At 38.1% G+C, this 72,089-nt stretch overlaps 2 protein-coding genes across 2 annotated transcripts in view; both read right to left on the reverse strand.

Moving 5' to 3' along the window:
* Positions 1-5,403: 5,403 nt before the first annotated feature.
* On the reverse strand, positions 5,404-38,341 carry cdh5 (cadherin 5). Its single transcript, XM_017431792.2, has 15 exons — positions 37,439-38,341; positions 27,751-27,990; positions 27,191-27,470; positions 26,632-26,754; positions 26,303-26,470; positions 25,981-26,162; positions 23,310-23,414; positions 22,859-23,001; positions 22,639-22,772; positions 21,670-21,779; positions 20,417-20,519; positions 15,521-15,651; positions 15,231-15,345; positions 10,621-10,753; positions 5,404-10,057 (listed from the first exon to the last, which is right to left on the reverse strand). The coding sequence occupies exons 1-15, from the start codon at positions 37,439-37,441 to the stop codon at positions 9,673-9,675; spliced, it is 2,355 nt and encodes a 784-aa protein (XP_017287281.1). The 5' UTR covers positions 37,442-38,341; the 3' UTR covers positions 5,404-9,672.
* Positions 38,342-71,429: 33,088 nt separating this feature from the next.
* Positions 71,430-72,089, reverse strand: part of mtx2 (metaxin 2) — a 6,612-nt gene continuing 5,952 nt past the window's right edge. The window contains exon 10 of the mRNA XM_017428380.3: positions 71,430-72,089. This exon is cut by the window's right edge and continues 381 nt beyond it. The gene's annotated coding sequence lies outside the window, so the exon portion shown is untranslated.

A 72,089-nucleotide genomic window follows, 5' to 3' on the forward strand; every position in this document is an offset into this window, starting at 1 on the left:
CAAACCACAGCATGTCTGTGGTCCCCTTAAAGTGCTCGATGAGATGTTGGACATGAGTGGTGTTCGCATGTGAAGCAGCTCTCTTAGTGGCTGTTTGAAGCTGAGCTTTATTTGTCAGTGTCTTTGGGAGGCTTGATGCAGTTCTGCTTTTGTGATGGTCGACTGCAGCACTCCTTCAGAGCAGGAATGACGAGATTCCAGTGTGCGTCTAAGTGACTGGTCTGTTTTCACGTAATCCTGCCGTGCTAAGACTCGGTACACATGAGGAATTAAACTCTAAAACTTGGCAGTATCACAGTCCATCCACTTTTCTCCAGAACATGTCAGCCTTTGGTTTCTCTTTTGACCCAGACGGCAACACATCTGTTTAACAGACCAGCAGAGGATGCGAAACAAAAGGAAGCCATATCCAAATCCTGACGCGCATCATGTTTGTGCCAATATTTAGTCTGCTTGTGTGTTGTTACGCCACAAAGAAATATTTGCTCAAACAAACTAATGAAAGCAGTTTTTTCCCCCCTCTGCTTTGACAATAGCTGCAGACCTTATTTATTTGAGTTTATCAAAAGATGCTGGCAGGGAAACGAGTTGTTTTAGAGAGAACATTGGTCCATTTTTTGACAAAAGAAGACTCAAAGAGAGGACTTCAGGTTGACATGAATTTGGCCTCAAGAGCCTTTAAATAAATAAACTTGCTGAAACCTACTAACATATATTTTATTATTACTTAATCAAATGTTGAATATGTTTAAAATCAATTAAATCATTAGGGAGTTTATGTATGTACTGACAAAATTTATTAAAGAGCAACATTTTTAAATCCTATTCTTCTTATGTTATTACAATGTTCCACAGTGCTAAATATAATACTTTTCTCCCCCTGATATTTCCCCCTCAAAGTTTTCCTTAAATAGCTTCACACTGGGACAGTTTTTGGATGCATCACAGACTCTTCATTTTTATGACTGCAGCATCACATTAAGCAGCAAACTCAAGGTAATTTGTACGTAATTTTCCACATATTTTCCTGGAGTCGTTTGAACTCTTGAGATCACACTGAGAATCGCAGATTTTTTTTATTTTTTTTCGGGGGCGCAGGGGGGTTCAACATTGCTTCGGTGCACAACCAGCATCTGTAATGAATGACCAAAGGGGGCTGTGGGGCTTGAAATGATAACAGTGCATGAATTGATTCCTCTCCTCACTTTGATAGCATCTGCCTGTTTCTGCCCTCTGGGTTTATTTTGGCGGAGCTACATCTGTTGGCTTAAATGTATCAAAGCTAAAGGTTGACATTTATCAGACACTAACAATACGGAGTGTGAATTTGCAGCTTAGGTTCCTGTGAAAGCTCAGGTAAAATAAAAGAAAATGAGCAATGAGAATGAGATATTTGCACGCGTTGAATCTGTCATCCTGCACAGTTTTGTCTATACAAACTTTTTTTGCCTTTCTACTAAAAGAATCTGCTATTTTCCTTCTCATGCACAATTCCGACAAGACAGTATTTTCTAACTGGATTACATGCTGTGCTCATGTAAACAGCTACCCATATAAACTCATTGCATGTAAACACAAACCCGCTTCAAAATTCAGACCTTCTTTGATCAGGCTTCAGAGGATTATCCACTTACATCCACCTCTCCTTTATAGTCTGGCTGTGTTGTGTGAGTGTATGCTGTCTGTTTCTTGCCACAAATTTAAATCAAGGTAGAGCTACAGATGAGGGGTAGGGAGTAAGGAAGTATGCCGCCATCCTCTCTGCCGATTTACCATCTTTCCTTCCTTCCAGCCTCCCTCCTTCTCGCAGACATCTGTCACATCTCCCAGCTATCCTCCTCGCCTGAATAACTGATGACAGAGTGAATTTGGTGTCAGTACAAGACACAGTTAAAGCCTCCCTCACAAAACCGTAACACAGTCTGTTGCTGTAAAAGAAATGTTAACAAGTATTACAAGGTTGAACGTTGATAAAAATGAGCCGGAGAGTAATATTGTCACACTGGGGTCAGAAATCAGCCAAACCCCCTCAACAAATAACATTCTGGTACAATGCAGTTTCCTCGTTGGTCCTGGCATTTATACAGATATTACTTTAAAGTTGTTCATTGCAATGTATACAATCAAACATAAACAATAAGATTTTCCTGAGCTATATCAAAATGGGGATGTTTGAAAATGTTTTCTCCAGTATTTTTTTTTTTTTTTTAATACATATTGACAAGTAATTCTGAAATACGGGTACGCACTCCAAGTAAACAAAGCACTCAGATGAATCCTCTGAAAACCACATGGAAGCTTGAGACACCTGATCGACCTACACTGGACTGGCTATAGTCTGTGTAGGTACAGATGGGAGTGTTTTCTGCTGTTTCTGGGATTAAAACCTTCTGCTCATTATCATAAAGCTCCGCTCTGATGGGTGTAGAAGTGTCTGCTCACAGAAAAGTGCTTATTACTAAAAGTAAACAAAAATTTCACAAGCAATTATTTACTTGTTCACACTGTTTATTTTTTTTGACATTTGTTATTTATTGCTGAGACTTCTAGATAAGACAGCAGTCTAATTAAAATGTTGTTGTTGTTGTTTTTTTTGTATTTGCTTTGAGGTAATTTCAATAAGCATTTTTTTCCAGTAACCAATGGCTTCAAGATTTAGGATCTTTATATCAGCTGATTGGCACAATCTGACTGCAGAGTGTCATTTGTCGTCACAATTTTGTACGTCTGTCAACGACGCGAGCGCTGAACCAAGAATGCTCTTCCAAAGGTGTGAAAAGCAGGAGGAGCAAAGTGAGCAGAGCAGCATCAGAAACTGGAAAAACCCAAAGATGAAAACTCTCCAACATGATACAAATGTGCCTCTTTCTAATGAAAATGATGAAATGACAGTAAGAAAGTACATAAATGTTTCATGGATAAGTTTTTGATTTGATCTTTGGTGACGCTGTAGTCTAAACTAATGATGTTATTGAAACAAAAAGATTTGATGCTGAAGTTTGAAGAGAATTTCTCAACCTCACAGCTGATGTTGAGTTGACTTTTGATCCCCGTTTAGATCATCACCTTCAACTCTTCAGCTTCAGCTCAACATAGCACCTACAGCACATGACCACCTATGTTTAGTCAAACGTGCACGTGCTGCACGTTTGACTAAACCGAAGGAATTAATTTCCCCCACCTTTTTTTTATTTTTCATTCTACATCTGGCACTCTTCAAGCTTTCCACCCTTGTCAAACACAACAAAAAGTGCTTAAGAACTGCAAAAAGATGTTTAACATGATGAACGGCAGAAGTTTTTAAAAATACTCATATAAAGCATTCATGGAATGCGCTGTTTTTACCACAGAGGCCAGATTTTGTGACCCTCAGGCCACTTTAGGTCCAACATCTGTAACCACGTCCCCACAGGTCCTTTTCTCTCTCCAGATTATTTAGAACTGATTTGGTGACCACGCAATACTAGACAGGTGGTTTTAATGCTGTGGTGGACCTGTGTATAAAAAGATTTGTTAAAAATGAGTGCCCTACTTTAGAGTACCATTTAACGTTGGAATTAATGTTCTTCACCAGACAAAAAGGACAAAAATCTGATCATCTATAAAGCAACAACTGCTGTCTATGTTTTCTTAGAAGTAAAACAAAGCAGGATGGATCTTTTGCTTCAATGGTTTCATGGATCATTGTTTAAGGCAAAAAAACAATTAGATACTTTGATGTTTGGGTTTTTGGGATTTTTACATGTTTGTGTATCTGCAGAGGGAGGCTTGACATGGAGAAACACAAAACGAAAGCACATTGAACAAAGACCGAATGAACATCTGGTCTTATTTTAAAACTTGATCTGTAAGCCAGAAATTCACAAAAGCTTGAGGTTTCCAGAGTGTGCTTTTTGTTGTGCACAGTGTGCTCAGAGTCCACTATACATCTTGGCAGAATCAATGCCACTCTGGCCTTTCCCTTTCACAATATCTGTGCTTCCCTCTCTTGTTCTGACCCTCTTGATCTTGGACAATCAGTCAAGTCTCTTATGGACATGATCACACATATGGAGGTCTGACCCGTCTCAACCCACAACCCAGAACAATAACAGAACAGCGCAAACCTGCGGTTACTTTACACTTGGGTTGGAAATCTGGAAAGCACAGGATATCCTCCAGGTCACGTCTGATCACATGTCAAAGTTTAAGTTTGGGCCTCACGATGAAATTGATCCCACACTGTATGAAAACTTGCTGCTAATGTGAACCACATTTGCTTTTTTTTTGCCTTTTAGATCCATGTAGACACTTCAACTATCCTAGATGAAATCTGCTGCAAACCATGTAATGTTTTCTCATTAAAACCATGCAATGTAATTATTTTTGACCCAATCTTAAACCCCAGACCACTCTGCTTACATTCATTAGCAGAGTAAAATAGAAGATTATTGGCTCACCCTTTCTGATCTTTAATGATAAACATATATTTGTTAAAGGAATAGTTCAGATGTTTTGAAGTAGGGACCTGTGAAATTCTGAACAATTAATATCTTACCTGTCATAGATAGCTTTTTGATCAACCTCAGTTTGGAGTAAATTAGTTTATGTATGAAGCAAACACCTTCGATATAGCGTTTCATTCTGTTAGATTACCCTTAGCTCTAGTTTTTTTTAGCCTTAGCTCAAGTTGATGCATTGGAATCTGGGTTCATAGCACAGTTTGACCCTCTAAAACGCGCACACACAAGAATTAAACACAAAGTACTCAAAATGTATATGGCTTTATTACAAAATGGGGATGTTGACAAACTATTTACAGATCAAAGAATGAATTACGAATGAAACGATTCCAATAATTTCATGGTAAAAAGGAGGATTAAGGGATGAGTGATGAAGTACTGTCAGGTCTAACATATAGGTTTACATTTTAGATGACTGTGGATAGAGAGGAGTAAAATTCTTAAGCTGACTCCCCAAAATCAGAATGAAAAGGTTTTGTCAAAATAAGAATTGTCGCTGAATACTCAGTTCAAGTTTGTAACCCAGAATAAATGTTAAATAAGTTTAACACCAAACCACAAATTAGCAAGCAAGGATCTGAAGATCTGACCATCAGGAAGTTGTTTCTGTTAACGTTAAACCAGGCATGAGGAGACAAAGATGGACGTTCGCAGGCCGGATGTATGAGACACCTTGGAACAGCTCCAGGAGGGCATAATCGCTTGCAGGAACATGTGGTTGGATCTTTGTACCTCAGGGCTAATGTTGGTCTGGCATCAATGTCCCAGCAGTCAAAATCACCTGGAGCTTCACTTCAGCAGAGCTCCACTTTACTAAACATGTTATCACCTTGATTGGCTAAACTGCGAAACTGACATCTATATTTTGCTAAACTGCTAAATCAATGCACGGCGACATAAATCACAAAACAGATTTGAGTATTTATTTTGATTGTACACTTACAAAAACGTCAGGTAATAAAAAGTAGCTGCTATACAACATAAAAACAATCATAATAAAAAAAAACCAACAACATTGTGTTCACCATCAAAAGAAGAATTACAGTATCTTTATTTAAAGAATAAAAGGCACATGTTGCTCCCTTACAAACCCTTACCGTATTTACACATGAGAAAGCCTATCTGTGTAGATGCTACTTCTTATTTAGGATAACACTAATCTGTGTGTATGTACAAGGGCACTCACATCAAAGCACACAAACCAAAAATCATGTATCCACTCAGGAATCCAGTCATGCATCCAATGCTGTTTTCTTTAACTTGTCATAAGTGAGGGTAATTTCATTTTTACAGCAAGTAAAAAAAAAAAGAACTCCTTTAAGTACAGAATTTTGAACAAAAGGAAAGAGCAGTAACTATTAGGCACATTTATTTTTAGATAGATTTTTTTTTCAGAGTAAAATTCCTCAATCAATGCATGAGAAACACACAAAACACAAAGTAAGATGACAAACTTTAAACCAGTGTACTGAATTCTCTGAAGCTGTTTTTGCTTGTTTAGGTTTTTTTTTTACCATAATTACAAACAACTTTTGTGGCCTGGATCCCACCCTGAGAGACATGTTTTCACTGTATGAATCCAAGCTGCATCAATTTTTTTCCTTTTAAGCAAAGAAATGCTGTTACACAAAGTTAGTGTCCAAAAACCCTGACACAGTTGTTTTTTTGAAACACAAAAAAGGATTTTGAAATGATTTCAAAATGTTCAAACACAGGAATCATTTAACATTAGCCATATTTTGAATTATTTTATAAATTTCTCTGGAGAAAGGAGCAAAAACACTTGAAATGGCCACACGAACATGGCATAGAAACAAACATGACACTTTTAAACAGCAGACATTGACTTAGCACGTGTTTTGAAATTTGTGTTCTAAGTTTTGTTTCTTGATTCAATATTTTAAACACTTGCTTATAAAATAATCTGTCTGTATCTTTAAGAAAATGCTTTAAATTATCTGCACATAAACTCTGCAGCCAACAGTTATTGTTGAAAGGACAACAATAATGCAGCACCTCTTTCTGCTGGAGCTGGTTAAATTTTCTTTTTCCAAATACAGATTTTTTTTAAGAACATAGCAGAATTACAATAATAATAACACACACACACACACACACACACAAAAAGCTTGAATGGTGCCACGGTTAAAAATCAAAGCGTAGAAAAGTTTTTTTTTATCCAATAAATCATAAAAAGGATTAAATCTCAGTTTTCAAAGACAGTAGCAAGGTAAGCTGTCTGTTTTTTGTGTTTTTATTTAAAACTATCTTTACTTTTCTTCTTCTCCACTTTTTCAGCTGTTTTTTTGTTGGTTTTTACTAGAACTTGGCTGAGATAACATTTTCATAAAAGAAAAAAGTAAAAGTAATAAGAGGCGCAAACTGAAGTAATGTTCACCTTTATGTTTTGCCATTTTGGGCCCCAAATTGAGAAGATTTCTTTTTAAAATTTTCCAAATTCGACCTGGACCAATTTTCATTTCTTAAACGAAATTTGTGGCTTCAAAAACATGAAATAGCCTTGTTGTTGTTGTAGCCTTGATGTTGGCACCACTTCCTGTGTGTTCTGGCTCTGCATTTCATCTTAAACGTCTTTTGTTCTGAACTCATTTCTGCTTGTTCCCCTCATCTTTCTCCCATCTTAAACCCTCATCCCGTGTTTCTCCCTGCCTCGTCCCCCTCTTCCCCTCCAAGGCCGTTTCCCAGGCTGCGCTAACAGGAAGTGAGCACAATGTGTTGGCTCACTAGAGTGATAACACAGACAGGAAGGGGCGGGCGCAACCCCAGATGGACGGGAAGCTGGACTCCACTGTTTGGTTTAGCTGATTAAAGGACAAAGAGCGAGGCGGCGTGTGGGAGATACGGTGAGGCAAAACAAGTAGGGAAAGACTGAGAGTGAGACGAACGGACTGGCTGCTCCGAGTGTATAAAAATATCAATGAAGTAGGCCCTCAGAGGGCTTCCGGCTATTGTGTCCACCATTTCTCCAATGGCATTCCAAGCTGGTCTTAGTTTTAAGGAAACATGTTCAAGTCCAAAGAAAACAGAATAAGCAGCAGAGTAAATACACTATAATGAATAAAACTAAAATTAAACTAAACACTTTAAAATAAAGAAACTCTAATGATGACGCGCCTCTGCATGACTAAGCCAGAGCGCTACCGTCTGATACAGATGTCGCCATTACAAACGGCTGCTGACCTTTTACCTTTATGACGGATTATGAATTACTTTTTAACTGCCATAATCTATTACCACTTCATTACGTAATACGCCCAAAAGGCCTGCAGTTATTATTGAAATGCTGCTGAGTGATAAATTGCTCAGGTGCTCTACAGAGCCAGGTCAGGGGTCAGACGGTCCGTAGGGAACGAGTGATTACTTCAGGAGCTAATGATGGGCTGACATATACACAGAGGACATTCAAGGTTTCAGGATTTCTTAGTTTGGACAGATGTGCAGTAAAATAAGAAGCAGTGGCACCTACGATATTGTCACATCATACACATTTATATCAATAAACTGTCAGAAACTGCCAGAGTGTTTGTGGAGCACGTTTACATTTTCAGTAAAGTGAACAAGTGTCTTTGCTACTAAAAGGAAAATCACATTTTTTAAGTAATTAGTGCCTGCAAAGTGTGAGGAAATGAGTGCAAACATCAGTACAGTAAGCTGAAACATCCACCTGTTGATGGTAAATGATAACACAATTATTAAAAAGGGACACGACTATGGAAACTAAACAACTTCCTGAATCTGTCCATTCATCTGTTTTGAGTTCAGCTAAAAGTTAGCATTCTAAAGATTTCCAACATTTTCATGTATTTTTGAATGGAGGTGTTGTGACCTAACAGAAGCCAGAAGAGGATGGGAGGTTAAAGTTATTCAAGCCACATCAGAGACATCACGGCAGCCCAACTAGCTGCTTATGCTTCCTGAGTTGTGAGAATGACTTTTGTTTGAGCCTGCCTCAAAGGATTCAGCTTTCATCACAGCAATAACGGTGATGATGAGTTCTGTCAAATAAAAACCTGGGAAAGAGCTGTAATTCTGTCTGAGCAGCAGTAGAGCCATTTCCTGTCTGTCTGTCTATTGTCTTTTCTCTCTTCAGCAGAAGATAACTGGGAAAATGGACGAAATGACTCATGTGGAAAATGGCTCCTAAGTCGTATCATTAAATGCCAACGCTTTAACTCGTGTTGCTGTTCAGTGGTTTTCAGTTTGTTAAACTTTTCTTGCAACCATTTAAAAAAAAATAAAAAATCACATACTGCAGAAATTGAAATGCACTGGTTTGCATCCCAAATAGGAAACAAATAATAAAAATTCAATTTTTGGTCTAATGAGCTCGCCTAAAAGGAAGAGTTTAACTGTTAAGTCCAAGCCTTTTAATGGAAATTCAAATACTATTTTAAAGAGAAAAGACAAGTTTTAACTGAGCATGTGGGTAAAGTGGCCAAAAAGTGGCTACAAACAAGAGATGAGACATAAACAAATACAACAAAATGGAATAACCGAGGAACATCACTGACCTAATGAACCAGTAAATCATCTGAGGTTCATTCTGATTGGCCTGCAGAGGAGCTTCATCAGTTTGAACTTTGCAGGTTGTGGAACTTGCATCACGATGGTAGAAAAAAAAAAGTCTTCATGGTGTGACGTTCTCAAACCATCATTAAAAATCAATCTTCTTGCAAATGTCTGAAGCACTTAGTTTTTACTTAATCCTATGGTGTCATGTCCTTGAGTTACTTTAAAAATTGTTTAATTGTTTCAATAGATATTAGCAAAATAATGAAAGAAAGAAAAAAAACGATAAGCCGGTAAAAATTTAATACTACTAATAAATCCTCCGTTCAGCCTGTGGGAGCTTCCAGGATTTTAATGAAGCTCTTATTTTCTGACTGGGAGTGAATAGAGAAGAGGCACAAGACACAAATGAATCCACTGACCTACAAGTGAAGCTAACTGTTTTTTGGGGAAAAAAAGACCCCCCTGATTGTGTTTTTAGGAGGCAAAAAAGTCTCTGGAGTACTCTGTAATGTGAGTTGTTTTTTTTTCTGCATGTGTGTGGTACTTGCATGTTTCTGTTCATTGAGTGTTTTTATGGCTCTTTTCACTGATGCACACTTTCCACGTGTACATTCTGGGGGAAAAAATGGAGGTTCTATCAGTACTGATGGTAGTAGTCGGATCCATCCACGCCGTACAGCTCAGCCAGAACCCTAAACCTCGGTCCCCAGTCGTTGAGGAAGTCGTAATCCAAGTTTGACCCGGAAGAAGAACTTTCCAGAGAGCTGAGACTTCCGGCTAAAGATTCGGGTCCCTCGTAGCCGTAGATGTGGAGCGTGTCATACGGGAATCCGTCTCTGTCGTGATCCGCCTCGTCTTTTTTCATCTCGATCATGGCCGCCATGTCGCCCTTGCACGCGGTGGGCTGAGAGTGGTGGTGGGGTTTTTGCACCATGGCGTACATGGACGGGTGTGGGAGGCAATCGGGATGGCGGAGCAAGGAGCCGTCGTTGCAAGCGGAGGTGAGGATGGAGACGTCATAGCTGAAAGAAAGGCAAACCCCATAATTTAATGTGCTGAGAGCTGATTGACTTCTCACAATGCGGAAAATCATTGGACCAGGAGGAGAGAGAATTTTTGAAGTCTGTAATTTGTTTCCAGGGTAACAAACATTTAGTCAAAACACCAGTCAAGATATGATTTTTGTGGATGTAGGAAAAAATTTACCCTTTCAAAACACAAGTGTTATTCAGAAAGCCTAAAGTCGAGTTTTTGTTACCAAAATAGTGCTTTTATCTTGAGATTTAAACTGTAAAGGCTACACTCAGCTGTTGGTACAGATTAAGTATTGTTTAGGAAGCGGAAAGGAAAAAAATTAATAACAAGAAGATTGCTCGTGACTCCACAAACAATTTGGCAACACATTTGCTGGAATAAAGAAAAACTGCCTCTGTCATCCTGCACCATTTTCAGACTAGAGTAGTTGGTTTGTTTCAAAGGTAGAAATTTTCTGTGTGAAGAAACAAATGGGAGCCTGTGATTGAAAGGCTCGGTTATATTTAGGTGTTTTAAAAGTGTCTCGCCTTATTCCTCCTCATCTACATACCCATTAGTGTCCATCTCTCCACCTCCCTCCTCGTCGTACGTGACGAGCTGCTCGTGAATCTCGCCGCTGTTCTTCATGTTGGCGAGCGAATCCTTCTGGCAGTGTTTCCTCATCACGGACAGGATTACTATAACTGCACGGAGCACAGGAGAAATGGAATATGACAATCCAGTAGACAAGAACAAATCTTTGTAAAAAAGGTCATTCAGTAGCATTTAGTTTTGTTCTTTAAAAGTGGCAAAAAAGTAGTCCAGAAATGAACTGCCATGCCAGAAAATTCAAACACCCAAACAACAGGAATTTGACCGTGAAATAAGTGGAACGCTAACGCAAGAATGAGGGCAAAAGATTTTTATTGGATGAGAGATGTTGGATTTATTTGGCACCATCAAAGGTAGTCTTAAAGAAACGACGACTCAGCCAGATTTCAGCAGAAGCAATCTCTGCACAAAGAGAGACAACAGCGAGGAGCACGAGAAACAGGAAGATAGGCCCAGTAAACACAAGGAGGGAAGGGGAAATTCGTTCAAGAAAACCAAGCTGGCGGAGGTTGAATCAGACCAAACGGGTGACGAAGAATTGAAAAGGAAGAAATGGGGTCAAGACAAGGGAAGCAGAGGAAAGGAAGTGTGCGAATAAAGAAACAATGGAAAAGTTAAAACTGAGATATACGTTCAAAACAGAAGGCTGTTTGTGTAAAAGAGGGAACAAGTGCTTTAAAAACTTTTCAGGAACTGATGTACAATGAAAGTATTTAAAAGAGGAAGACTGTTTAGTGGGAGAGCAAGCTGAGGTCACATCTTAAACATTCAGAAGCTCAGAGTTTGAAACGAAACAAATCCTAAACGGAGGAGTGTTCCCTTCTTTATCGTTTTGTTCTAAAATTACTTTTAGCTCCTCTCCAAAACTTTTCTTTCATCTGCTGATAAGTCAAAAAGTGAAGAAAACAATACATTTTGTCAGAGTTTTGCTGTATTATAAAGTTGCTGCCAGTAAGTTACTGTAATTTTAGTCATTTTTAGTTTACAAATACTTGAACATTGGTAAACATTTTTAATTTGGTCAGTTTTGAAAGGTTCAATTGAAAAGTGCCGTCTTTTATTTTAGGGTAGTATTTGTTTTCTAAAATACCTTCATATGGATTAAACTAGTCAAGGGAATCACATTTTTACACTTGTTTAATCAATATACATAGATTTTTTTCCACTAAAATGTATAATTTCGGAACTGCATGTGTAATTTTTAGACCTAAGCAATCCAAAATATTGACACCCTCTCTTGTTGAGGATGAGTATGTATACTGAATGCATGACTGTGGTAATGGCTTGGATAATTGTAATAAAACTGTCATGTTCAAAGAAAAGCTGTGAAGAAAGACTCAATTTCCCCTCTCTGATTATACTGAGCTGAGTTCAACAAGTTCAGCTTGATAAGAAAGTTGTTTTAAAAGAAACTCTGTAAAGTTTCCTCTGCTTGTGACCTGAATTCTACCGTGGCCGTGGTGGAGGAGTACGGAGAGGAACGCAGAAGAAAAGGAGGAACAAATGAGGCAAACAGCTGCTGACTGGGGGGAGAGGGAAGGAGGAAAACGGGAGACTGAAATGATGAGGGAATCAAGAGCAAGGACAGATGAGAAGAGGAGGAAAGGAAGGCTACGTTTGACATTAGATTAGGCCCCAGGCGTTGGTCCCGATATGAACCCTTTTCTCTCTCGGCGGACGGGCAGCATTAGCCATGCCTTTTAGATGAGGGCGAATGGGACTAATTTGGGTTTGCATGGGAAACCAACAGATTAATCTTTTACAACACATGCTCTGCAGTTTAATAAGCTTTGGCGATATCAGACTTAGAAAGACAACAGACGGGAGAGAGTGTTAAAATAAAAAAAATAAAAAAGAAGGCAGAAAGAAGTCCTGTCTTTGTTGAAGAGGACTGAGGAAAAAAAAAATGTCTTTCTGTGTGTCAGACCTGACTTCATGTGAGAAAAATATGCCTGTGAATGGTAAATTGCTTTGGGCACCAACAGATAACGACAAGTGCATTTAATAGTTAATCTAGCCTGCTTTGTGGGTGTTTGATAAAGCGAAAGAGAGACAGAAAAAGGAAGAGTGGTAGGAAAAGAGAGAGAGACAGAAAGACCCAGAGGGAAAGAGGAAAAGAGAGATGAAGAAAAAAGTGGGGGGGAAAGGAACGATAGTGAAGGAGTGTATTAATAGTTAATAGGCTGAGTGTTTGGTGGTGTTTGATAAGCAGACGGCACCTAAAGAGCTGATAAACTCTCCTCATTACCACTCCTATTCTTCCACTGCTTTTCCCACAATTCTCCTCTTCAGCTTCTCTCAAACCTCTTTCTGTCCCTGTCACTCAGCTGGTCTGATTGCAGCCCGAATCTCCGTCTCAGTTGCATTCAATCTGCCTTCCACCCATCTCCACAGTCACATAACCGAGTCTAGATAGAGGATTCTTCCCCCCACCCCACCCCCTCGTCTTTCTCGTCTCTTTTCCTTCAATCTTCAGCACTTCTCGTCCCTCATGTTTGACCAACTATCTCCAGTGTGTCCCTGATCCAACGTGACAACCGCCACCTTTTTTTTTTTCTCTTCAGGAAAGAAAAAGTTTTGAAAAAAAAAGTGCAGAGGTGAAGGTATCAAAGAGAATTTTGAGCACACAACCACAGGAGTTATTGCCACATCCGCCGCTGCATTATTCATAAAACCAACAACACCGGGAGGGGAGGGGGGATTACCCACACAAAACACAAATCCTATGTATTGCAAAGCAAGAGTAGGTAAATCACATGTTCCAATCACTCAGAGAGGCATCTATCATTGATGCTACTTTTGTGAATTTCTTTTTTTTTTTTAGAGAACTGCAACAAAGTGAGTTTAAGGCTTTCACTTTGATTAAAATACATTTAGCTGATGCAAAAAAGTCTTTTGAACTGATTCAAGCTGCAAGCATGTCACAGATTTATTCATATTTTACATGCAAACTCTATCTGACTATTCATGTCATTCGTGATAATACACTTGGCTTGTTTTTGCCACTTGACTTGATTGTGATTAGGACTTAATTAAGCCTATATGTTTGATAATTGCGAAAACAACAAACAAATTTAGATTAGATTGAAGATTATGCCTTAGAGCCCCTATGTGGTTAAATAATTGTCAGCTTAATAATAAAGAAATATTGTGATAAAAGCTCATTTGATGCCTTTTAGGTGCATATATAAATTATTTAAAAAATGCTAAATATATTTTCTGTTGGAGAGAAAACATATTAATCTAGGTATCTGGTGTAATAAGTGACAAGTTGCAGATGTTTTGCTATTGCATGAATAGTTTTGTTTGAGGATTTCAGTGATTTGTAAAGCAGGGACAAGTATTTTTTGTTTGTTCTTTTATGAAGTCACTGCTATAATGTCAGCAGATATCATTGAACCTGTTTATATGTGCCTCCCTGGTCCGTAACACACCTGGACTGGTGTGTAAAAAGGAAGTGCCCTCAGGGATAAAACACACTCAGACGATTGATATATGACACCAAAAAATCTACTGAAAACAGCAAAATTATATTATCATCACCTCACTTAATGCTTTGTCATTGAACTTGTTAAATCTTTAAAGCAAACTGGAAGCAGAGAGCAGAGTATTTATGCAGCTCTGTTTTAAAAACACAAGTATGAAAGTTTTGTACTTTTACAATATTCAAACCTAATTGTGCCTGAGGTTTTTCCAATCTTGGGAGCACAAATGCTTATTTTTTAACTTTCCCCCCATATCAGTGAAGCAAAATGTAAAGGCAGGTTGTTTGATCTTATTCCCAAAGTACAAACCAAGAAATTCTGCAAACAAGCAATCCCAGATTTAACTAATGTCAGGCTCAAAACTGACAGTATTAAGAAAACATGACCTTGTTAAGGATTTGGGTTTTTTGTTAGGAGCAGTTAAGCAGAGATGAGGAACAGGCTACAAAAGCCTTTGAATTTCACCTCATTTTTTGTTTTCAAACACTAAAAGATGACATTTCTTTAAGAAACATAAAAAAAAATTAAATTTTGTGCTGCTCCACAGAAAGCTTTTTCACATACTGTATGAAGTAAAGCTGTGAGAGCAAGACAGGTTCATTTTTATCCATTTTTAAAAAGTGGTGGTAACTTTAAAAAGACAAGAAAAGATGGTCTTCACCACATCAAAAAGCTGCTCATAAAGTGATGTCCAGATAGATCGACATAAAATGAACAAAAATATGCAAAACAAACAAGTTGAATAGGATAAAATTAATGAAAGTAGCCTTCCTTGAAGGAATACGTATCCCCTGCTGCCTTGCATTCCTAAGTTGTAAACAGATGTCTTGGATGATCTATTAGCGTTCAGAGTATTTGTTGCTGATGACTCTCAGCTGCCAACACACCAGAGTTTAGCTCAATATCTGCAAGACGTTTTATATCTGTATATCTGTTATATCTGTTTTCGCAATTATCAAACATATAGGCTTAATTAAGTCCTAATCACAACTTATAGCCATTTTGGTGTTCATTGGATATTTTGCTAACACACAGACAAACACACACACACCTTTTGGCAGAGGGTGGTAACAATGAAACTTACCCAATATGAATAATATGCAGAGCAGGATGGCTATCAGGGCATGGACGCTGACTCCCATCCTCTGAGCACCGGCTTTGCACGGCCCAGGATTTCGTCTAGCATCACACTGACACAACTGCAACCAGATATACAAAGAAATCAGTGAAGCAGTCAGTTTAGAGGAATGTTTGACCTAATTAGAAGTAAAAAAATGGACACTTGTGATTCATTTGCGCAGGTTTCTCAAGCAATTTGTTCCATACTAGCCAAAAAAAGGCACTCACAGAGCCCTGAATAAAACACACACAGACCTTGATTGCCAGTTTGGTGACGCTGGTCTGGTTGGGCCGCCCTCCGTCACTGATCCACACATCCACGCTGTGATCCTTGGGGTCATCAAGGCTGAACTGACCGTCTTTCACTATCAGGTCTGCCGTGTTGTCTGAGCAAGAAGCATGATGGTAATCATCATCAGAGTGCGCCATATTAAAACCACACTTTCCTTCACAGAATTCCTTCTCCTTCTTGCAAAATCTATGTCTAATTTGTCTGATTCCTCATCATTATTTTTCTCAAGTGGATCTAATGCACACCTGCTGAGTCTATCAAGCCTCCAGAATTCATACAAAACAAAAAGAGAAAAAAAAGATCTGAGATAAGACAGTGAGAAGAGTTTAACCTAAAGCCAGACAGATAAATTGTGATTATTTGTCACTTTGGGGCGTTTAGATAATGAAGAAACAATACAACATTAAAAGTGGGTTCTACATGTTGTAAAACGTTGCCTAAAGACTATTGTTTTGTGTTTTATCATCTGGACAGTCCGTAAGCGAACAAAGACACCATTAGATTTAGTTAAAAGTCATAAATGGTGTTAAGCAGATTAGAGTTTTGTGTTTTCTACAGGTCAGGCGAACAATAAAGTCATTATTTAAATTTCAGGCAGGGAGAAGCTTCCTGCTGAGATGATGGAGAAAGCCGTTCTCCTCAGCGCTCCACAGCTGGAGGAATTTCGCCGAACACAATGACAGGAAAGAACCTCAAGCTCCCCACAAAGAAACGGTAGCTCTGTTTCAGGGGGCAAGTTTGAAGAAAAACAGCCCAGCAGCGGTGAACGCTGAAACTGTAGTTTGGATAATTTATCTTAGGTGATTGAGTAAATTTCTTAAACACTTGATTCCAACTATTCCATCTCTCTCTCTCGCTCTAATGAAAACAAAGCTAGTTAATTAGAGGCTCATTTGTATGCTACCACTCCGCCACTCCACGCCACCACCTGCTTTACTAATCAGACTATTTTAGGAGTTTAAACAAACTAGAAAGATTTTTAATGAAGTTGAAAATGAAAAAAAAAGCAGGGTTCTTTAATCATTAGTACGTTTGAAGAAACCTTTTAGCAGTTTCTAAAACACTTTTTTTATTTAAAGATTTCCTTTTTTTTGCACTGAAAAAAAGCAAAAAGAGGCAATTAAATAAACTCACCTTTATATATTATACATCTACTTTGACTGGGCTTACAGTGTGTGACGAAGGAAGCAAAACTCAATTTGGATTTATATCTCAGCCTACTATAATAGGAACATCAACAGTCTTACGAGAGGGAAAAATAAAAGAAAGAAAAAATAAAACCATAAAAGATGTGTATTTTTAAGGGCCTCATGATTTAATTAAAGACCCAGCATTTGTTGAAGAAATGCTTTTTGCCCAACGATTTCCAGGTTAGAGATTTAGACTAAGATTATCTTAGTCTAAAATAAGTTTTATTTTTGTGTTGGCTAATGTTGAGTACCTGTGTCAGTATTGTTAAGTTGGGTTGACTTCAAAGATTTGTAGTTGTAGATGTACATCCATTGATTACTTTCTGAGAGTTTCAATAAAAATAACACATACAAAAACCTTATTGCTAAGGCTTCACCTTCAGCAGCAGGCAATAATTATCCTCAGAAAGTCTCTAGAACTGTTTAAATGCTAAAAGGAAAAACAGATCCTATGAGAGTCTTTTGGGAATAATGACCTCTTTCAGGCCAGAAAACAAAATGCAGGTTTAAAGAACTTGTTTCTCCATTGTTTTCACTTTGCATGCTCAGAGACTAAGTCCGCTGTTCCGACAGTCTTGTGATGAAGACCGTTAGTGCAGATGCAGCGTTAACCAGCTGAATAAAAGATGAAAAACGCGTCTGTCCGCTCATCTTCTAAACCACGTCTGCCACTCTTTCGTTGCCTGATTTCCTCTCTTAATTCTGTCTTTCTAGGCTTCTGGGTATTTCTCGCAGTCCTCCAGAGATTTATTTTTGCTCTCTTCATCTCATTACTCTTCTTCTTCTTCTTCTTGTTTGTGTCCCTTCTGCTCTGCCTGACTGGCATTAATGCAGAGAGCTCCGTGTAGGTGCCAGCTCCAAACACGGAGTCATGTCACTTCGCCGGTGCCGTTACAGCGACTTTTCCCGTAATGAAGGTTGTTTTGGGGTTTTATTTTTGTCAAATTTAAAGAGGTGGGAGTTGATAAATATTTTAAAAGCCTTTACTTTCTGGGTCTCGTTGTGTGTGAGCGCTGGAAGAGTATGTTAGTAAGATGCCAGCAGATGATTTTTTTTTTTTTTTTTTTTTGGGGGGGGGGGGCTATAGAGCAGAGATTCAGAGTGACAACCAGCAGTTATCGAACAACTCTTCTCCTCTTTTCTGTCTTCCTCTTTTTTCATTGCACCTTTCATCTCCTTCCACCTCGCTTTGAAACATTTGATGTTTCTGATGTGATCGTTCCTTCACACCATCATCTGCTCTCCTGTCTTTGCCTCACAGCTATTTCTCTCTTCACGTCTACTTCATCCTCCTCTTCCTGACCTCCTCTGTCCCGCTCAACATTTTTCATCCTTTGTTTTTGTCCCAGCGCCGCTCTTATATTTTCCATTTCCCTTGCTTCCTCTTGAACTGATTTTTACCCTTCTTTTCTTCTTCTCCTCAAACGCTGATATTACACCTCTCCCTTATTTCCTAGCTCATCCTCTCCCTTCGTTTCATCTTCTCTTCCACTTTTTTCTCATCTGTCTTTCGTTTTGCTCCCTCTTTTTTTTTTAACTCTTCTCCATCAGTTCAACATGTCAACTCCTTCAGGCATAAGCAGAGTGAAAATAAGTGAGGGATGTTTATTCTTTTTTTTTTTCTCCCTTCCTCTGTTTATCTTCTTCCCAAAGCAGTTCACTTTAATTAAATATTAACACTTCACCTCAACCTTCGTCTGACTACCGGAGGCTTTCGTATACGACTAGAACAGGTGATAACACTTTTTCCGTAGGCATTTGTGTATTTTAGCGACACAAGACGAGAAATATAAAATAATTAAAACTGTTCTTTTGTCATCTGTATATGCTGAAAAAAGCTGCTCAAAACCTGACGTAGCCGAGCACTAACCTTTATAAAACACTGAAATGTTAGATTTTCTAAATAATATATGTTAGCAATAATGTTTTTCCTGAGTCTATCTGTTTTTGTCAGTAGTGTTAGCAAAATATCTCATGAGCCACTGGACAAATTTAATTAACTTTTGAAGTCAACCCATTTAAAAATGGTCGCCACATCCAGCTGGTTAAAAAAATAAAGACAAAAATGGCTATAATATTGACGGATACTCAAATTTGTTGTGGTAGTAGCTGAGAGTCATCTCAAACAAGTACTCCGAGCACTACTCTTTGGGCAAGGTCTTTGCCAAGAGCTTTGGCCTTTGGAGTAACCTTGCCTGTCTGTTAGCAAAATATTTTACAACTCAATAGACAGATTTTAATGAAACATTCAGAAAATAACCAATGGATCTAAATCTACAACTGATAAACTCAGCTCAGCTCAACTTAAGATGGCTGCTCGAGCTAAGCCACCATAGCCAACACAAAAAAATACTATAGTTTAGTCAGTTATGCAGATATTTAGCTAAACATTGGTGTAGTAGAAGTAGTAGAGAATCATTCACATGAGATCTTGCTAATTGCGTAAACTTAAGCATGACATAATTTTCAAGATTTGACCAAAGTTGCTAGAACTCGGTCATTTCACAACATTAGAGGATCTAGGATGCTAGACATTCAATTACCTGTGCATTTATGTCTATATATGTGTTTATTTAGTTTTAACTAAATGATCCTAACTGTGGATATTGCTTGGAACTTAACATGATGAACTTCCTGCATCAGACAGGATGGTAATACAGTTGTGACTAAAACGTTTGATCTTGAAAAATTTACATTATTGTAAATTGTTGAATCATTCTAATGGTTATTTAAATATAACAGAGGCTCCCATTAATTCATATTTGTCCAAAAACCAAATATATGTTTCTTTAATTTACAGTACAATTTTATACTAACAGGTGGGTTTACGTAAAAATTCACATTTCATTTTACTATTTTTCTTCTTTCCTTCTCCTGATTTTAAACTTCTAACTCTAAATGCAAGCCAGCTTCATTACGGAGAAGGAGCTCACTCTGCTGTAGCTGGTCAGCTCCACTGACCTGGATGCAAAGGCAGTAAACACTCCAGAAACTAGAAGGACTCACTAACATTTTGTCTCATTTACCAGGAAATAATGAGAACTAAAAATGTCTTCCAAATGCCCATTTGTGACTGTTGGGTCGGATAGTTGAGTCAATGTAATGCGTAGTGCAAGTTAAATCAAATACAGACATTTAAACAGCAAATTTAAATGCTTTACAATCCCAGAGAGATTAACTCAGTTCTTTCTGCTCCGCTGGTACAGTGAATTAATGCAGCTTTGGACTTTTTAGCTTTTGCTTATTATTATACAATATTTCTGAAAGATACAAAAATGAATATATAAGCTTTGAACAATTTCCCAATAAGCAATTGTTCCTTTGATTTAGGTTGCGGAGTATAAATTTTAAGCATTTTATCATAAAAACAAAAAGCTTCCTAACAGTGCGGTGTGGCATGTTCTTGACCCACCTGCTTTTAATAGCTTGTGTTTTTGCTTTTATGTATTCAAGACAGCACTTAAGGGCCCAGTCAGGTGTGCTAAGTGCTTCGGAAAACTAAAGTAGAGAAGTTAAAATAACGTCAAATTTCAGCATCATCACAACTTCAAGCAGTTTCACCTGTTGCATAGCAACAAGCGCTGAGACTGGTCCAAGCTGCTCTTTCGGTTTAGAACAACATGCAAGAAAATTAAAGGGGGTGAAAAAAAAGAGCACAAAAGGACTTACTGCCGTGGTTTCTGATGGAGAAGTTGGAGTTCTGACTGGCAAGCCTGAAGGTGAAGGTGGCTAATTGTTCATCTTTATCTCTGGCTTGCAAGGTCCCAATCACCTGAGGAAAGAAACGTTTAACTGGGATCACGCTTACATGGAGACAATGACATGCAAAAGAGTGCAGTTTAGATATTATAGGAGTTTGCTTGATATGTCATGGTTTTACCATTTACTGCAAATTTTATTTGTCCACTTGAAATGTGTTGTTTAAATGTGCCAGAAATTGGACATTTACACTATGTCCTAAATTTCTGCATCATGTGTAAAAATGTAACTTATTTTATTTCCCAGTCTGTCTAAAAGATAAGAAAAATGTTGGATCATTTAAAGCTACAGGAACCTGTTTCCTGGAAACAAAACAATATAAAAAAACCTAAGGTCTAGTAATAACTGCCCATAATTTCTTTTAGTCTTAAAATACAAACAAAAAATTACAACGTGCCTGAATCTAAATGAACAAGCCATCCTCTCACTGGGCTGCAACTGTTGGAGACGTGTTGGCGAACGGCTTTTACAAGAGAGCCTTCAAAACGTCTAAAAACATTTGTTTCATTTGTCTCAGTTTCCTTGCGTGAGTCACAGAGGCTTACAGTCTTATCACGTGATTTTTGAACATGCTCAAAAAGATTTAGGCGTCAAATTTTCTGCGGGTGCCTTAAACCCGTCTCTGTTCAGTTTTCAGGTATTTTGACATCTGCGTAGGAGCTCTCCTTTGATAGGAAACATCTGAGGCTACAGTCCTGAATGTCCAGGTCTAAAAACCACAGTGATGATAAACAATAATTGCACAAAAAATCTGGTCCAAGTATGCCCATTTTCATTTCAAAAGAAGAAATCATAAACATTAGGGAGGCTGCCAAGGTGGGTATAAAGCCGACCAAGTCAAAAAGCCACAGACAGAAATATGCCATGATTTAGAAAAATTGGCAGCACAATATGTGGCCACATGGCTTGCTGGTAACTTGGTTGCAAACACTCAGCATTTTGTGAGACTGCAACTAAAAACATTCACTTGTTTTCTTGCAATTTTGAGTAGCCAGCTATAACTTTCAACAGTCACAGCCCAGTGAGATACAGGTTTTAGTGACTGCAAGCTCAATCAAGAAAGCTACCAGTATGCACAAGGCAAATCAAGATAAAAACAAACAAACAAACAAAAGATATTTTACTTGAGTACAACACTTCTACGAAAATACTGTTTTTCTTACCGTATTTGCCATGTCATTCTCACAGACGTAGATCTCCTCGACGTACAGTTCAGGCTTGTTGTCGTTGATGTCCAGGACGTTGATGTTAACTTTTACAATCGACTCCAGGCCTGCAGAGGAGAGACAACAACGCATGGTTAACTTCAGTGTTGTGTGCTGTTGGATATCTGATGGCCAAGGAAAATAGTCCAAGATTCATAAAGTGTTATTGTAAACTTCATGAAACAACACGTGAAACGTTCAAGTTGAAGCAGATTGTGCAGCACTTTGTGCATGTTTATAATTTACTTTAACAAAGATATCAGACAGCCATGGTGATCAATATGTCACAGATTAACAAACTTAAAGGTTTTCTATTTACAAACTGTTTACTTGACAGGTATATTTTTTGTTGCATTAAAGGCATCTTATTTGCGTGTATTTTAATGCTCCTCTTGAATATTCTTCTTTTGATAAATTCATGTCTCTTTTTGCTGTCTCTTGCACCGAGATTTTAAAAAAACTATATTTAGTACAGCACAAGTAGTGTATATCGAGGACCTCGTCAAGCTCAGGGGTCCATTGTGCTCCTTAAACATCGTGACAAGCAACTAAAATAGATCTTTGGGTTTTCATTCATTGCTTGTCTAAAAATATAGGGTTCGTCTTGGAAGCAGCAAGTGAACAAAGAGACACACTAATGTGATTTTCCTGCTTAGTGTCTATTTCCAGTGTGGGGCGACCAGGTGTTATTGAAATGAGTTAAATCTATAAAAATCACTGTGAATGTGCTATGCTCCCATCCTTTGTAAACTCAGGAAAAAAAGCTGCAAACAACAGAACATGCTGTCCTTCTCTGGCCTCTCTTGAGTGATGCCCTTTTATTGTTGAAGCGAAACACATGGTTTCCATCTTTTATGTGAGGATCTATTGTTTTAAGGAGACAGGATTAATAAAGCCGAGCAGTCTTTGTGTGAATGTGTGACATACCATCTGGCTCCTCCTGCGCCTTAACTTGAAACATGTGTGTTGCCTGCAGCTCTCTGTCCAGCTTCTTCAAGGTGAACAATTGACCTGTGATTGGATTGATACCAATGGGACAGTCCTTGTCCAAGATCGTGTACCTAAACAGTGAGAGCAAGTGATCAGCCGAAACAACCAGCTGCAACAAAACAAGTTATTTTGGGAGAGCGTTTGTGCAGAATCGTACTGTATGTTCCTGTTGTGTGTGTCAGGATCTCTGGCTTGGACTTTTCCTATTTGAGTCACCATCTGCTCTTCCAAAACCTCGAAGGTGTAGATAGGTTCAGAAAAAACCGGCGGCTCGTCTACATCTATCACTTTGATGTTCACCTGTCAATGAGAAAATATTTGAAGCATTTGAAAGCTTAGCCTTGCAGTTTTTTCATACAGTGTCCCGCTTTATGCACATACATACCAATAAATGTTAGCATTACTTAGACCTACATGCTAATAACAATCTATGGGAACCTCCTCTTGACAACTGAAGCAGAAAGTGTTGCTTTTGTGAACAGTTATTTTTCTCTCTTGTTTGTGCTGTTGCTCCCCTGACACTCCTTTTCTGCTTCTTATTAAAAAACAGAGCGGCTTCATTGTTTGAGGAAGGATTAAAGACCACAGTTACCATGCCTGATAAGTACCTCTGCTCTTGTAACAGCGCTTTTTGAGTTGTCGGCAGTGAAGCGCATGTTTTCGTTCACCCCGACAGTGAATTTGTAGCTGTTCTTTGTCTCGTAGTCCAAAGCCTGCAAGAGACCAGAAAGAGTTGATGGAATTAACTTCTTTTAGCCCCCTGACCTTGTGTCCCTCGCACATTTTGAAGTTAAGGTGCTTCAAAGTTGGAGTAATTCTCCCGAGAGTATGTAAAAACATATATTTTTTTCTTTCATACTGCGAACATGTTGCATTTGCACTTTTTTTCCGCTAATGCATCTTTTATGTCATCCTCTGCGAATTTGTACATCCATCTGCTCACCAAGGACAAGTGATAATTTCAGGTGTAAAAAGGGTGTAAATGTAACACAACTCGGCAGAAGCAACATGAATATGTTCATCCTGTGGTTTCACACTGATTTTAGTTTGTAAAGCTGCAACAAAAGTTTCCAATTTGACTAAACTTTTCATGTACAGGAAAAAAAAGAGAAGGTTGTCTTAAGCTGAAACATAAATTATATTAAAAGCTTTTAACCATGATACAAGGACTTCATTTGTTTGATTTTAATGAATAAACAATCATTTTTGGTTTTCATTTTGTGATGATGACAGATGTTTGATGTTTTGAATTTCCAATTGATACCAATGGAAACTCAACACAAAAACACTATAATAGTGTTGCTGACATGCAAGTTTACTGAGCAAAAGGACTAACAAAAGTCTATAGAGAAGAACTGGGCTATGAGCCTTTATGTTTTTACTTAAAAAGACTCCAGTTTCAATCATCAACTAAAACTGTAATCATTAATGTAAGCTGTTAAAATCATTTTCATTCAGTGCTTAGTTCATTTATGCTTGGCTCACACTGCGCAATTTTTGGCCATCAAAAACATCATAAAATTCTGATAGTAACCTGAGTCAGACTTTAGGGTGCAAGATCCAACAGCCCAACGATAAAAGGAAATTAGGTGGTGAAGCTGATGCACTCATTAAAGAAAGTGAGGAAGATAAGGTAAAAGAGACAATTGTGGACAGCACACGGCTAGGAATCAGATATCAAATGCAGCAGCAGTCGCTCTGCATGACTTTCCCAGAAAGTTTCTGACACTGCTTGATATTTATTGTCGGTTGTCCTCGGCTCTCAGTGAGCCTATCAAGCTGAACGGCCACAGACTACTGATTCAACTCGAGACCAAAGATTGTGTTCTGATTTCTTCACAACAAAAGATTTTGTCTACCTTGTCTGAAAATCCCAGTGTGAACCTGTTTGACGTCAAAGGGGAAAGAACTGCTTGGTCACTGCTTGAAAGTTATACTGCATATTTGTGTGTGTTTTATTGTGTTATTTGGCTAAATAACACAATTTGATTTTTTCAAACTAGCTGTTTTTAATGAAAAAAAACTGGAATTGTTTCACAGTTTCTCATGAGATTATTCTGGTCCCCCCCCCCCCCCCCAAAAAAAAAAAAAACAAAAAATTTCAAAATTTAAAAATTTTTTTTTNAAAAAAAAATGAAATACTAACATTTCAGAAATTGAATGCTGTTTTTCTTCCTTTTCGAAAATGATCTGTTCTTTTACCTTTGTGCTGTCAGATATATGGCAGCAGCATTCCTAACAGTCTCATTTCTGTTGTAGATGAAACCGGAATACTGTTCTTCTGTGGATAGGACACCACAGGTAGACGGGAATATTCCTTTAACCGGATTATTCACGGTAACAGGGATACTCATTCGCTGGGTATCAAAGGCATTTGTAAACAGCTTAACATGAATGAAACCTGAACCGCCGTGTGGCCGAGAGCTGGCTTAGTCTGTAAACACAAACCAGAGAGGAAGATGAGAGGGGCTGCAGAGCTGAGAGGGGTGAAGTGAGCAGACAGAAGATTGTGGTGCGATTTGGTTCCAGACCAGCGTGCATGCAGGTTATTACCAAGCCTATTTCACCAAAACACACTTCCAACTTTGAAGTTCTAAATACTTTATCTGGTGAAGTAAACCTGCTAAAATTTCTGCAAACAGAAATATCTTTTCCAACCAGAAGGCGGCAGCTCCGACACTGGTGCTGTATATTACTGTCATCCGGCAAAAAACATCTCACGTTTGAAGCTACAGGTTCGCATTTTATAATGTAATTACTTGCAGCGGGGTGTCAGAATGAGTAAGGAAGCATGATCAAACAAACATCAGTATATTTAAATATTAGAATTATGGAAATCCTGTCAAAGAGGCACCGTTGCTATCATCAACTCTCGGATGTTTGTAATGTCGGTGAAAATGCCAGAATATATTTTTGCGCTCAGCTCTTAATGTTTGTGCAGGAGCCTCCCATCAGTTTAGGGGCTTGTACATTTAAGTATGAGGACATTACATCCTCAGCCACTTTGATTTATTTTTGGAGTAAACATAAAAAGAGTGCATCCATGTGATATATCTCTTTCTACTTCAGTGATTCCCATCCAAGGGTATGCATGCGGTTGCCAGAGATACTTGAAGAGACTGTGGCAAAAATATTATTAGAAACACTCGTGATGATTGGAAGTTGTATGTTTCAGACGAAATGAGACAACAGACAGTGCTTTTAGAGCTACATATTCAACACCCGCATGTACAGATTTGTGCTGATATGATTTCAGGAACATATTTGCAGCATTCCTACCTTTTTAAGCACAAGGTTGCCATCCTTGTTTGGGCTAAGTTCAACATTGAACATTTCCCTAAATCCATTTTGAATAATAAATTCGGGCTCCTTGTTCTGAATCTCATCCCTGTCCTCCAACTCCAGAATGCCGATCTTTTTATTCAGCGTGTGGTTCTCTGGAACATGAATTGTATACGAGTCTGTGGACAGGAAACACACATTAGGAGCAGTGAAATAAATGTATATATTTATAAAAACTGTTCCAACCAATCTGCCATCATAAAAATGTAATCTCCTTCCTGTCATAAACGCAGATTTACTAACAGTGTGTGTCCCTTACTTTTGGTAAATGAAGCTAAATTATCATTGACGTCAGTGATGGTGATGGTGACAGAGGTGGTGGCCGTGCTGCCAGTGGGCATTCCTCTCATGTCCTGAGCTTTTACCACCAGCACATACTGACTCTTGGTTTCCCGGTCCAGAGTGTTTATCCTGCAGCTGATCACACCTGCCGAGCGACAGAGAAGGTGTTATCTATGAGGTCAGCGCTGACTCACGCTCAAGTAAAAATAGCAGCTTCACCAAATTAATTTGATTAAAAAGGTAGGGGGGGAAAAAAGTATTGCTGCAGGACAGAAGTCAGGGCAGATGTCGTTTCAGGCAGCCTACCGTTTTCGGGGTGGATTTCGAAGGCAGAAGTGTCTCCAGCTGAAGTCAAAGAGTACCTGATCTCTCCGTTAGCAGTAGTCGGGTCATCTGCATCAGTTGCTCTCACTTCAACTACTTTAGTTCCTAGATGATTTGGATTAATGCACACAATAAATATATGTTTGATACATACAATAAACTGCATGATAAGTTATCTTAGAGTTTTGCCAAAGATACTCAAACGAGGATATTTTTGCATTTAACATCATGGAGGTTTGACTTAATTCAATATGATTAAGTGCTAAAATTGCTGAGTTGAGTCACTAATGTACTTTATTTTACAGAGGGATGCACTATTGATTGTGACAGGTGTGAGCATTCATTTTTTGCATATTTTTAAACTAAGGCAGCACAGATGAACACATTTTCAAAACTTTGTTTGCTACACATTAAAAAATGGAGAATTGGCTTCACTTGATAGCTTTGCATATTTTTATTTTATTGTTGTTGTACATTAACTTTCATTAAAAACAAACTGATGACAGTTTTTAGCTAACGTCTTTTTACCTATGATACATACCTGGGATGGACCTTTCCATTATGGAGCCATTGTACGTCCTTGGGAAAATGGGGCTGTTGTCGTTGATGTCTCTCACCTGCACCTCAAATTCCCCGGCGCTCTCTATCAATTGGTTGTTCCCATCAAACATCTGAGCTGTTAAATGATAGGAGGCCTTCTCCTCTCTGTCCAGAGATGTTATGACAAACAGGTCTCCCTTTTCATCCACCATGAAGATGGTGTTTGCTCCTTCACCATCTATTTTAAACTTCTTTACTTCCACGTTCTTGCTCGACCTGAGCTGCAGAAGAAAAGGCAAAACAGGCTTTAAACTTTCTCTCAGTTGGAGTGAGCATTCAAGTCAAAAACCTCCAAGCTAATTTCTACAAATAAACTCAGTTCTTTGGCAAAATTGTTCAGATATTCATCAAAGACCTGGAAGACAACAAGCCAATGACCTAGATTCTTGTCACATGAATATAACAATTTGCCTCCTTTTTAAACAACCACTGAAATAAGATAAATATACAATTAAAATAATAGGTTATTAATAGTTTAGGTTGAACCAGTGTTGAGCATACTTGTCCAATCTTGAAAGGGATGGGTACAGGTTTATGTTCTTCCACATAGAGAGAGTTCCAGATCCACTCTCTCTTCTGTCTGAGCAGCACCGGATGGGATTCTTTTCTCACAATATCTTCCGAGTCTTCTCTCTCTGGTACCACCGCTGGAAGGCCAGAGTCTTGAGCAACAACGAGAAAGAGGGACAAGGCCAAAGTGGTCAAAAGTCCTGTCGTCTTCAGCTGGAGCCGTGCCATCATCTGTGACAGAACGAGGCAGAAACAAGAGGGGGAGACAAACGAGATGAGAGTGAGAGGTGAGAAAATGTAGGAGAGAATGAAGGGAAAGCAGTAATGAGGGGAGGGAAATGGAGGAGAACAGCAAAGTGGAGATCACATTAAAACCACTTATCAGCTGCGGACAGACCCCTTCACTGGGCCTGGGTGAGAATTAGAGCGAAGGCCAAGGACTCTCTGTCCCCTTACAGTCTGCCGCTGAGCTCGAGGTCTAGCTATCATTCAGGTCCAGAGCTCTTAAATCTTTGCAACTGGGGACCCAAATGAAACATTTAGCCCCTCATCATGGGACCTGTACTAAAAGCAAATCACCCCACTGGTCATATGGGGATCTATTAAACATAGGCCTGTGACCCATTTTGGGTCTTGACCCATTGAGGTTGCAAGAAATAGAGACTGACGGAGATGGAGAGAGAGAGGAGATGACATTAAAACCAGTCTGGGTGTCTGTCTTAATCAGTACTTAGAAAGGCCATTTTCCAAAACCAGAGTTTTTGACATTTTACATTTCTGTTCGCTGTTTTATTTTTTTTCCATGTTAATACAGCGAAACAAATTCAAAACAAAGAGCTTGGTTACAACTAAAAGAGGGCTTTATATCCATCAGTAGATACAAAATAAGTGACAAATGTACTACGTTACTTAAATAATGTGTTCTGATAAACAAAGAAAATCCAACAGTAGAAATCCCATTCGCTAAAAAATACTCTTGGCGTTGAGTCTTTGTGCTCCAAATGTTCTTCACTGGGAAACCAGAAAGTTTCCAAAACCAAAATATTGATTTTAAGAAGCTGAATTTATTAGCACATACACATTTACAGTCATGCTAAATGCTTTAATTCTGCTAAATATTTCATTTGTTGATCTTTAGTTGTTCTTGCTGTCTTTATTTAAGATTTAATTTGTTACATATCCTGATATCTAGTGGCTTTATTGGCATATTGCAGCCAAGTGAATATGTTTATCAAGCTCCAAACCACACTGCTCACCAAAAACATGCAAACTAAAACCCTACCATCAGTGTTTAGGTTGTCCTGCAAGAAGAGAGGATGTCAACCAGTGCACTCAAAATACAACAATTATTATTTTTATGCAATTCTACATCAGCAGGATCATGTTTCAACGATGAGTATTCGTCTTCATTTCTGTCAATAAATAATCCTAAATATTACATAACCAAATTTTAAAGCTGTCACATTCAGGCAGGAAAAAAAAAAAAAACTCTCACACACTCTGATATTGAGAAACTAAATGAGGTAAATGAACCAAAATGGTGGCATTCGGGGGAATTATAAAAGATTCACACGTGACTGCACTAAATTTGTTAACAGTACATCCCATTATCTGCAGAAAGACAGCATAATCATTACCTTTCTGGTGAAGTTATTGTAATGTGCTGGGTTAGCCAACATTTTAATAGGATTTATCTGGACAAACTCAACACTTGTACAAACTTCATGACAACAGGATCTTGTTCATGAGACTTTTCTAAACCATGGTTCTTTTACTTAACAGTGATGTTTTACGCAATGGAATAAACCTCAGTATATTTAAACAGTATTAAACCACGAGACTAAAATTAAATTTGAGATTTGGTGAAATTTCTTTAAATTTAAACCACACTGCCGTCTTTTGTGTTTGTGGTCTTTATTAGTTTCCTTCTCTTGCGTCATTTTATTTTTACTGCCTGCAAGCCATGTAGCGCAATTTAACCCAAATCAGCCTGTACAAACACCAGCAGTAAGTGAAGTGGTTTCTGCTCACGGTTTCTCTTACTGTTTCACCCCTGCCTTGTTTGCGTCAGTCTCCCTCATGGCTCTTGTGTCCCCCCACCGGGCTCTATCTAATAAAGCAGAAAATGCCAGTGAAATAATCTTCAAAACACTTTAGCCTATCTGCTCCGTACTCTGGCAGATATCTAAGCGCAGCCCTGTGCCATCCCAGTGGAAAGATTAGTGCATCTTATTGTCTTGCAGCCATTAGCAGCGGGGAGGGAGAAAGAGAGATTATGACGAGGGGATTATACTGGCACAGTTTTTCTCTCTCTAATGGCCTAATCTCGTATTCTGCTGACCTCTCCTGACCTCTTCACGCAGCTCCCCAGGAATGGGCGCTCGCGCACACACAAAAATAAGTGTTTTTTTGGCTTTTGCTCAACATCCTTTTGTGCGTTTTCTTTGTCTGATTTCCTTTCAGGACTCAATTAATTAAATGAAAGTGCATCATCCTTTGTTGCAGTTTACTTTGGACTTCAAAATGAAAGTGGGAGCTGCCTTTAAAAGCATTGACTCTAGATCTTCATGTTGTTAATCTGATCCCATTGATGGTAATAAGCAGAATCTGATCACAACAACAGCAATCCCACTTCCTGCTATCTCCCTCTTTTTATGACTTTGGTCTTAGAAAAGACACTTTGGCTCCTACTGACACTTAATTTTTAATATAGTTACTAATTTTGTCATGTGGAATAAGGTTTTTAAGAATTTTAATGCAATTTAACTGACTTTTTTGTCTTTTGAAATTCCAGACAAAAGAAGTGTGATGATATGTGCGGTTCTGACAAAAAACAATGGCGCTGCATGAGATGGTGACTCAAATTCAAAGGAATGAAACAACTTTGAGACTGTTAGAAATTTTGGTTCACAAAATGCCTTCAACAACTACCGAGTCAACAACAATGCAGTGTGAAATAAGACACAGTACACAAAAACAGGCAAAAAAGGGAAACATGAAAGAAAGATGATTTGAGTCCAAGAAATAAGAAAATCCAGTTTCCTCTGCCTGTGATTACTATAAAGATTCAAACCCTAGCATCGGTTGTGTTTCATGCCAGAGTTTTAAACTAAGATCATTTTGTGTATTTAGTTACATTTTAACAATAACATCATGCACAATTCATTATGATTTCATCATCATAATATTGCAAAATCTCGTGTGATCTGGTAGCCCTCAGAATGTGTGTTGAGAACGACTCTTAACTACTACCACAAATGTTAAACCAAAATCTGTAAAACTGACTTTTTTATAATTTTATAACCATTTTTTACTTGCTAAAGTCAGTTAGCTGTGGCATCCATCTTGAATTGAGTTGAGCCCATAAGTGGTTACTTTCTGAAAGTTTCATTAAACTCCATCCAGTGATTCATGAGATATTTTGCTAACACGCCAGACAAATAACCCCCTTGACCACACGCAAGAGTGGGCAAATAATATGTACAGTAAAATGGATAAAAACAGTCAAATTGATTTAAATGGATTAAATTCTTATGATATTGTCTGAACTCATCAGACATGATGTTGTGCCTAAGCTTATGAATGATGTTGCACAATTTGGTTTCCAATAAGATTTCTGAAGTATTATACACTGCATACAACTAAACAAGCATGCCTTGATCTCTTTTGTTGTCATTTGTTGAACAAAAAAACAAATTTGACTCAAACACTGGGGTACTTCAGGGATGAAACAAATACTTTGACAGGGGGATCAATCAATCACATCTGTAAAGTAAAAAAGGCACTGACCATCTTAGTTCTCATGTTGCTTCATGTGAAATGTCCCTTTAATGTCAAAATAACACAATAGATATGAACTCAACACATTTGATTAGTTCAAACTCTTCACTAAATCGTGACACATTCCCTGCCCACTGAGACATGGCTGTTGTTTTCAGACCAGACATGCTTCCAGATAACGTCCTTCCTCAGCTTTCAGTGTGTGTGTCCTTCCTTTCATCATGTTCTGAACAAACAAAGTAATCACATCATGTTCTCTACTTGGGGTTTTTTTTTCTACCACACAGAGGAATCCTTAAATGACTTTCAAGAAAAGAAAACAATCGAACGAGCTGCAGATGTTTTAAATACCAATATTCACAAACTGAATCAACTTGGTACCAGCTTTAAAACAGGTGACTTTTTTCTCAAACTTTCAACAAAAGTTTTAAAGAACAAAAATAATTATCAAAAAAAGAAGATAAACTGGATAATTAGGCACACGTTTAAAACTGATAATTATTTGCTGAATTGATGAATTAGTAAAACAAATTGTAATATCTTGGAAATCATTTTTATGTTTGAAGCTACATCAGTTTTAATTCACCTTATCCATAACTGTGCTTCATATGTTTAATTTTACTTTCAGATTGTCTTTAGCAGTATTTCTGAACACCAAACACTTGAAACTCTGATTTTTCTTTGTAATCTTTTTCTTTTTTGTTAGGACAATATTGATATCTGGATGGATGCCACTATTACTGAACACACACACAACAACAACACAACAACAACAACCAAATTAAACTGAATCAAAGATCAGATTTCCCAAATTTTCCATAATTTCCTTCTCATCACCGCATTCGTCACTTCGAATAAACAACATCTGAGCGATGAGTCTACCCAACACATTTGCACACAGTTGCTTCTCGGAGGATTTTGGCGTTTTCCCTAAAAGGGTATTTTTTAAACAGCATTTCCTCCTCCTTTAGGAGTCAGCATCCACTCCTCTTTTATCAGCACCAGGAAGTGTAAACACAATGCCTTCTGGGAAATGCCATTGGGTCTGTTAATTTAAGGTCATTAGTGCGTTGACACACCCTTCCTTGTATTCACTGCCACTGCTGACTTCATGTTTCTCCCCTTAAATGTCTCACTTTGTGTCACATTTAGTCTTTTATGCCTTTTCTTCGCCTCTTTCCTCCACTTCAGCTTAACCTTTATGATGCTTCTTCGCCCCCTCGGCTTGGTCATTCCATTTATTTTTTTTCTCTCCGTAATTTTCTACTTCAGGCTTGTTAAATCTCCCCCGATGAAAGCTGGATCTCCTTTTTCACGCAGATATTCACTGTCTCCTGTCAATCTTTCCCTCCTTTTCTTTTTCTCACCTTAATCTTCACCTCTCTTCTTTAACACCCGCTCACACACTCGACCTCACCTTAAAAGCAGATTTAGCAGGATGGTGTGAAGGATAGAATTGCCAGAACACTCAGCTTGACAAAGTTTGAACTTCAGACCCCTTTGAACTTTAAATTAAAATGAATATGTAGAAAAATGAGATTGTTTTTCTTATTAATAAAATGGCAAGGTTCAGGCACGCAAATCTAACTAAAGGATTATTCAAAGCTATTTACAGCGTTATTTATCAAAGGCATCTTTTAGAGGTATGAAAAATAAATAACATCCTGGAATATCTGTAATTGCATCTGCACATTGTCTGCAGGCAAGAGCGTGCGCGGTTGTGACAGAGGTGCAGAAACAGGCAGACACAGAGATATAGTTGTCATTCTCAGGGATGTTTTGTGACTGACAGACAGGTCTGACCCAGTTTCAGTCGTACCAAAGGCTAAAGCGCAGAAACGAACAAGAATTCATAATCCTGCCGGTCGCTGAAGGGCGACTGAAGTTTAACTCTCGTTGTCGTTTCTGTTTTTAAGATGGAAATACAGTTTGATTTTTGTCTGCGGAGGGACATAGTCTCCTTCCTTTACTCCGTCTTTTGTTTTCATCTTCACACCTAAAGGGTGCGATGGAGTTTTTTTTTTAGTTTTCTTTAAGCATTATTTCACTCTCAGATCTTTTTGATATCAACATTTTCAGCTCAAAATGTCATTTCTAAAAGAGGAGAAAAGATGTAAAAACTCCCCTTTTGGCACCCTTTATCTACATGTCTGTTTTTATGTTTAGTTAATGTGCTCACTGTTGGCTGTTTTCTTCGTTTGTAACCCAAAAATAATCAACGTGAGAGTACACTTAAAGATTCAAGATGTTCTATTCTGATTCCAGAAACTGAATGATGTAATTTCAAAGGATGTAATCATTGCTGCTCCAAAATGCTCATTTGTTATTTGGGGAAGCTAATCAGACAAGTATGTCACTTTCATACATTACACGAGAGAAATAAAAGCAATATAAAACTGTGGCAGATTTTCTCAACATGATGTTTAAGCACGATGAGTAGAATGTCTCAGAGATTTACTATCAAACAGATTATTTATTGTCATCCCCAGAGGATAAACCACAGTTGGTTCTACAGACAGTGTGAAGCTTCACATAAACATAATCAGAAAACTTCACAACTTTATGAACATCTAAAGCTAAATGGAGGTTCAAAACCTACAATTAAATGTTCACTTTACACATGAGATTTTATCTGACCAAACTTAAAACTGACTTAATAAATGAAAATGTTTATTTCCACATAAGACAAACAACTGCATAAACTTCCATGATGTGTCATCCCTCTATAGATGATAATTGTGTCAAAACTGACAAAAAGACGATTCTTATGCTGTTTTTTTCAGTCAGTAGTCAAATTGTGTGCTTGTGACTGTGCTTTAAAATCAGCCAAATATTGACTAAAATATTTTGTTTTTGTAGCATTTATGATGCTGCAATTATACTTTTCTTTTTCTTATTTTTTTTTTTTTTTTTTTTTTTTGGGGGGGGGGGGGGTAAATTTCTATCAGTTTCAGCCTGTGCTGTTTGCTTTCTGAATACTAAAATGTGTGTCTGTTGCAGATTAAGACAGGTTTAATCACAGAGCAGCTTCTAACAATCTGTCTGCCAGCGAGTCACACTTCTACCACGCACACACACGCACACACAGTGTTCTCACTGGCAGCATCACTGAGTCAAATCAGACAGATTTTAACACACAGTTACAAATGACGTCGGCCAAATCGCCAACTGATGCTAATTGTTAGTTTCTCAAAAAAAATCATTTTTGTTTTTCTTGGAACCTTCTGCTCAGTTCAGCACATTAAAAAAGAAAGTGCTGTCAAGTATATCTTGTGTTTAAATAAATGTTCAAATGTAACCATTTCCCAAAGCATTTTAAAGCCTTAAATTCTCCACATTACACCTTTTATCAAACCTTAGTTATCGCTTGCTCCCAAAAGGCGAGTGATGATGTTTTAGCTTGTGTGTGCATGAATGTTTGTCTGTCTGGTATCAAAACACTCTCATGAACCACTGAACGGATTTTAATGAAGCTCTCAGAAAGCAATGGAGTCAACCCAATTCAAGATGGCCGCCACAGGTAATCCACCTTGGCTAACACAAAGATGACTATTACTCAGTTTTACACAGCTACAGTTTGCTGTGATATTATCTCAGGTCATCCTAATAAATAACGTGAGCACTAAATATTGTGCTAGATCTTTGTCTAAAAATTTGCCATTCCCTTACAAAGTCAACCCTCTCTGTCTGTTAGCAAAATAACTCATGATCCACTGGATAGATTTTAATGAAACTCTTTGAAAAACATCACTGGATGTACATCTACAACTCATTAATGTTTTAGAGACGATCACAATCATGATGGTCATCATAAACAAATGATCTTAGAAAATACAAATGTCTATAACTAAATGAATTTTAAAGCTACTGAGCTAAAAATTTGTTGCAGCAGCATTTAAGAGTCGTCCCCCACACACACTTTGAGCACTACACGGTGCTTGACATCCGCTTTAAATTTTGGCATTAACTCGTGTAGTAAACCCTGTTTGGCTGTTAGCAAAATATCTCATAACCCCTGGCCAGATTTTAACTCAAAAGCTAATCATTGGATGTATGACTACAACTGAATAACTTCTGGAGTCAACCCAATTCAAGATGGCCACCATAACCAACAGAAAAGTGGCTATAACTATGTCACTTTTCAAATAAATCAAAATGACATCAAGTTCATATAAATAGCCCATTTTAAAAATAAATGATGTTTGTTAAAGGGCTGCACACAAAACAATAACTTTGTTTTCAAAATGAATTATAGATATTACAGATACTGAGGTAAAATTTGGTGTGGAAGTAGTTGACGGTCATACAGAACATGTTCTGAGTACGACACACTACACCTCATGATACTGTGTGATATAGCAAATGATGTTATTTTCCAGATTTGACCAAAATGGCTCCAACTTATTTTTCCACATAAAATGATCCAAGTCTAAAACTCTGGTGCGAAAGGCGGCGGGCGATATGCATTCCTTCAAGAAATGCTAGGCCTTTAATTTTATCTACCTTTTTACCATTCTCTTTCCGTCTTTCTTATTGCTCTTGTGTGACTGTGCTGAACTGTCCTCCAAGAACTGGATGCAGAAAACAAATTTGTGGAAAAATATAAAACAGTTTAATTTAAAATTGAGTGTAGTGAGTCACTCAAAAAAAAAAAAACTAAGATGAATACAGGTCATTTGCGGAGAATGAAACCTTAACTGGGTCTTACAGCAGTAATCAGTGAGTTCAGCTGAAGTAACATCCCCACAGCTGGACAGCTTGTCAGCCTCACTGACATATATCTGAATGAATGAACGGCTCTAATCACAAATCTTCAGTTTGTGTGTGAGTGTACATATGTGTGAGTGTTTGTGTGTGGGTGGGTGAGGTCTCCCAGATGGCACCAAGAGGATTTTTCCTGATAGTTCCCTCTTCAGGAATTAAGACCGCTGGGTTTAGCCGCATCAACGGCTTTCGATGTAACGACCAAAATCAAATCACTTCTACCACTCGGAGCAAATCCGCCACTGCAGAGCAACAGGACAGACATAGATAAAACACACAAACTTCTGGACACAATCGCAACAGAGCCCTGTTTCTGCAGATTCAAAACCTTCTCTCTAGGAAACATTGAAATCTTACAGAGGTGTTTGGTTTAACCTGTCCTTCACAGCACGAAAGGCTGATAAATTTGGTCTCGAACACATTGCATATGTAGATCAGGGAAAGGCTTCAGCTGACAAAATGACACCACTCAAGTGACAAGATCCTCGCTACATTTTAATATTAGATGTGCATCATCAATACTTCATAGGCAAACCAACTTCAACTTGACAGCTTTGATGAATCGCTTTCTTGTGATTGTGGAGCTCCTTAAAACTTGAGACCTCCTGAAGGATTTTGTTAAAAAAAAATCCCTTAGCTGCATCTACAAATCACCTTGTATCATTTTAATGGCCACAGCCGTCTGTCTCCAGGAATGACAGTCCAACCCTCTGGGAAAGAAGAAGAGGGGGGGGGGGTCAGCTCTCAATTACTGCATTCAAATCTACACCGAGCTGTCCGAGATCGTTGCCGTAACATATGTGAGCGGTGACGGGTGCTGACACCCAGTTCTGAAAGGGGTTATCACTGTCAGCTCAAGTTATTTCTGTACCTTTCTTTTGAGACAGTTTTACCAGCGTTTGCCCTGGAGTGAATGGGGAAGTAGCCTGGAGCGTTTTCAAGGGATCTGGGTTACATTTTTCTGGCGGCACTGCAGTAACACAGCATATCACTCAGAGGGGAAATGTATATTCACAGTCCCATTTGCTGAACATGGAAGCTCTGGATGTTCTGCCTGGCACCAGCTCACACCAATCATGCTCACAGAAAACTCCTGGTATTACTTTTCTAATTAGGACAGAGGAAGAAAACTTACCATAAAAAGGAGCAGAAACTGCTGGTCAAATCACTGTTTTGGTGTAAAATGAAGCTCAGTGTCCTTCAGGATGTGCACTTGTTCCCTGAAACTGGAGTTCAGGTGATCGGGGAGGCTAAAACCCCCCAATTATTCCTCTTATTCCTTACTCCTCTTCTCTCTGCAGAAAATGAGTAGCGGGGGAGATTTTGTAGATGGAGCTTTTCTCCTTTTCTCTGGAATGTCAAGCCAGAAGAGAAAGTTGATGAAAAATGTGTTGATGCCTCCCGAGTTAGAATGGATTCCAGAGATGTGTTTCCAAAAGAAAGGAGCTAAATTTAAGGACTAGATAAGTAAAAATAAAACAAAGACCTTCCAAGGTTTTTGTTGTGATGTAATTCTATTGTGAAAATTTCAAGATTTTTTTTTTTTTATAATAAGAGAAAAAAAGTCACTCCAAGTGTGGAGTTTTTCTCCCGCAAATTGTCCTTATCACTTTAGCTCCCTCTTCTCAGGTTGTCAAGGTTTTTTTCCTCAGGTGTGAATCCAACAGGTCCTCAGTCTCTCTCGCTCTTTTTCTTCCTCTCGCCTCTGATGTGGTTTTCTCATCCAAAACCTAAAACTGTTGATCCACAGCTGCCTGACCACAGGTCCCCTCTCTCTCACATAGGTCACTGCCCACTTCCTGTTCCTGTTATTGTGGTTAGTCTTCTTCCACGGTGCTCCCTGCTACTGCTCCTTTTCCTGTCCCGGGATAGAGGGGAGAGAGCGAGAGAGAGAGTTGGCTCTATGTAGAGGTTTGGAATTTGTGGAAAGACAGAGGAGGAAAAAAAAAAGAAAGCAGGAGAGAAGCAGAGAGGGAGAGCGCATATGTTGGAGTGGCTCAAAGACGCACGGAGAGGCAGAGAAGGCAGCCAGCTCATGCTCGTGAAGCAGATGGAGTGAGTGTGTGAGGGAGAGAAGAAGGGAGGGAGGGTGATGGAGAGTAAGGTGAGAGACTCCTCAGTCCATCTCAGAGAAAAAACAGGAGAAAAGATAAAGAGCGAAGGGGTTGGGGATTTATTATTCATGTGTGTGAGATAAGGATTAAGTTAAACAGGTTATTGGGGATAATCCTCAGAGATTTCCCCACATGAGGCTAGTAAATATTTCAGAGGGCTGACTTTAGCATCCAAGTGTGTGTGTGTGAGTGTGTGTGTGTATCTGACAGAGAGATCTTGTCTAAGCCGGTAAATGAGATGAGCGGGATGCCTTGCCACACATAGACGCAGACAAAGACTTCCCATCTCGCCCCCCCACTCCCCTTCTTCTCTCCTCCTCAGTAATTTAGCGAATTGGACAGAAAAGCCAGCTGTGTGTTTTTATATGAAACCTCTCCCGTGGCGACAGCAGTCCAGTCATCTCATTTCTGCCTCCTCCCTTCACTGTCTCCCCTTGTTTGGTCACTCTCTTCTTATTTGCATGTGCAGCTCAGCTCCCACGTCTCTCACTCGAACAGCACTTTCAAAACACCTGGGAGACGTTTTGTCACACGACATGCCCGCGTCATTGTGAAAATTGCGTCTGCAAAACTCTTTTTTTGGCTGAAGCTAATGTCAAAAGAGTTAAAACGAGATAAAATATGCTTATAACTGCTTGTTGCAACTCTCCAACTGAAATGGCGAAGCAGTTTGTCGAATTGTCTCGAAACATTGCCTACTGATTCATGTCCTGGTTTGAGAAATGCTAAAGACATTGTTCAGGTTAAACAAAATATTATGGCTTGACTTGAACACACCCTACTAAGAACGTCTGCTGCCTGTTAAAAAAATACTTTTTCTGGTTTGCCAGGCAAGAAGTTCCACCTGCTTGATCAGCAGATATGGAAAAAAAAACTGTTGCTTTATGAATTGTCGGGTGTCACTAAGTAAATGTGTTCATTTGCAGAAGTTAACTGGTTTTGCACTTTGTGGATTTTTTTAGCCTAATGAGTCTGGACTGTTCATAAACAGGAGTTTATAAACTCATTAAATACTAACGGTCATTTATATGTGTTCAAAAACAATAAAAACATTAGAGAAATACATATCTCCTGCCACCTTTCAAGACAGATTATTAAATTTATGAGGGATATAGACATTTTGGTCAAAGTTATAGACATAGTTGTGCCAATTTGCTATTACAGCTATTAGTAAGGCCAATTAGCTATTATGGCCATCTTGAGTAATGTTGACTTTCTTTGGTTCGCTGAATTGTTCACTGATTCATGAGATATGTTGCTAAATCCACAGACAAACACACACACACACTCAAACTGTTTGAGATTTAAGAAGTTCTTCCTGATTCTCCAAACTAAAATCGGTCTTCTGTGTATTGCAGGTAAGATACTAACAACTCATATCCACTCCACACAATCCCTATTCAGAAAAAGAAAGTTATCCCTTTCAGACACAGAGGTGATATTAAAGCTCACAAATAAATACTACTTGAGACCAAAAAAGTCTAGGCAGAATGTCAGTTTACGCTGTGAGTTTCAACAAAAGTGAAAGTAAACTAGTGAACCTAATGTGAAACTAAACTGGTGTTTAAACATGTGCAAACTCCCTCCAGATGTAAGAGTTTGTGGAAAAGAAAACTCATTTTTAGACAGTTTGTGTCTTGAACAGTCTCCAAACTGGCACTAGCGCAAACTGATTACTGGTGCTTCATTGGGTCAAAAAGGGCGTCATTTTGCAATTTTTAACTCACCAAGTCCTCCAGGCTGTGAGTCAAAAGGCTCGTCAACATTAATGAAACTGTCCATATGGCCTTTTCCCAATCAGGCAAATATAGTAAAAGCATTTGACTGTTTTGTGCATGAGGACGCCCAAACATGATGATCATCCTGCTGCTGCTCTCTCCTTGTTGTTAGGCTGACTTTAACACAGAATGAAGCACATGGGGAAATACCAATGCAAACCACAGCTAAAGGGGAAAAAAAGGGTTGTCAGGCTGGAGTATTTAATCAAGGCTTAAACTTCACCCAGAATTGATCTGAATAATTAAATATATTGGAGCACAAATTCCTGGTTATTTACTTTGTGGCATGGACGTCAAACTTTAGCACTTTACCTCTCAGTCATTAGAAAGGAGGTAAAATTACTGACGCCAAGATAACTATTAAGCCCAGTGAGGAGTTTTTGAACCATTATACAAACATTGCTGCATTTGTAAGAACTGATTTACTTCTGCTTCATTGAATCTTTTAAGTTCCCTCTTCTTTTTTTTTTTGGTCTCCCTCATGAGCCGCACCCTGTAAGCGTCTTTTTGTTTCTGACAAAGTAGTAACATATAACTTCGGGGAATATCTTTCACGCTCTTCTCGCCGCCTTTGTCTGAAAATGAAAGCGTATATGTGAGGATGTGAAAAAACAGACACTTCAGACAAAATTTCCTGGATGACAGCTGTCAGAGGGAAAAGAAAGGCTGAGGGACTTCAACTGAAAATGTCACTTACAAATCACTCTGTGTATTGATATGTGCTCTTTGTGTCTTTATGTAAATGTTAGTGCAGTTCGCGGATTGTTAATTCTTAAGAACTGTACCAAAAATTGACAGTAATTAAGTGGAAATTGTGGTAAGTTTTATTTGTGGGTTAACAGAAGAAGAGGGTGAAAAAAAAAACCCAGTTTGTTTCCACGTTGGCTGGCTGTTTTTCTCCTTCTGTAATTGCGCCAAGATGTACACGAGTTTAACAAACAAGCAGACTGTCACGTGTGTGATGGAAACTTTCATGTTTACACGTCTTTTCCCTTCTACCCCTCTGCGTCGCTCCATCTTTCTCTTTTCAAAAAAACCCTCATGTTCTTGGCCTACTTTCCCCCCCTACAAAAAAAAAATTCCTTGGCACTAAAAATTGCATCTGCGTTCCACTCGTGACATGTAAGAAAACGGGCGATGCTTCCCCCCGCCGGTGCAGAGACGACCACAGGAGGCGAACATCAAGGAGAGATAGAAAGATGTTTAACATGACAGTTCTTTTATAATAGTGTCTCTCATGCCTGCAGGGCCCACTTTCATCAATAACACCTACAATGCTTCAGCTATAAACATTCCCAGGGAGACGGTGAAATAACATGAAACGCATCACCACTGGAAACAGTTCGACAAATCTGGGTCATCCAGGGTTAAGACTCTGTTGGTCGAATTGTGTCGCTCTGAAAATGATGCAGCTTTTAAAGCTAAAAAAAAAAAAAAAATGCTGCTGCTAATTTAAGTAAGTGTGAGTCTTTCAGTCCTCTTTATCCCAGGTGTTGTTATTCTGGTGCCCGTTTCCATTATTTAAAAAAAAAAAAAAATGTTCACAACGATTAAACAAACGCACTGATTTATGTTTGATGGACTTATTTTCTGTGTTGTTATTCACTGACATGTTTTTTGTTCTTTTAGCTGTACAGCGATTTGTTCGAGGATTGCTGTTTTAAAGTGATTATAAATAAATCCACTTGACTTGTAAAAACATCCCCGTCTGAGGTTTTCAAGTGTCAGCCCTTTTAATGTTTCGAACAAAAGTGGCCCTTTACTAGACTAAACATTTAAAAGGTACTTATTTTTATTTTGAGGCAAGATAGTGATGCTTTAGTTTGACACGTCTTCTTTAGATTCATCAAACCCCTTAGCGTGAAAATGTGCTCCAGAGAAAACTACTTTTCATCTGTACATTAAAAGAACAGTTCTGAGTTTCTGTGGAGTATTTAGGAATCATCAGTATCTTACCTGATATGAACAGCAGTAATTTTGATCACGGTTTGGAGAATCGAGCAATATTTTTCATGCAGAAGTCAAAGTAATGGCTAGTCAGGATAGGACCTATTACAGAGTGAATTTCAAACATTCTACTTGTTTAAGCCAGTGCTAGGTTATAGATATTAAAAACACCCTTATTTTTACATCCTTTTGTAATATAAACTGGATATGTATTCCTCTAAACATTTCATGCAGAACATATTGCAGTGGACCATGGACCATGTTTCAACACAGCCTGTCTTTGGAATAAATATCTGTCTGATGCAAAAATGGAGTGGTGTAAAAGTTTACAATACACTCATAACTTTATTAAAAAGGTTGAAGTTTGAGTTGTTTCAGGTGGAAGAAATCTGCTCAGGAAAAGGCCTCAGTGTCATTAGCTATTAGCTTTACTCATCCATGAAAATTTCACCCTAAATCTCCAAATTGAGATTACTCTGATAGCTGTCAGCTGCACGTACAATATTGACTACTCATCACAAAACATTTGTTATCTAAATGGAACAGAACAGTGTGTGAAACTAAGCAACAAATACACAGACACTTGTTCTTAAAAACTCCCAATGCTGTTTGACATAGTTTTAAAAGTCGTCTCTGCTTCAGAGAGTCACTACAAGTTCTGGAGCTGAAACGAGTCTTTTCTTGCTGCCATTTGACCAGTGCTTGCATCATCATCAAGTGTAGTATTCGAGGCTGAAACAAATAGAAAGATGCTGAGTATCAACACTTGTAGAGGAGAATGAGAAATGTCTTATGACAGATGAATAATGATTATTAATAATTCCTTTGTCAGCTACATGATAACTTAATCACCACATCTTAAAAACATCAACAAAAGAATCTAATGTAAATTTTAAAGGTGATCAAAGCATTTTGAAGGGTTTACAGAAACCCTTCTTAAATGCTGCCTGGGTAATATTTCATTCTTTGTCGTTGTTGTGAATGTGGGTCACATACAGGGATTATATTTTAAATTCAACACAGACACAGATGAGCTGAAATATCCAGTATCATGTCAATGATTAGACGACCCATCAAGCTGTTAAGCCTGTAAACTTAGCTTAGCTTTCATGCTTCGAGCGGCCTAAATTGCTAACATATGCCCACTGGATGCTACGTTTACTGACACAAGAGCTGCCTCAGTTCCTTTGGCATTATGGTGATGGAAAATAAGAAGCGAGTTCTGTCAATGTGGATTTTCTATCATGTTAGGATGAAAAAAGAAACACTGGTAACAAATAGGATTTTACTGGCTCTGAAACCCTTTTTGAAAGGCAGTACCTGGGGCATACTACCTGAAAGAAGAATGTAAACAAACAATTATGTAAATGATCGCTGCTTTCCTGTGCTGGGTAAAAACAAAGAAAGAAGGAAAGAAAAAACAATAACTGTGAACTTGCATATTCTTCACACAAAACACTGTAATTTAGCCTCTTTTTGACTTCACCTGTTTGTTGACTTACAAAGGAGGCACATATGTGTACTCATGCGTTGCTTGTGCATAAACTACATGTTTTCTGAGGTAAATATTCTCCCAAAAGTTGATAAAAAAAATCGGTGTAACATGCATCAAAAAACAGCTAGTTTATACAGGAAAATACATGTTGGTTTCATAAACAGCAATACAAATTTATTCCATAAAACACCAAAAAAACTAACATATTTACAGTTTATGGAGGCAGGATGCAGATTCCAATAACCATTGTGTAATTATATTCAGCTTTCATCTTGTTTTTGGTAAGATCAACATCCTAAATGTGTTTTAGTCTCAGAGTTTCCATGCTGAAGTTTGCCACACAGCTCTCGTTGAGCTCTTGTGTCTGGCTGCCTCAGGCAAAACGTGGGTGTTCCACTTCATCTCAACAGTTTGTAGCTGGTCAGACTGAGTTGCACATGTACAAATTAGTGTTTTAAAAAACATAAAACAGCTAAACTTCCCTTCTTGGCTGTATCTTTGAGCTTGCAAATGATCAGTGATGTCTTTGCGGCCAATTTTAGTTTTTTTCAAAGCTCCACGTTGGTCATGTTTAAGAATTGTAGTTTAGAATCTGCTGCTCTTATTCAGGATGACAAACCCTAAAAATAATCTGATTTTAAATAGACGGCTGCCTTGGCAAACAAAGCTCTAAGTGGTTTCTATAACAAGGACTACAATTTATAGAAACTCAGACACATTTGTAGGCTCTGGATGTTTAAAAATGTGTCAAAAAAGTAACACAAACCCTTCAGTGACTTTGGGTGAAAAACATCTTTTTAGTTTTCCCGATTATTGTTTTGACACAGCTCCCCAAAGATACATATTAGGACATTAACCCCTGCTGCGCTCATGTGTGAGTACTTTAGTGAGACTACATCATGCTCGCTCAGATGAGTGTGTTTACCGTTTTGTGTACGTGTGTGTGTATTGTGTAAAAAGAAAACGATCCCTGAGGACAAATGATGAGGAGATGATATCTTGTGAAGTGTGCCCTTTAAAAATAGCAGGGTCGCTGTCAACATTACTCGGCTCTGAATGGGCTTGAGTGCGCTTGTGTGTGTTTACTCCTACATGCCACCATGAGCTGTGTGTGCGCTAATATGTCCATGTGTGTGTGTGCCATCCTGTAGTGTATCTGTCTGAGTTTTCTGCATGTGTGTAGACAAGTAAGAGCCATTAGGATCTGTCATCATGCATGACTGATCCCAACATGCCCTGTGTGTATGTATGTGCTAATAAATGTCTTCAAAGAGGTATGAGGTGCATTTATCCGGGCCCCCCACGACTGATGTTCATAGTAATGTGAAATACTGCCTAAGGGGGACACGGAGAGAGAAAGGGAGGAAAAAAGGGGTGGTATGTAATAAAAAAAAGGTGGATGTGGAGACAAAGAAGCAATATAAAACAAATTATGTCTTTACATTTATGTTAGTAAAATGTAATTTAGTGCTTCTTCCCGGTTATTTGATCTCCTTATCCTTTGTTTCACATTACCCTCTGTAATGCGGCCCATCAATAACTGCACTATTGCATTCAGGTGCAGCTCTAAAGCACAACATATGCATGTACAATGCAAGGGCAATGAATGCAATACAACCCCGTGAGATAGAGTGAAAGCTCTAAAATGTCTGTAACAAAAACATCTTTACAGCCGCTTTAGATATCTGGGTGTGTAACATTCTTCTGCTGGCACTGCATTTAGAACATTAACAGATAAGGATCGAAGTATTTCCCAAGAAGCATGTGCAAATGATTTCCCTCAGGATTCAGTGAAGTTCAAACCGAAGCCAGCAGGGGTGTAAATATTAGACTTTCGCTCGTGAAATAAAGAAAACGATTATTCGCTAGGAAGGGAAAGAGAACAGCACTGATTGGTTTTCAGACGAAAATAAAATATATGATCACAATTGCAAGTTTGTTGTTTACTTGATGCTGGATGCCACAGAAACAAGAACAACACTGAGCTTGTCTTTAAATTAAAGGCTTCTCATAAAATCAAAAACGTTTAAAAGCCATCAAATAAATATGTGGATCTTAAAGGGCTTTAGTAGAATGACTATACGTGTTATTTTGACTATTTATTGTATGCTTTTCAGCGCGGTGGGCAGTCATGCAATTGCCTGTGTCTGCCTGTGTGTGTGTCTGTTAGCAAAATATCTCATGACTCATAGGACAACTTTTATCAAAACTTCAAGAAATTTATAATTGGATGTGCATCTATGACTAAATAACTTTTGGAGTCAACCCAATTCAAGATTACCTCCACAATTATTCAATTTTAGCAAACACAAAAATGGCTGAAACTCACTTATTTTACAGATATTGAGCTAAAAGTTGGTGTAGTAATAGCTGAGACTAGCACCCAACAGATGCTTTAAGCTCAAACAAATTGTGCAGTGTAATTCTTTAAAGCTTTAGCGTTAATTCTTGGGACCAACTGTGTCTGCCTGTTAGCAAAATATTTCATAAACCAGGAGGTAGATTTTAATGAATTTCCTAGAACATAATCAGTGGATGCACATCTACAATCAAAAAACTCTTGGAGTCATCCTGATTCGAGACGGCTGCCACAGCTAATTAACTTCCCCAAACACAAAAGTGCTATAATCACTAGTCATTTATGGTGATTTTGTGCTAGAATTTAGTGTGGTGGTAGGTGAGAGTCAGTCCCAACAAATAGTTTGAGCCAGAACAAATTGCACAAAGTCTTTTGTTAAAACCCTCAGCCTCAAGACATCAGGCAATGTGCTTTCCTTCAACCAGTGCTTATTTCATTTCTCCAAGAATTAACTTTAAAACTCACAAGAACACAGGAGAAATAGATGCTGACTTTCTCCAGCACAGCACTTTGCCCGTGTAGTTTACGGTGGGAGAGTCTCTGCTGGAGATGCATTATTACAGACGGAAATACTCAGAAGTGGCTGACTAGAAGTGCACAGGAGGCAGGTCATGATGGAAGTCGTCCAAAGACTCTCAGTTTATTTTACAGCATGTTGAGAGTGGTGGGTGAGAACCTCCACATATTGATTTTCATAGATCAGCAGAGGAGTATTTAAGAAGCAACTATTATTTGAATGCATATTAATGTGCTGGAAAGTCGATCTGCATTACCAACTTCCAATCTCATTCTGTGTTTTAGTCAGATTCTTACTTGGTAGCTGGCTGGGTAATTTCTGCTCGAAGTCCGGGGTGTAAATTGGGCTTCTTTGGGACTCCTGTCAAAATTTTTGTAGGGCTGTAGTGCTTGGAGGAAAACTGTTTGACATTGCTGTTCATTAGCAACAACAAGAACATCAGTTCCCACAAATAGGCTGATTTGTTCACATCCAAAAACTTAATTTAAGTTAAGCTAGTTAAGTTAATATTACAGTAAATTAATAGCTATATATGAATGTTATTAACAAGATGATAATTTGGAGATGTTTAAAAACTTTTGTTTAGTTATATTATGCTAAGAATAGAACTGAATTAATTATGACTGACTTGTGTAAAAAGCTTTAAGTAACCCATCTGAAAGAAGTTATTTTTTGTTTTGGGTAGCGATACATAACACTGCCCAGTACTTACAGAGTACTTGCCTGGAAGTTACAGGGTATGTATTCAGTACTTACCTGGTACCTATGGGGACCAGGCTGTATTATGAAATGACTTCTTATCCTGTAGTTACTGAATACTTACCCGGTATGTACCAGGTACATACTAGGTAAGTTACCTTGTAAGTATAGTGTAACAAGTCACTTCATGATACATTCGTGTCCACGTTGGTATTCAGTATGTACCCGGTACATTCCCAGTATGTACCAGGTTAGCTTCAGGTAAGTACCACATCCGTACTCAGTAAATACCAGCTATGTTATGTATTGCTACCTTGTTTTGTTAAAATAAATTCATTGGAGCTAAATATTCTTTCAAAAGACCTGATAACTCTGAGTAATGCAGCAGGTTTATTTTTTTTCACGTTTTAAATCTAATACCTACTGTATGTAAATGAAAAGTAAGGCTTTATGCATTTCTTGCAGGAGACTGTGTCCATTTTTCTAAGTTACCTCATGCTGAAGCAGGTATTTGAATTGACACCAATTTAGGGTAGATTTACTGCATACTGCTGGTTTTATATTGAAAATGTGGATGCATACAATTTTATTAATCCAAGAACAACCACATTCAGGAAATGCAAAATGTAGTACTTGTCTTTTTGTTGAAGTAAATGTTTCAGGGTTTGCTGTTTAAAGCAGTAAAACTGATATAGAGCATTACATGGGAAATACAAAGGAGGGAGGAGAGGTAAAAATGCTTAGGAGGCTTTTAAAGATAGAGGGAAATATTCACATACCATGAATTTGTATGGAACAACCCATTAAACAAATTTCTCCCTAACACACTGTCCGCCCTGCTGCCTCATCTCCTTTCACTCCCTCCCACCATATCTCCTCGTTTCTCCCACCTGTCTGTCTCTTATTGCTGCTGTCTTTCATCACTCCCTCCACTCTGTGGCCAAAAAAAATATCAAAGGTCGAATCAACGAAGACATGTCTGAGGGTGACTCTGTGCGCACATCTCAGATCTGAGACAAAATTCATGGCTTGCTGAATAAAAATCCACGTGTATTTGTGTTTCTTACTCATTACTGAGAAGATGTGCAGTTTAATGTGCTCAGCCCAGTTCCCATTTCACTATTCCATTTATCAAAAAGTGTGAAAAAGCACATTAACAAGCGTGCACGTGTGTTTTGTGTGTTTCTGTGAGGATGCTAACTAGTGGATGCTAAATAATGCAGCGCTCTGCCAAATGCCTCTCCTCCCCGACAACATCCTGATTAGTGATTCGAGGTTTGAAAATGTTAATGCTTTTAACGCAGTCACTCCTCATTCATGTCAAACTGTAGAAAATAGCAGAACTGAAGACCCTCACATATAAAGCATTCGCACACGTAAACTGAAGAAAAGCTGGAAGGACAGATTTGCATTAAATCACATAGAAGCAGACAGAAATAAACATGGACAGATACTCCTAGAAACACAGAAACTGACACACTTATGGAAATTGTTGACACCCAGATGGCTAAGAAAGATGTTAGAGGAGTGGGACTCATCTATTATTGATCTTTATTGTTTTACTTCAACATCTGTACTGCTGAATCTTAGGTTCTCTGCTCTTCTCCACTCTTGTTATCATTCTGTTGTTTTCCAAGAGGTGATTAAAAAAAAGAAAAAAGAAATACATGTAAAATATGAGTTCAAATAAAATATGACTGGATGAGAGTATTTCCATTTATGCATATATTTTGTAAATTAGAACATACTATAACAAATATCCCTTTTTTATACTTGAGAGAGCATATGTAGTTCATTAAAGTGGCAAAACCTCTGAAAATGCACATTTACACTTTATGTACACAAGTGTGTATTTGTGGAACTTATGTGTACCTTTCTTGGTGGCCACAAAACAGTGAAAAATCTGTCCTTAAGTAAACTATTTTGTGACTCATACATTACTAAATCACAGTGCTTCCTCATCTTTATATCATCCAAACCTAAATTGATGAAAATATTTTGCTTTTTTGGTTAAAAAGTGGTGAGGTTGAGTTTTTTTTTTTTTGGCAAAGAAAAAAAATATCTAAATGCTTTTGTTGTTTATTTAGCGTGACTAGACATCTGACTTTGAAATGTTTGAGTTTATTCCAATTTGGATATTGGCAATTTTTTTTTCCCCATCTTTTCTTTAAATCCACAATCAGTTGATATTGTTCTGCCATTAACAGCATCTGTTTAACATGACACTAATTGGAGTGGTGTTTACACTAGACTCTAAAGAAACTAAAACAAATTCAATAAGCTCTCTTTTATCATTTCCCTTATAAGAAACATTGGGAACGTATTTGCAGTGTATCATGTTTGTGGTGTGATGGACCCAAAAGTGCTGGAAGCAGCCAGACAGGCATAATCTAAAGGTTCTCATGAATTAAACCAAAAATCAGTTCTGGGCATCACAAAAAAATGGAACCAGGACAGAACGTGGGGAATGACGACAATGATGATGAGAATCTGGCACCGAACAATGAAAAACCAGGAGAATAAATACTAGGTAGGTGATTACGATCTGAACGTGGCTGGGTGATTACAGATACACAGCAGGTGACTGGCAGAGCAGTGACAAGGAAACTAAGGGAACACAATGAATATGAGAAACTAACAAAACTGAAAACACAATGCCAGGAACAATCAGGTGACAAAACATACTGAAAAATACACAAGAGTCAAGACCAAACAGGAAAAAAAGTAGGAAAATCCATCTTAACCAAACAAATGAAAAAAGTGACACAGTGAAGAATAAAGGAAAGATCCAAATGCAGAACTCAACGTAAGAGGTTGGTGTAAACCTCTGTACTGTTAAAAAAAACTAATGGGATACCAAGACAAGAAATCTAGCAGATGGAAAATTTATTGTCAACACTGGACAATCAAATGATAATTTTGCATGGTTCGGACAATCCTACAATCTGGATCTTCCCCTTCCAGGGTACCACCGTTTATGGAAAAAACAGTTTTTGAAAATGGCAGACATTCTGACTCACAACAAAGTGCAACTGAATCCTCACTGGAATACTGTGGAATACTGTGGAATATTCAGGAAAACTAACCATAACAGTGTTTGCTTTGACACATCTGTTTTCAGCTGCAGTTAGAGAGGCCTCTACAGTAAATGTTGGGGATGACTCTCAGCTCCTATCATAGGTCAATATTTGTAAAACATTTCTGAGTTATAGCCATTTTTGTGTTAGCTAAGATTGCTTAGCTGCGGTGGCCAGCTTGAATCAGGTTTTAGATGTACATCCAATTATTACGTTCTGGGAGTTTCTTTAAAATCTGTCCAATGGTTTATGAGATATTTTGCTAACAGAGGTACAAACAAACACACAGACAGTGGAGATTCAGTGATCATCTATCTCTCATGGACCCAAGCATAATTAGACAAACTTTATCTAAAATAGAACCAAAACTCCAAGATCCTGTTTTCTGTTCACAAGAATTTCTTCCATATTTTCCAATGATTAACTTTCCTCCAATCAGCTTGGTTATTGTCATTTCAGCAACAACAAAGACTGCTTTTCATTTCTCTTTGAGCTTTGTGACGACTGACAGCCCTGGACATGAGAAAGAGAAAGCATGAACTCTGACAAGGTGAAGTGAAACTGACACAGTTTTACTTGATAAGAAGATAACTGGGGCTGAGTGTTGCTTCCAGCAAGCAAGTAACCACAGCAGGGTGGGTGTGTGGGTGGATGGGGGATGGGGCATCAGAGTGGAAAAGAAGAAAACACTGGGAGAAAGGGTATATTCTTATTTATTAATGGCTGTAATTAAAACATGAACATGTGCTCAAACAAGCAAACCTTGTTGATGTAAAATGCCAGATGCATAAAACTCTTTTATTTTATTTTTTTTACATAGTCATAAACTAAAAACTTGTGCTTTTGTTTTAAATAAACCAAAATCATTGTCAAATTGTACTATTTGTTGTTTGAAATCACGAATACCGATAAAGTCAGATTGTAGTCACGTCCATCAGAGGTCAAATACTTCTGACAGTACTTTTATTTTATATATACAAGACTTTTAAAATCCTTCCAAAAGCAACTCGCAGTTGCACCAATGAGTGGCACAGCTCAACGCTTTGTTTACAGGCAAAGGGAGTGATGCTTGACTTCTAAAATGAGGCAATAGAAAACCAACTCACACTGCTGCACAGAGCATTAAAATGCAAAACAGTGAAACTGGCATACGTTTTGTTCTCCCTTGTTTGAATTTATGGTAGCGCTCAGCAAGCAAGGTGAAACGAATGAGTTCCCGTTTATAAAAGGGGGGAAAAAATTGACAGAGAAAGACTTTATCTTTTCAAATGACTGAATTCAAATGAACTCGAAGCGCAAAAAAGAAAATGTGTTCAGTTTAAACGGCCTGAGGCAGAAAGAGAGGAATAAACATGCTCGGCACGCTTCCTTTTGTTATTCTTCCTGCAGTTTTTGGTGTGAAAATGGAGCATCTTTGTAAGTTTTCTACAACTGTATGTTATTTTGTATTTACAGGAAATATTTAGATGTTCTCGCTGCTTTGTATACTTTATTATTTATGTCCACCCAGTATTTGATACATAATGAATGCTTAGTCTTCTTTTATAGACACACAATATTGTCAATTATTTATTCTTTTTATTCTATTTGTCTTGAGCGCAGAAGTATAGCCATCTGGAGGCAATATGCGGATTACTCTTGTCATCTGAATGTGTTAAAGGATAAAAAAATCTAACTTAAAGTGAATGTGAGTTTGTTTCCAAGGTCACCAGCTTGTGTGATTTTCTTTGACACCATGTCGTCCAGCTGTGATACAGAGAGCATCAAGGTTAAAATGTTTTGATGTTTCCAGTAGGTGATCTACCCTCTCCTTCCCACTGATGATGCAACCTCTCATCACTCCTTGCCAAACGGTGCTAACTACTCCCCGGCTCTTGAACTGGATTTTCTTTCTTTTTTTTTTCTTTCTTTCTTTTATTGTTGCTGGGTTTTTTTTATTATTATTTTTCCTGCATGTGATTCAGATGTCCTCCCTAGAAGCACACGGAGCAGCGAGCGAGCCAAACAAATCTGACTGAGTTGTTTATCTCTGACGCTTCAATGTCAGCTTGGCAAAACCTGCAGCTACGGCTGTTGTGTGGAAAGGAATGAGACTAATTACACAGACTGACAGACACACAAAACGCTCGCAAGAGATGCAACAGCACAATCACAGGCGCAAACAGACACACAGAAAATGTTTTTTTATATAATAAACAGACTGAGGCGATGCTTTCATGTTTCTCGTTTAACCGCGCGATGAAGCAATTAAGTCTTTCTCTTCACTTTTGTCTTTCTTTACCACTGAAGCTATCTCCATCTCTTACTGTGTTGCCACAAATTTTCTGTCTTTTCACCTTTTCCCCTTTCCCCTTTGCCTGTTTTATTTTATTTTTTGCATGGTTCGGTGGTTGGAGATTTCAAATTGCCACTGAATTTCATCATAAAACCCAACTCTTTTCTTGCTGCCCTTGTTGCCTTTTCCCAAACACACAAAGATATGCAAGTGCACACGCAAGCTCATGCTAAGATGCCACCATGTCAAAACAATAGGAGAAAGGGTGGCTGTGGAAAAAAAATGGATGTCTTGTGTTTGCAAAAGCTAGGGAGAAAAAAAAAAAACAACAACAATCTTTTGAAGTGTTCAATGTGCACAAATCAACAGAAGCATTCGTAGCAGAAGAGGAAGATAAGAACGGCTGGAACATTACATGCAAATAGGAAAGCGGCGTGTTTTCAGCTCAGCGATCTTTGTGTGGCTTCAGCTAACCACTTTCTGCACAAACAATCAAAACACACAAACACTAATTTATATGCAGGCCCTATCGCTACTCCTGGATGAGTTTGAATGTAGTATAATTATCACTTTTTTAAACATTATTGTCTTCTTTGACAACCCCAATTCTGAAAATCTGGGTCGTAGTGTAAAATGTAAAATAAAACAGAATGCAATGATTTGCAAATCTCATGAACCTATATTTTGTTCAGAACAAAACATGGCAAACACATCAAATGTTTAAACCAAAACAAAATGGACCATTTTTTGGGGGGAAAAAATGGGAGTTTTGAATTTTAAGGCAGCAGCACATCTCAAAAAATGTTGGGGACAGGGACAACAAAAGGCTGTAAAAGTAAATGGTGCTTAAAAGAAACAGCTGGAGGAGCATTTTGAAACTAATTAGATTAATTGACAGCAGGACAATAAGAGGACTGGGAACAAAAAGAGCATGTTAGAAAGGCTGGGTCTCTCAAAAGTAAAGATGGGCAGAGGTTCACCAGTCTGTGATAAACTGTCTACAAACAGTGGAACAATTTCAAAATAACATTCCTCAACAGAAAATTGTGAAGACTTTGAAAATCCCATCATCTATGGTTCATAATATCATTAAAAGAATTCAAAAATCAGGGAATCTTGGACCACTGGGACCATTCTGCATAGGCAGCCTACACATCTGGAAAGCCACCACCAATACAGGTTTTAGAACAACATACAATTCCACCCAGATGACATCTTTTTCAGGGAAAGCCTTGTATATTTCTTCAGGACAATGCTAAATCATACTGTATTTGATACAACAGCATGGCTTTGTAGTAGAAGAGTCAGAGTGCTGAACTGACCTGCCTGCCTCTCACTAATGGAAAACATTTACCACATCTTAAAACAAAAATTCAGGCAAAGAGGAGCCAGGACTGTTGAGCAGCTAGAATCCTACATCATACAAGAGTGGGATAACATTCCCCTCCAAATACTCCAGCAAATTGTCTCCTCACTTCCTAGATGTTGGCAGAAGAGGGGATACTTCACTGTGGTAAACATGATCTGTTTTTCAAGAAGATGGTACAGTTTCCTAGTTTCAATATTTAATGTTTCTGGTGTTTCATTGTGACTAAAACTAGGGTTTATGAGATTGGAAATAGTTGCTTTGTGGTTTTATTTACATTTTACGCAACATTTTCAGAATTGGGGTTGTATATTAAAGCTGAGGTCACTGGTTCATGCAGGGAATAAAGAATTTGGGTTGAAGAATGTATGAACTTGAGTGCTCATGAACTTAGCTGATTGTAAAGTGTTTAGGTGACATCCATTAACACGAAGGCCCAGAACCCTGGTCTTCAGGGGAAACTATTCTGCATGTTTCCGATATCTCACTGCTTCAACACATCTGATTCTAAAATAAAAGTCTTTAACAAGCTTCTAACTTAATGACGTGCTGAGAAGGTAATTAAATAATTTGAATCAGGTGTGTTGGAGCAGAGAAACATCTAAAACATAGAGGACAGGTGGTCCTCTGGACCAGGGTTAGGGATCTCTCTGTTAATATGACAGAGGCATGGCAGACAGCCTTTGTTGTAGTAACAACAATCATAATTTTCTAACCATAAGAAAGTACTTTGGATTTCTGTGGCTGTGTCACCATGGCAGCGTTGCATTATCTTTACATGTGTGAAACATCATGACTCAGATTTCAGCTCCTCTGTTAACAGGTTTGAGCATATAGACGAGCTGTCCGTGGTAATCAATTCCACTTCATTTTGAACCTTACTGCAGCCACGCATCAGCTCGCGTTTTGTTGTATTGCTTATTTTTCACATGAGATAAGCTCCAATTTGGTTATCTGAATCTGAAATTCCATGGATGCTGTGTGTATCACAACCATCTGGCCCCCTTCCTGCCTATAAAAAAAAAACAAGAGTGAAATGGAACATTTTCATAGAGAAATGAATGCATTTCTGACATGTTTGTCTTTCCAAAATGTGCTGAAAAAAATGATCATATAAAAAACAAAAAGTCTGTAATTTGGAGTCAAACCTGCTGCTAACAGAATGTGAGCAGAATGAAGTAAGTGAAAGTTTTCTGACAAACAAACAAGCTTGATTAGGGTGACTGGTCTGAATATTCTGATGACTTTTGGGTAACAGCGACTCGGGGGGGTTGAACATGACAAACAATGAGTTGGCAATTAGTTTCCTAGTTGTCCTCCGGCTAAAAAACAGACATTTTTTCTTTCTCTTTGACAGGCAAGCTTTTTGAACGACAGGTTCAGATTCACTGTTTTTTAGTTGAATCTGAATGAGACAGCATTGTAAAACCCAATAAATGCCACCAATTTTTGTGTGGAAAATAGGGTGATCTGAGTGTTTATACAGTGTGTGTATATATATATATATATATATATATATATATATATAAAACACTCAGCTTGCCCTATTTTATCCACATGGGTGGTTCCACTTTCACTTCAAGCTTCTCTGTCCTCTGGAGCTTGAGGGTTCTCTTCAGTATCTTAGCTGTTCCTAGGACTGCGCTCTTCTGGACAGAGATCTCTGAGGTTGTAGTAAATTCAGATTGTCCATCATATCTTTATATGTCTGGATCTGGTTGACAGTGAAGATTTTTTGTTGTTGTTGTTAATACAGTCATTTCCTCCCAGGAGCTACAGATTATGATTATGTGCAAATTTCCTTTAGGTCTGATATCAAAGTTCGGGAAGTTGATAGTAGATTACAAGTGATTGCTGAATAACTGCTATAATATTCCCCAGCCTTCATCACTTGGTCTAATTACCTTTTTATTGTTACATTGTTGCTCTGTGTACCAGAGGAAATTAGTCACAGAGCTTAGACTCTGTGACACAAACACAAATGCTCTGTGTAAAAAAAATTTGGGGCATTTACTGTTACTCATTGATCAACTGGAAGTTTATCTTTAGCACCTGACATTAAACTTCCACTGAAGATCACATCAAAACACATTTCCATACAAGGATTTCCTTCTTGCTCACATCTGTAAAACCAGAAGGGACGGAGTAGTGTGTGAGACAATGAGAAAAAGTCTCATTGAGCCAATTTTCAAAGAGTTTTCTCTGGAGATTTTTTCTATCTTTGGGTGTGTGTGTTAAAAGTGATTTTGCAGAGACATGCTTGTTTTTGTACTGTATAATGCCTAGCTGCATGTTTACATATAATTCAGTTACATTTCCAAATTCTACTTCTTTTTGAGCTGTAACAAGGTGCCAGTGAATGTGGTTTTCTGTCGTCCTTTCGCCTAGCCTTACCTATAGTGATAATAATAAATATCTGTAAAATGTATCACAATGGTTCTATTGAAAACAGTGGTATAGAAAATGAGAAATAAATTTATAAAATAAACATTCTAACGAAGATAAGTTGGGCTAAGCTTTGAGGAAATGCCTCTTACTAAAAACATTTTCTTTAACTCTCCTGGTACCCTGTCCTTTTTTTTGTTTGTTTGTTTATTTTTTCAGGGAAATAATTTTAACATTTAATTTAAAGAGACTGTTCAGCTGCGGACTGGTCATAAGTTTCCATCTACTCAACAGGAAGAAGACAGAGGTCACATGGATTCCCAGTGCTCAGTGTGTGTGTGTGGTGTGTGTACGTGGTGCTACTGTTTCAATGGGAGGAAGCTGATGTGACCCTGCACAGTAGAAGAATTCCTCAGCCGGCAGCCTTTCAAACGTTACACGTCACTTCAACGAACTGACTTGTTCACGTTTCTGCCCGTCGCATTTGTTGATTCAGAAATAAAAATGAACAAGTGAGTAGTTTTAATAGATTCCAAAACTGAAATCTGCAAAAGGTGTGAGCCATAATGTGTGATTCAGATACATCAGAAAAAGGGCCTTGTACTCAAAACATCAGAGTGGAAGTTAGCCATGAATCAATAGATCATTTCTAATACATCTTTTAAAAGTTAAAAAGTCAGTTTTACAAGAAGTTTTACTCAGTTTTCTAAGTGTGTATTTGCACATCTTCTCTAGTTGGAGAATCCAAATCCCTTCAGTTTTTGTCCTCATTTTTTCCCCTTTCCTAATCAATGTAAATATTATGTCTGTTTTCTCAGCCTGTGTCTTCTCCCAGTTTGTTTCGGTCTCATTTTGCATTCCCTGTTTGTACTTTCATTTGCGGGATCTTCAAAATAAATTTATTTGCATGTGTGGCTGTGTATGTGTGTGTGCTAAACTCATTGTTCTCACAAACTAATGTTTTACAGTTTATCCACTGTCACTTCAGCTGTCTGAATTTAACATTTTATTTAACTTTAGTTTTTCCTTCTCACATGGTCTCTTTCTTTGACTATCGTCTTGCTCAGTAATCCCCTCACATGAAGGTTTGTACAGATGTGCGCAGATGTGCCTGCTAACAAAGTGGTGCACTGCCAACCAGCAGCCATACCACTTTGGGTCCACATGCCACACATGAACTTCACATTGGGGGAATCGTATGATTTTACCTCTGAAGGCATAATTAATATGTGAAACACTTGTTTTTAGAACATTTTTAACTTCTTCATGTGATCTCATGGTTTTCCACATGAGACAACATGTGAAAAACGTTGTAAATTCATGTGCAGCAACACAGACCATAACATTTGATCATTAACACAAAAGAAGTGTTTCAAATTCCCATCAGCCCCTTCTCTGTCATTTCATAAATCAAATGTAAGCTCACTCATTCAGTACTTAGAATTGTTTCAATATATTTTTTTCTATATTTTTCCCCCATTATAAAAACAAATTGATATAACAGAGCTTAGAAGAGTTATAAGCCTAACCCAAATTCTCTTTATCTTTGTTCCCATTTACACAAATCCATACCTATATCTTCTTTTCTCTTTATTCCCAGTCAGTACATCTCACTATACAACAGTTTTACATTTATGCAATCTTGACAATCCCTGGGGATCCTGATGTAAAAACATGTAGCTAAATATAAAACAAACAGGCTAAAAAGCAGCAATAATAAAGCATCCAGAGCCATCATTTGTGTTTTTGGTCAGCTAGTGAAAGGATTTAACTTGGAAATAAAAGAAAAAAGGTCAGAATCTCAAAGCACAAGCAGAGCTGAAATTAAAGCTATGTTTAAAGAAATGCTCCATTTGTGCAGTTCAAAATATGTCAGCAAAGTTTCAGTCAAAATTAGCGATTCTTACACCTCTGCGTGATGAAAACAGCAGCCTAACTACACAGTGTGAGAACAATGTTCTCAGAGCTGAGTTGCTCTAATGTGTCTAAATGTTCAGGAAAAAACAGAAGCGCTGGAAGAAAAAGCAAAACATCAAATGAAGTAGATTTAAAATGCCAACTAAGAAAAAATGTAATGTACCAACTCACACAGTTCACTCAAAAAGCTTCTAACAAGCACTATTTAAGACATTTTCATTAATATTTTATATAATATTAATATTTCTGTTGCAACTCATCATATCATTATAATGAATTTCTTTTGAAAATTTCATTAAAGTTATAGTTTTCTTTATATAATTCATTTGGATTTAGGGCTAAATTATTTTTGGCAAATACAACTGAATAGCAAGGTTTATAAGAACAGTTTATCTAATCAAAAGTTTCAATTTCCTTTTTATTTACTTGTAACTGATACAGGTTTTGGTTAAAACAGGTTTAATGTAAGTTCTGTTTCTGTTACCTTTCTATCATATTTATTTAATCATTGCATACTGCTTTTCCTTCACACCCCGCCTATCGTTCATTATGTTTAATTTCCTCCATCAGTGTTCACAAACTCCTCTGATTCCTTCATTCATCACCAGAATCTGTGATTCGGTGTGATCATGTTCAGCTATTTTGCTCAAAGCAACTGTTTTTGACACAAAGAATGTTATTAGTGCTCCTGCATTTATTTTAGGACCTGTGCAGAGTCAATTTTCAATCACTACCATCATGAAGAATAAAAAATATATTTAAAAAAAGCCTGCAGGTAAAAAAAACAACACTGATGTTCAATTATAAAGACACTAAACAATGAGGGGGTGGAGGGGTCCTGACATCATCTTTATTCCATGGCGTCAACAGCATCTGGAGTGTGTGTTTTAATCTGAGCAGAGTGTGTTTAAAGCACAGAGGGATGATCTGATTTCATATCCTCTTCGTGGGGTGTGGTGTGCTGTGGGGGGCAGGGGGGGTCTAAGCTTGTTATTGAAGCACCCAGATTTTCTGGAAAGGGAAAGATTTTCTCTGTCTTTGCTTCTCTCTCTCTCTGGATTTGCAGAGAGGGAGAACTGTGATGAGTTTGTGTGCATTTCCCCTACAGGCAGCCCAGAACCAGTATCTTTGGAAGAGAACTTCTGTCACCGGAACTGAGTTCCAGTGACAGGCTGCTTAACTTTGAAGACAATTCACAAATACATAAATTATATTCAACACACCAGCGGACCGCCGAAGCAATCCAGGGCCAGGCTATTTATGCAAAGCTAGAATTTAAGGCAGCAAATTCCTAATCAGAACAGATATTTAGATTGTCACAGAAATGCAGATAACTAAATTTTAAAGATGTTTACTGCTCTCACCATTTAGGAGAAGAAAAAAAAATACTGCTGAGCAGAAAAATCTGAAAGTGCCTGAAGGTGAATAAGATGTTGCCCAAATAAACAGCATGCATGCTGCTCAGTCAAACAAATTAGGGTTAGTGACAAATAAGTGGAGCTACCAGAGCGAGGGCAGCTCTTATTTTACATACATGATGAGTTCACCTATTTCTGGCAAAGCAGCTCACAACAGAGGGATAGATTTCAGGACTGAAGCTCCCCGACTCTGGGCCAGATTGGACACTGGAGAGTCTCAGTGAGGCATGATGGGAAGGAAAAACAAAGGGAAAAAAAGAGATAAAACTAAACTAAACTGGAAACAAAGGGGGTGGGGATTTCTGGTGAACCTGAGCATTAAGGGACACACATACACACACACACACACACACACACACTCACACACACACCCAGGAGGATTGAGTTAGTGGTCGACAGCAGGAGTTGTATTTGATGTATGATTTACAAATTAATCTGTGGTCCCACTCAACATGGATTAATGAGCCATAAATAGCTCACATTAATCTTCCACAGAAATAATGACATTAGCATCATTAAGAGGATCTGGATAGTTAGCATCATTTGAGTTTTTTAGACCACTGCCCACTTTCTAATAAAGCACTGGGACCGAGAAGTTGAAAGAGTTGTTAAAGTCTGCAGAAAGTAATGGCTTGTGGGGTTAAAAGCTTAATTTTCTGGTTTAAAGATGAAGTTCCTGCTCTGTGGTGGTTAGAAGCTCCTTTTACTCAATTAATTCAGTTTTACCACAAGTCCTGGTACATAATGTGCAGCATGTGCAACCAGTCGGCAAATTAATGTTTATATGAAAAGAATTTCATTTAACAAACAATTTGTGGAGAATTGGCCCACTTCCTCTTTTTATTTATTTATTTATTCATTTTTGGAAAGGGGGGGGGGGGGGATTTGTTTGAAGTATTTATGGTTAGCCATTGTCTTACCTGCAGCAGACAGCTGCTAAGTTTGAATGTCACTGAAAATCTCAGCAGGTTCAGCATTATCTTCAGAAACTGTTTCTTTATCTCATGATTTTAAACTTGTATAGTTAATTATGTCAATACCTTGGTATAACAAGTTATTATTTTTATTTTGAACTAGAAAATATCTTTTATTTCCTCAGGATAACCAGAAATGATCCCAAAATCCCATTAAAACTAAAGAGTTCTGCTTTTATCAGAATGTCCCATCAAGGAATATCTAGCCTGTATGATTTCACTCACTGTTATAGATCATCCCTGAATGTCCTTGCAGTGACACTGACCAGTAAAACTGGGTGTAACACAAAAAACACCCATTTTTCTTCATCACATCTATGTGTGAGCGCAAGTAAACAAACCATTTTCACCAGATAATGAGATAAAACTAGCTTGGTTATCTCAAAACAACAGAATAATCAACCTGCACATCAAAAAAATAAACAACTGTAGACAAGGCTGTTAGTTTTGGTGCATTTGAGGCCTTTAAACATTCTGGTTTTGGTTTATTTATTGTAGGACTGGATTACCAACTTGCACAAATTTAAAAAAGGGTAAATAACACAATTTATCATCAATAATAGGTTGTCATTGTGTATAAAATCAGGGAGCTTTGTAGCATTCCTGCAATATCAAATGTGATCTCATTAAATCTGGATGCTACAGAGTTTTAATTTGTATATATGTCTAAAAAAATGAGTTCAATATTGAGTAACTGTGACATAACTTTGATGTAATCAGATCTCCATAATATTAGATTGCTGAAAACAGAAACCTATGTATTTGCTTTGCAAATTTAATGTTTACCCTCAGTGTAAATATAATTTAACCCTTTACATGACAATAAAAACATAATTTGTACATGAACACAGACACTTTGAGTGTCCTACAAGAATAAGATTTGATTATTCCATGTTTTTCTATATTAAATCACAGTTTTGAGTTTGTGTTTATTTTGTACACTGTAAAATATTAGGTATGTTGAGTCCTATAGGGTTAAAAAAATCTTTAATTACATTTACCTGCATTTGTTTGGTTTGTGGTTTAGCATGTTTTAGCTTTCAAGCTAATGATTTTAGAAACCTATAAGGACTCTGATTCATTGTTTTTCCCTGAAAGCCGAAGCTTATTTACTTAATTGCTGTTTAAACAGAAGAAAAGATTCACTCCCTGTAGAAAAGACACCTTCTGTCCTCATTCAGCTCTACTTAGAAGTTTTGTTTCTTCTCCTTCTTGTAGATGAATTTCAGTATGGGCTAAACGCCTCTGTATGGATTCACAGCTCAGGAAAATGATCTGCAAATGAGTAAACGACACTGAAATCTCAAGTTTCACATTTAAAGGTGGCTAAATTGCCAGAATGTTTGGTCATTAATAGCCCTAAAAACAGTTTTGGAAAGAAAAAAAAATGATGCAGAATTTTTGAGCATGTCTCTTATTAAACTGTTAAAGAAGAAGGAAAGAGGGATGAAATAAAAGAGCAAAGAAACAAAACCAGATGGCCACTCACACTCCTCTCAGCGTACTGTCTGCAAACATGACAAGTACATGAGAAACACATTTTTCCACACCCAAGCGCACACACTTTTACTTTCAGCTCTTGTGTTTCCAGTAAAAATCCCTCTCACTCACAGACGTGGAGATGTTCCAGCTGTGCGGCGCACTGGCAGCTGAAACGCATCAGGAAAACACACATTCCACTAAAAAAACACACAGTACCGACGCCGTACCGCAGTGATAATTGTTTGCTTAGTTCAGCAAAGTGATAAAAAAGTAAAACTATGTGATCAAATAAATTCGACTGTCTAAAGTGTCCAATTTTTAACCCTTTAAAATGTTTCTCTCTCTCTGACATGGTGCCAGATAAATAAGCCAGAGAAGCAAAAGTCAAATGAAAAGAAAGCCACTTACTTTTTGGGTTTAAAAGCTTGAAAGAGAGGATCCTGTCGCCTTAGAAGCAACCTGCAGAACATACACTGTGGTTTGAGGTTTTCGTGAACTGTGTGTGTGTGTGTGTGTGTGTGTGTGTGTGTGTGTGTGTGGGTTTAAGGTCTGATGGTAATAGGTCTCATTATGAACAACCTCTAATCAGTAAAAATAGCAATGTAGGTCACTGTTTAGTCTGCGCACACATACTTTATGTCTTGCCTGAACATTAAATTTCACAGCACGCACATGTGTACGTGTGTGATTACATGGTGTCGGGGTCTCCGAGGCCACTCCAGCCCCGTGGTGGCAGAGGGCCTCACGTGAGCGCGCACACTCGGAGTGAGGTCATTGGAGACGGAGTGACAGCTTCAGGAAATGAAACACACCTCAAATTACAGCTAAACAACATTAGCTAACATGTAAAACATGTGGTTTTGTACGGCTCTCCCTGATTGAAACCTTTCCTGCTTCTCTCGGCTGTTTTGAACACAGAGAGCAGAGTGTGAAGATGTCACGCTCAGAACACCCGGGACTCACTCACTCTCTCTCTCTCTCTCTCTCTCTCTCTCTCTCTCTCTCTCTCTCTCTCTCTCTCTCTCTCTCTCTCTCTCTCTCTCTCTCCAGCTTCAACCAACTGCAGTGTTTTTTCTTTTTTGCATTTTGTGCCAGTAATGCAGTTTCCTCCCCTTTTTTTTTTGCCTTCACATTGTTCTTGTTTGTGTCAGAACGTTCAGCCTAGCAGGCGATATCGAGGCTTGTTTTCCTGCCTTCAGAAGATGCCATCTGCTGCTGTTTAATATTAAAATCGGGTTTCAGACTTAGGTAAAGCATCACAGTGAACCTGCAGGTTTCTGTTGAGTGTTTTTTCGCATCAACATGTGCATTTGGGTTACACTCAGACTCTTGACATCACAATGGCATTCCCCATCTGGAAATAATCTTCAGAATGTCACACTTTGAGGTCTTGAATTCATGCAGCGCCTAAGCTGGAAGATAAAAAAAAATAGTCTTTACTCAGACCAGAAACAGCACAGAGCTGGGTCTCGTGGAATAATGTTAGTTTAGAAATTCTTTTCATTTAAAAATGGAACAAAACAAAAATGTAATTTGTTTAAAATGTATTCAAACCATATTTAGGCGTATCTCACAACTATGTAGTGTTTTCAAATCAATTTTTTATGAATCTTGTATTTTTTATTTATTAGCTTTTATTCTAAAGCAGATTGTTGCCCTTCACATCAGCTTTTTCTTTAATCTGTTTCATATCACTTGTAAAGATACGTTTTGGTGTTTTCACAGGGCTACAGGAGCTGTTTGCTTCAATTGTCTAGAAAATATGGCCCGAAAAAAAGAATGCACATTAGACATATTACGATGAAAGGCTGGGGAGTAAATCATTAGGCTTTGCACTGATATCACAAAGAGGTGGTGGAGGATAAATGACACACACCATGCATAAAGAGAATATTTGCTACTGGCAGGAAAGCAAAACTTTAAGGTTAAAACCTGACAAAAATTAGCCCCGCTGGTAATAATAAATGAAAATAAAACAAAAACATGTAAACGAATAGGGCAAAAATACACTTCAGATATTTTTTCAGGTTGATTTATGTAGTGTTTACCTTGTTATGTCGTCAGCAGGTCTAATGAACAAACCAACACAGAATGTAGCATAAACTGTTACTTCAATCCTTCATGTTGTAGTTTACCAGCCTGTGCCCTGGGAGTTTTGAGGTATTTCCTGGAAGTACCTTCAAGTCAGTGAGAACATTTAGGACTCTGAGAACATGAACATGTTATTCCTGGCAACAGAAACCAAACCAATCAACTGATTTCACAACTGTAGCAAGAGTCTAAAAATCAGTTTAAAGGATCATTTATCTAAAAGCAGTTAAATGTTTTTAAGAAGGGGGGCAGAAAATAATGTGTGGGCTTTAAGCTTAAAAATGACAGTACACTAAAAGGGAATGATATATAAACAGGAAATATACCTAAATAGGCGCATCTATATTCATACTTAGAATATGACCTGTTTTATAAGGATAAATACATTTATTTCATGAACTAAAGCAAGTTTTCAAACTGCTCTGACTCACAACAATACAGACAAATAGCAGAAATAAGGGGTTAAATATAAAAGACTGAAAGTTAAACCAGTTCAAAAGTCACAAAGAAGTTGTGGTGTGCAGTTGGAGCGAAAACAGTAAACATCTGTGTATTTTGTGTATATTAGTAGGTATTCGAGAATGAAACAAAAGATTTTAGTTTGCTTTGTCAGTGAAACTGGAGGCTGAGATCAGCTCCCAGTGGTTAGACTGGATTCCAGCAGTGACATGCTTTCATGTTGGATACAGTTTAGAACCGCTCTTACAACCTAATCCTCCTCCTTGCCAGTCAACTTTATGCTCATTATGTTCAAAGAAACACTCGCCTCTGCCAAGATTTGACTCAACGCACTTTGTTCGTCTCAGCTTACACACGCGACCCCGCAGCTCAGTTTCTGATTGTTTTGTGAAGCAGACAGAGACGGATGGAAATGGGTCTCAGTGACGGCGAACGGCACCAAGAGTCCCGTCTGAAACAAGCAAAAGGATCGCTGTCTCGACCACAAGGCTAAACATAAGTCATCAGTGTTGTCACTGGCAACAGGTTTTTTTTTTTGTTGTTTTTGGTTTTTTAAAGAAATTGGCAGAAAATGCTCAGATAATTGCTTACTTAAAAAAAATGGATTTAAAGCATGTTGGCTCAAACTCTTCATTCAGTTATAATGGAAGATTTCCAACTCAGAATCTGGGCTGGGATCCAACATGGTTGTGTTGGGGTTTTTTTGTGCTTAATTTATATTTATATTCAGAGCGAGGAGCACTGGCATGTGAAAAACTTGTGTTGTTTACACAGATTATGAATATAAACTCAAAGGACATTACACTCTAAATTTCCAAAATAAACATAAATGCATGCTGATTGCATCCTATGAGCAACAAGCTTTGTTGTTTTACCTCATATTCCCTGCACAGCAGAGTAAATTAAGGGGTAACAGGCAGAATTTAAGCCTGTTTCCTAAATAGATATCACCTTCTCCACCGGGGTAAGAATAAAGCATTGAATGCTTTGTTTGTAAAACGATGCATTAACGTAAGATTGTGAAACCTTCACATGGCTAAGCCTATTAGATGAAACAGCTGCCTCGTCTGAGACAAATCAGACTTCTGGTGTGTGTTCGACGTGTACATCCTGAGTTTAGGTCTGCTGCGGCAAAGCAAAGCTTATCAGAACCAACTGCGAAGGATGAAACAAGAAGAAGGCTGATAGGACGAGACAGAAAAATCTTGAAGGAGGAAACATGAGAGTGCGTGTGTGTGTGAGTGTGGGTGTGTGTGAGGGGAGGGATGGGGAGAGGAGCAGAGGATTATCGATGTGGATCTGCATCACATCAGAGAACACTCCTGCGCACACAGATGTGCACAATCACCTTGAGACAAAAATGTTGCAGGCTGCAGCACAAAGCAGGTGAACAGATATTAGAGGTGAGAAACGCAGGCAGTGGCACAGATGAGCCATCTGTAGGACAGAGTGGTGCTTCCAGCAGCTTCACCTCTGCTCTGATGACGAGGAAATATCATCCGTCATCAAAAGGCAAACGCAGACAGTAATGTTTTTGCCTGTGTCTGTCTGTTACCAAAATATCTCACGAACCATGGCATGAATTTTAATGAAACTTCCGGAAAGTAATCATTCGATGAACATTTACAACTGATTACCTTTTGGAATCAGTGCAATTCAATATGGCTGCCACAGCCAACTGACCTAAGAAAACAGAAAAATTGTTATAACAATTTTAATTTTGCAGATACTGAGCTCAAATCTGGTGTGGTACAAGCTGAGACTGATCACCAACACGTATTCTGAGCGCTAACAGATTGCACAAGATCTTTGTTTCAAACTTTGCCATTTACTATAGGGAGTCAAATGTGTCCGTCTGTTAGCAAAATATTTCATGAACCACTGGTTAGGTTGCAATAAAACTTTCTGGAAATAATCACTGTTTCTACGTCTATAACTGATTATCTTTTCGAGCCAACACATATCAGTTAATTCACTTTAGCCAGCTCAAAAATGGCTACAATGGTGCAGTCAATTTTACAGATATTGAGCTAAAATTAGCTCAATGTCATTTCCAACACATACTTCGAGCGTGACACAGCGATATCACCAGAAGTTGCGAGGTTTAACTAAAACGGCTACAATTCATTTTTTTTAAAGAAGACGATCTTAGTCTAAAACTCTGGCTTTTGATTTTGCAAAAGATCTTAGCTGAATACAAATGGGATCAAAGCAAATCAGTGAGGATTGTATTTCCGGTTCAGGTTATTTCTTTGGTTAAAACCGTGAAAACAGCGGCACATTTACGGCACATGTTGACAGCCTGAATACCTTTGTAGGTCTTGGACCCGCGGCCCTGTGGATGGGCTTCATTCAGAGGCTAAAACAAAACATCATCCGGGACAGAACTCATTGGATTTTGTCCACTTCCTTTAAATCCACTTTGGTAATGACAGCTAAGTCTCAAGGGGAAAATAGAGATAATCTGGAGATAATCCTTTGTACTTCACAGAGCTTTCTGCAAAGATAAAAAATATTTATAACGTAGAGTGATTTTTTTTATTCTCATCCAAACAAATTGGGTAAACCCATCAAATTTATGCTTTAACTTCAAAAGGCTGTGTCATTTTTTTTTTTTTTTTTATGTTCAGGCTAAACAAATGAGAAGATTTCCTCCCACAGGTCGATTTTGTTGCCTACCACCACAGGTGAATGGGTGATAATGTTTTTGCCTGAGTTTCTGTCTGTGTGTTTTCATTTCTCTATGCTGTTAGCAAAATATCTCATGAACCATTGGATGGATTTTAATGAAACTCTTAGAAAGTTATCTCTCAATGCACATTTACAACTGATTAACTTTTGGAGTCAACACCATTCACAATGACAGTCACAGCTATGTGACCTTAGCAGACACAAAAATGGCTACAATTCAGTCAGTTTTACAGTTATTGTCCTATAATTTAGTGTGGTAGTAGTTCAGAGTTATTCTCAGCACACACTCTAAGCACGACATGATATTGAGATATGTGTTTTTAAAACTTTGCCATTAATTATTGGAGTCAACTCTGTTAGCAAAATATCTGATGAACAACTAGACGTATTTTAATGAAACTTTCCGAACATAAATATTGAATGTACATCTACAACTTATTAAACTTTGGAGTCCATCCGATTTAAGGTGACCGCCACAGCAAGCCGACTTTCCAAAACCCAGAAATTACTATAGTTCAGCCAATTTTACAGATATTGCACTAAGATTTGGTGCGGTAGTAGCTGAGAGTGATTCACAACCCATTTACATTGGGCAAAATCTTTGCTTTATGCCATTCATATATATGGAAGTCAACACCGTCTGTTAGCAAAATATCTCCCGAACCACTGGGCAGATTCTAATAAAACTCTGAGAAAGTAGTCACTGAATGGACATCTACAACTGATTAAGTTTTGGAATCAAACAAAATCAAGACAGCCACCACAGCTCATTGAATTAGCAAACACATACTTCACTGTATATCAAGTACTAGCTGAGATTCATCCCTAAAACATACTTGAAAAGCACTGGATGATATGCATTCCTTCAAGAAGTGCTGGGCCTTTAAATGTAAGATTTCTTTTTCTACATTTGCACAAAATGATAAATGTGTATAAACGGCTTTTTTTTTTGCTCTGTCTTCTTCTTCATGTGAAGCAAAAGGCATGGCTTAAAGCTTTGAGTGAAAATCCTATTTTTCCATTTGTTCATTGTAAATGTCTGCTGCACAGATTCCTTGTGTTCTTCTTGCTGTGAGTGTGGATGTATGCGAGCAGAGAGGGGCAGGGTTTCCTGCAGTGCTGAACTGGCACAGTCGCAGAAAAGTGGTGGGAAATCACACAGAACGTCTGGCTTTCTGTCACTTTTTATTTTCCACAGTCAGCCGCTCAGCCTCGGTAAAGGGATCTTGTTGGGGGTTTTTTAAGGGTGTGATGACTTTGTCATGTAAAGATGTAATGCACACAGACTTGTCTGCGCGAGCACAGTTTACAGACACAAAGACCCGTGGGCCTGCAGCTCACTCTCTTCCTGCCCGAGGCGCCCGGAGCACTGAGACTTCTTCGGTGCTTTGACAGCAGAAGTCATGCTGATCCAGTTTATGTGAATGAGATTAGACACAAAGTGGATCAGCGGCAGCAAAGACATATTGCATCGGTTTGATCAAATTAAAAGTGTGTGCATCGAATGAATACGTAAATGAGCTCACCCACACAGCAGAGGCAAATAAAGTGACTCAGACAACAATCCTCTTTAGCTCACTTTGTCTCAGAGTCCACATGATGAATCATCACTCACTTCCAGCCTCCAGACACGCGGTCTGATCCGACACCGCACATCACTGCTCACGCGCACTTACATGCCCACAAAAACTTTTTAAATTCCCTTCAAGAAGCCCCTTCTTCAGCACACCTTTCACATAATCTTTGCGCCGAAGACCTCGATTTCTCTTTTTTTAATTTAACCGGGAGCTTGAAAACAGAAGTCCAAATAGATGCATGCTTTGGTAAATTAATCCCTGTAGCAAAAGTGTTTGATTCAGCTGCAGACTATTAGCTTCTATCACAACAGTGTTGTGATCTATTATGCTTCACAGGAAAATAAATGTGATTGAGACCTATTAGCTCATTTGAATTATTTTAATTACCCATTTATTTTCCTTTAAATGAAGCGTGAAATTTGTAAAAAATCCAGGGTGGTATTTGGTGAGGAAAACATCTATTAAGAGATCTACAATAAAATGTCATATTTATCACTTACTGCCATAAAAGGTGGGCAACTGTGTAACTGCCTGTCTGTTAGACATATATCTCCTAAACCAGTGAACAAATTTTAATGCAACTCTCAAAAAGTAATCATTAGAAGACCATCTAATTCATTTCTGGAGTCAACCTGGTGGCTGCCAGGATGGTGGCCACAGACAACATTAGCAAACACAAAAATGGCTATAACTTTGTCAGTTTGTATATAAATAAAGGCCTAGCATGCCTTGAAGGAATGCATGTCGCCCACCGCCTTTCAATCTACAGTTCAGACTAAGATTATCATCACATTTTAGCCATTTTAGTCAAACCTTGTAAATGACATTATAGTGATATTGTGAGATATATTGGATTGGACTGACTTGTAGATGTACATCCAGTGACGACTTTCTGTCTAGTTTTGCATAACATCTTCTGCTAACAGACACAGTTGACTCCAGTAGTTCATGGCAAACCTTTAAAAACAGATCTTAAACTTGGTGTGGTAGTAGTTGAGAGTCCCCCCTCAACACATACCCTGAGCTCTAACAGATCACACAAAAAAAATATTTTATCCATCAAGGAATGCTACTTTAATTACCATAAATGTTAATGAAATATTAATAATACATAAAAACATCTCCATTCCATCTTATGCAATAAAACACAGAACAATCTGAGCACCAACTTAAAAACAGATCCAGCAGCTTTCTCCAGTGTTTTTGCATTGTGTAGCATCACGTCCCTGCATGTGTGGAGAAAAAGAAAGATCAGCCGACCAGCTGGACAACATGGCTGAAAACTGCTGCCAGAGCAAATAAAACAGGAGTGAGTCCACCCAGCGACGCATGTCTAAATCTCGTAGAGTAAAGATAAAAACAAATAAGAACTCAGAATTTTTAATTTAAGCTAATCAGTGCAACACCTTTCTGTGTTAAATGTTTACTCACTGAGTCTAAAATACTTCTTCTTTTTCATTATTAACAAATCCGACAAGCCATTAAAATGTAAACGTTTCTGTCTAATCCCACCTTTACTATGATGAGCAGACCAATAATCCATGAAAGATTGCAGCAAGAGCGTTTTGTAGCTTCATGCTGCCACCTACTGGAGGAAACCTCTCATTACAAGCTGAGATCTGAAATACGTTCATTAATTTAATTTAGTCGCTCCAAAAATAAATATCGACAATTTAGATGCCAATTAAAAAAAGGCACAGAAAGAAACCTAAACATATAATTTTCTGTTTCTACAACTGTGCTCATAATTAAGTAAGGTGAGCTTATTTGTGAAGTAAAATACCCCATATGAGCACAGAACAGTAGAGAAATAGGCTGTTAAAATACATTTTAACACCTCAATAGTTTCCCAAACTCAATACCAAAAAAGACAATGGGGAAAAAAAAGGACTGGCCTGTAGGTGAAATGAAAAAGGTGTGTGTAAAGTTGTTGCCTCAGTAAAAAAAAAAAAAAGAAAATGCAGTTTATAAAAGAATATGTCAATTTCATGTGTAAAATGCTCTAAATGGCACTTCCCTAGGATGTTTTTTATTAGATGTTCTGCAAGCTCTCTCTTTTAAAAACAACTTCAAAACTGCACTGTTGCAAACCCACTCAAAAAATGATAATAATATATTAAACTACATCTAGCAATAATTATGCTTAGGATGTGATAAATGCACCAATCCGTCTGGTAAATGGCTGCTGACCTCCAGTTGTGCAGCGTTTGGTCAGTGCGAGTCATCACTCACGGTGTCACAGCTCCTGGAAGTTCACAGGTCAAACCCTGACCTCACAGGAAACCTGGAAGACAGACGCTCCCTCCGTCTGTCACACAGGGACAGGGACAGGGCAGGCAGAGGTGATCAGACGTTACCAATGAGCTTGTAGGAGACCTGGAGGCAGGAACGCACATTCAAGTGTGCGCTTCCGAAGCCCCGAAAACAGACTTCAAGGAGTTTTCTTACCACTTAGCCGCTGACTTATGTTAAACATGTCACGGTTGAGTCATATCAAAGAATGAGTTTTGAAGTTGAAACAACACATTTTATTGGGGGCTGAATGCATCTCGTAGGCACTTTCAACACAAGCAAAACAATGTGGAAAAACTCAAATGTTTTCGCTACGTTTCTGTTTTTTGTACATAAAAAAATGCTCTGGATTTGCTGCGTTTGCCGACACTGTCTTGCAGTTCTTACAAGCTTACAAGTCCCCCAGGAGGAAAATAAAATGCGGACCGTTTGACCTCAAACTGGGGTCAAGTGGAGTTCTGCCTTCTGAAAGTCGGTCATGTTGCACAGCTGTGAAATCCATACGCTGCTTTTCAAAGCGTGTGGGAGACTGAGAAACCACAATGATAGATGGAAATGGAGACAGTATTCCAGCAAAATAAGAGTGCAAACTGTAGAAAAGTACAGTGTAAATAAATATGCAAAAGCCTCCATTTCGTAAATCCTTCAGCTGATGTGCCCTTAACCCTGACACTTAAACCCTGCAAGCTTTCTGAGTTTGCTTTTTTTCAGGAAACTCATTATTTTAGACATACATACATATATATATATATATATATATATATATATATATATATATATATATATATATATATATATATATATATATATATATATATATACATATACACATATATATAAATATATATGCTTATAATTACTTTTTAAGACAGG

Source organism: Kryptolebias marmoratus, linkage group LG22, assembly GCF_001649575.2.
Source record: "Kryptolebias marmoratus isolate JLee-2015 linkage group LG22, ASM164957v2, whole genome shotgun sequence".
Lineage (NCBI taxonomy): Eukaryota > Metazoa > Chordata > Actinopteri > Cyprinodontiformes > Rivulidae > Kryptolebias > Kryptolebias marmoratus.

Excerpts from the sequence above, each read along its gene's own strand:
- cdh5 (XM_017431792.2), bottom strand. Across the intron at positions 27,471-27,750 it reads TCCCTTTCAAGATTGGACAA|CTCAGGTCGAGCAAGAACGT; the intron begins GTATGCTCAACA and ends TTTCTTCTGCAG. Across the intron at positions 20,520-21,669 it reads AGAATGACATGGCAAATACG|GTGATTGGGACCTTGCAAGC; the intron begins GTAAGAAAAACA and ends TTCTTTCCTCAG.